We start from the raw sequence: 65382 nt of genomic DNA, 5'->3' as shown, positions 1-65382 counted from the left end.
CAGGCGCATTTCAAAAGGGCAGACGAAGTAGCCTCTGATGGAGTGGCTATGGCTTTTTAGTCACCACTGGAGAAGCGAGAGGAAAACCAGACGCCTCATAACTAGAATACTCGTTCCGTCGAGTGGCAGAAATTGGTTAGTTCAACAATGGCTGTCTGAGAACCCTATTCAGAAGGCCAGCTCTTGAATAAACCGGAAAAACTGAAAGGCAGTGCAAACAGAAAGGGGAAGATGATGATTGGGGAGCCTCTCTCAAACAGACCTGCGATCAAATTCTGCCTCTGACACTGCTTCTCTCGCCTGTTTAACGTTTGTCCTTAGTTTTGTTCCCAAGTTTGTAAAAAAAAAAAAAAACAAAAAAAACCCACAGTTAGTAGTACCCATATCATAATAATATTATACATGTCGCCAAAAAGTTGGTTTTTCTCCCCCCTCCCTTCCTAGAGGAAGCTAATTTAGAATGATATTGCTAATTGTAAGTAAAGTGCACTTTGCCTGGCAGGGATAATTCTTATGAATAAGAACATGCAAGATGATAGCCCAAGCATGGTTCCATCAGCTGGTTGAAATATTTACCTTATTATCATCACTGGTATATTTCCCAGTGTTTAGAGAGCATGTCTGATCCTCTGATGGAAAGCTTATCTTTTGATGAGAGTTTTAACTTATTTCTGTGCACCTAAGGCTGCAGTTAGGTAGCATTAAAAAAAATTTTTTTTAATTGTGGTAAAAGTCACATAAACATACTATTTTAACTGTATTTAACTGTATAGTTCAGTGACACTAAGTACATTCACGTTGTTTTGCGACTCTCACCATCATCCATCTTCTGAATTTTTCAACTTCCTATACTGAAACTCTGTTCCCCTTAAACAGTTAACTTCCCATTCCCCTTCCACCCCACCCACAATGTACTTTCTGAAAGCTGTTGTAGCTACCTTGTTTAAATGGAATCAAGCAGTATTTGTCTGCTCTTAACATATATTGTAATGCATTTTTAAGGTTAATTTATGTCCTATAAACAGATTGTACCTTTTTTTTCCCTCCCTGCTATCCCAGTAGACTCTCAGTTATCTATTTTATACATAGTAGTGTATATATGTCAGTCTCAAACTCCCAATTGATCCCACCTCCCCTTCTCCCCCTTGCTGTCCATACCTCTGTCCTCTGCATCTGTGTCTGTATTTCTGCTTTGCAAACAGATTCATCTGTACCATTTTTCTAGATATGTGTGTTAATATACAATATTTGCTTTTCTCTTTTTGACTTCACTCTGTATGATAGTCTCTACGTCCATCCACATCTCTGCAAATGGCACAATTTCATTATTTTTTATGGCTGAGTAATAACTGCTGGTGCCAATCAATGAATTTGGTAAAGTTGCAGGATACAAAATTAATGCACAGAAATCTCTTGCATTCTTATACACTAGCAACAAAAGACTGGAAAGAGAAATTAAGGAAACAATCCCATTCACCATTTTAACAAAAAGAATCAAATACTTAGGAACAAACCTACCTAAGGAGGCAAAAGACCTCTACTCAGAAAACTATAAGATCCTGATGAAAAGAGGACACAAACAGATGGAGAGATATACCATGTTCTTGGATTGGAAGAATCAATATTGTGAAAATGACTATCCTATCCAAAGCAATTTACAGATTCAGTGCAATCCTATCAAATTACCAATGGCATTTTTCACAGAATTAAAGCAAAAATTTTTCGAATTTGTATGGAAATGCAGAAGACCCTGAACAGCCAAAGTGATCTTGAGAAAGAAAAGCAGAGCTGGAGAAATCAGGTTCCCTGACTTCAGACTTCAGGCCACAGTAGTCAAAGTAGCATTTTACAAACTAGATTCAGTAGTCGAACTGGGCTTCACTCCTTGCCAACTATTGTGCTAAGCACTTTACATATAAATATTATTACATGTTATCCTTTAAACTACTCAATACCATATTAGCCTGTGTGTAAACAAGAAAACAGGTTTGAAGAGGCTAAGTTCACACTAAGACAATAATTGGTGAAAGGGGGGCGTGAGGGAAGTGATTCTTGTTCAGGCCCAAATTCAAAGTCCACACTCAGACTTAACCATGATTCTACAACCATTTGCAACTAGACACTCTTGGGCTTCCAGTGTGGAAAGATCTTCACCCCTCATCTGGGTTTTAGTTGACAATCTAGGAATGGAGTGTGGCTATCCCCTTGGTGGCTGAAGTGAAGAAGCTGCTGTGGAGAGGACTGCAGGGAATGAGGATGGGGATGGTATTCAGGAAGAGTGCCCAGCCACTTCAGTGTGACTTTTCCTCCAAAACCACTTGTAGGTGAAACTTCCTGTGATAGGTCCTTTCAGTAGCTCAGCATTTAAACCCAATTGCTGTGGTCTCAAATGGAGGCAGGGGGTGTTGTGATGATGACTTTGCTGTTCTCTGTATGCCTCTCAAGAGCCAAGCAGCAACATAAGCACCTAATAGATGGTCTCTCATTTAATCCTCACATCATTCCTAGGAGGTGCAGTCTATTATAACTGCTGATTCAGAGTCTAATGAATTTATTCCAAGTCCACTCAGCTCTAACTGGCATATCTAGGTCTTAGCATCCAGCACTGATTCCAAAGCCAGTTTTCTATGCCTGGCTCTAAAATGTTCCCTGATGCTGGAACAACCCCTTTGGAGGACCAAGAGGATAAAGGATCCCCTGCCTTCACATGGGGACCACTGTCCTATTTCCAGGCAGCCCAGGAATCAGTTTGCTTTGTAATAGAGTTGTGAGCCGCAAGGGCATTGTTGATTGTATCTAATATTACTGTGGACCTTTGCAACTGAGTAGATTTCCCCAAATGATACTCATAGTCAGGACACATTGATGGGTTATACAGTGGGCTGCCCTATGATACTGAGAAAAGAAACATTACTGTATCTGAAAGTGAGGCTGGAGCAGGAATCTCTAGTGTGAAAAGAGAATTGAATCACCTCAGGTCACCTGGGAGTTTTCTAGTAGCTCTCATGGGCCCTTTCTTGAAGGCTCCAGGAAGGAGGGGCAGCTTTGTGAAGAAAGATTAATCACATCCCCAACAAGATTCAGCCTGAACTTGAGCCACACCTGCGCTCACCACAGCTTCACCCTGCACTCACCTGGGTTGCACATGCTTGCTGTCTGGGTGCCCAGTAGGAGAGCTGTGTACTTACAAAGAAAAGGTGCTTTCCCCCATGGGTTCTCAAAGCGTCCAAATATATCGGTAGGTTGATCTATATATATTTTTTTCTTGTGGATGAATTTTGAAATGGGATCAAAACTATCTTCTGAATGTGTATAGTTTTTTCTTTTTGATCAGTTATAGGACAGTCTGAATTTTGACAATGATGAAAAATAGAAAGATCAGTAGGTACAGTTTTTGCAGAATAAGTGTCCTGAATATCTTCTATTTATAACAGAAGTAATATGGCCATCTATGAAAAAAAACTTACCTCATTAAAAAATAAGTTATTTATTCTGAAATCAGTCTTTTACTCCAAGTAATATGGTCTAAAACATCAAATGGTCTTTAAAATTACCTAGTTTTTCTTTTGATGGATGTAATCACATTTCTTTGCCTAATTAACCCATTTTACCAACTTCGATGTTCTTTGGATCTCATTCATAGATGACAATATTTTAACAATAGGAGTTAGTTAAAGCAGCCACAGCAAAGAATAACTTTGCAACTTGAAAGAGTCCCCAGTCATCTGGGCCATCCTTGGAGCAGATACCCCCTCCCCTCAATAGAACTGTGACAGGGTCTGCTGTCATCTCTTCCACCATCTCAATAGACAATCTACCTCCCGAAATTTGTAACTGGCTCTGGCAGGAGGTCAACAAATTCTACTGAATCTAAACAGAATTTAAAATAAAATCGCAGCGCAGTCCTCTTTAAAAATGTCTATTGTTCCTGATTTTGGCCCAGGTTAGCTTTGTAGGGTCACTTAATTTTCATCTGTTAGGGGAACAGAGAGTAGGGTTTGTTCCATACTGTGACTGTATGGCAATATGGTCTCATTCACTGAAGCTAAAGAACCAGAGCCAGTGACCAGTCCCAGAGGTTTATTTACCTGACCTTTATGCATTGTTATGCAGATCAACATGCGTGGATCTCCCTAGCTTCTTACGAAATGAGGTAATGGTAGGTCTGATGTTTGACTCTGTGTCTCCAGAATCTTCACCACAATACTTGGCACATGGTAAGTGCACAATAAGTGGTATCTCTTACTTTCTTGCATGCTTTGCAGAAATAAGCACAGGGCAATGAATTTTCAAAGCCCCAGTTTACAGGCATGAGTATTGCATTATGCTCATTCCATACTGAGACAGCTGTCAGACCAACGCCTCTAATCCTATTCTCCCACTAAGGGAGTAAGGAGGCAAAGTATTTATTGGAAAATCCTTCATGTCCCCTCCAAACCTTAATTTTAAAGTGACAAAGGGAAGTTAAGCTCTACATACGAATGTGCTAATCAAAAAGTAGAAGTGTTCCAAAGTTGAGTATATTATCTACACTTGTTAAAGGTGCCAGTATAAGTTACTACAACTTTTTTGTGATAAAATTAAATTTAATCACATTTAATTTAGTGATTAAAATGTGGGCCCTGAAGCAAAATTTTCTGAATTCTAATTCTGATCCCACCGTAATAACTCTGCGACCATAGGTGAGTTGCTTAACTTCTCTGTTCCTCAATTTCCTCATCTTTAAAGTTGAAATAAACAATAACACCTACCCTATATGGTAATATGAAATATGTTTGTTAATATGTGTAAACATTTCAAGTAAGTCATAATGTATCTTAAGTATTTAATACATAACAATATTTGTTACTGAAAAATAATTTGGCAATAAATAGGAAGAACTTAGATCCCATTGGTGTCACTTCTGGGAATCTACATCCTAAAAATAATACACAGAGATGTTCACTAAGAGCACAGGGTTAGGTTTGGAATCAGGCAAGTAAGGTAAAAAGCATGTTGGAAAGCATCCATTCAAAGTAAGGATAACATAAATTTAAATGACAGGTCCAAATTAAATATTCAGGTGGCTAGACTCAGGGAGATTTTTAAACCCTCAAACCCTTAGAGATAGTTTGAGAAATGGAATACAGGGCTGACCATTCCTAAGTTCTGAACCAGTATGATCATTCTTACTTTCTTATCAGTTTGGGTGTCCAAGAGCAAATACAACGGAGAAAAAATCTTCATCCAAGAGCCAGAGAAATGAAAGCAATAGTAGGGAAGTCGTGAGAGATATCAAGGGAAGTGAGGCTAGAAATAAGAAAATGGGAAAATGAATGACAAAATCAGAAGGCGTGAAAATTTGAAACAAGCCCTAGATGCATAGAGTGAGCTAGTTCTGGTGAGAACAAGGGCACAGTCATCTCAGAAGTTAGAGGGAGGGTATATGATGCTGAAATCTTTCTGAGCAGAAATATAGTTTTTGCCTTTTCTGCTGAGAAGGTAGCTTTGGGGAGGAAGGGGGTTTTTTGTCTTTTTTTTTTTTCCTATTCCTTCTGGCAAGCAATAAAAGGGGAAGAACCCCATTCATTACTTGAGTAGAGTAACACACTTTACTAAAATAAATTTCTATTTTAAGTAATTGTCCTTAAAATAGGAAATATCCAGTAATTTTCAGTGTGCTTGATTTTGAAGGACTATGTATTCAGTTTTATTTTAGACATCAATGCTATTTCATCATCACAAATGGGATAATTTTACTGAGAGGTTTATTGATATGTTTCTAGTTAACTATACACACACATATGTATGTGCTTCTAAAATAAAATACTCCACAAGTTTTTGATTCAGATGCAGCATGTCCAAAATTAAGCTCATCCTTTTTTGCCCCTAGCCCAAACCCTCCTCTCCCCCACAGACCCCACCTTGTGAAACTGTACCGTCCTGGTCACAACTATTCAGGCTAGAGGTAGCGGGGTATCTTAGTGTCTCCTTCACCTTTCAGATCCAGCTGAATTCTTTGCACTAACGTTCTTTGCACTAACATTTAGTAAATGCCAGGCATTCTGCTAGTCCTTCATGGAGCTTGGAAGGACCAACATTCTGCAAATGATCTCACCAGTGAATGAAGTTTGTAGAGGGAGAGAAGTGCTATGAGGGAGAGGCCTCAGCATGACTCTCTGGGGTAACAGAGGCACATGCCCTGGGCTGGGAATCTGGGGAGGCTCCCCTGAAGACATGAGCTTTCCTTGGATGCTATCCTCTTTATGTGGAGGATTTTAGTAAGGAGCGGTGATGGACACGATCCAGTGAGCATTTTCAAAGGAATAATCACCAGTCCTGTAACTCCGCCCCTTAAATACTCCTGGCATTTGCTCCTTTTCCTTCCTCCTTATGACCATAGCTGGCATGAGCCTCCAGTAACACTTCTGGAAAAGTTCTCATCAAAAAACACTGATAACATATGTCATCCTAAAAACATTTATTTTTAAAATTAATTTAAGCTAAAGACACCTTGATTTTACTTCTGCAACATAATATGTACCTATATATATTTGTCAGTCATCTATCTGTATTATTGTCCTATTTATCATATACATAAAAACATTCACAAAGCTTAAAGTTAGATAGCAGGATTTTATACTTATTTGTTATTTTTTTGTGTTACTAAAATATATTTCTAATTATTATTACAATATTAACATTTTAGTAAGATAAATTCGATTGAGTATACTTTATTTTTAAAATCTTAGTTGAACACTCTGTGATACAGCAATTCACAAATCTGGTTCCAAATTTGATTAATTTTGATTCTGGACAAGAAACCTCACAGAGACATGGGGACCCAACGGAAGCCAGCTACTATCGGCTATACTTATCAAACCAAGTCACTCAGTTCTTAATCCTATCCACTAATTTGCAAAGATCTGTTATTTTGTTGTTACTTTACAAATGTACACTTAGGTAAAGGTCATCATCAATGGTTATAGAAGTGAACTCATGGACCTTACTTGATAATAATGAATTTGTTTTGATGGACTTCTTATCACGTTTGATTGATAGTTATCGCTTTACCTTGCAATATGAAAAAGAACTCTCTAGGAGCAAAGTATGAGTTCTACTTTTTCGTATTTCCTTATGTTTGTATTACCATTATTTTTCATATGAAGTTTCTTTAGAGGAATCTTTCAAATTTACTTTGTCCATTTTTAGAGGATAAGTTAAACTAGATAAAACAGAAAATATATTTTATAAAGTCACTAAACCGAGCATACACAAATGCAATGCATTGCAATATACTGAGCGGGGACAAATTAACCAGGGCACTGGTATCACCCTCTGTGCTCCTTCCTCAAGATACCTTGGATGCTGCAATTGATGCTGCATCTAATGTGTGAGCTGAGAGAAGGCCATCATTGATCTGTTCATCTAAACAGGAGGAACAATATTGTCTCCCTGCAGCCCACTTTGTCACCCCACTTTGGCTTTCCACAAGAGCCTGCAGCTGGAGGACCCCTCCAGCCACTCTTAGCCACTTGATTTTGTCATGGCAGTTTAGAAGTCACTTGCCTGAGATGACAGTTTCTGAAACCCACTGAAATGACCTATTCAGAGATTATCTCCCCCACCAGTCTGCAAACTTCATAAGGGGAGATGGCATGTTTTTTAACTGTTTCCAAGCACCTTGGACGTAATAGAAGCTCAATAAATATTTGTCCAATTAATGAATGTATGAATGAATAAATAGAATTTCTTTATAGTTCAGTAGCTCTAATTCTTTTCTATTGAATTTAAATTTCAAGTCGTTAAAATGACAAGGAATATAAAAATATTTATAAAATATTTATCAAATGTACATTTAGCTAAGTTTTTAAAGCCTGAGAGCCTATATACACAAAGCAAATGAATAGCCATTTTTGGAAACTTGTGACTAATGAATTACCATTTTAAAACATCAAGGGTTGGAGAAGGAAATGGCAACCCACTCCAGTGTTCTTGCCTGGAGAATCCCAGGGATGGGGTCGCACACAGTCGGACACGACTGAAGTGACTTAGCAGTAGCAGCAGCAGTAAAGTCTACTACTACTTTATTTAGAGGATAGGTGTAAGTGAGAGCAGGAGTGAGTGGGGTAGACACACCTGTCCCTGCTTTCCTCATCCTATCTGGATCCTTCTTTGCCCTTGAATCTATTCCTCCCTTTCCCCAGCAGTCTATTTATTAACTAGCAAGAGGGCAAATAAGGGATCTTCTAGGATTGATTTTGCTAATTTTTTTGAGGATACCGAGCGCCATTTCACCATATTCTGTACCCTTATCTGACAGTCCCTCCCAGAACTGAGTTTTCTTTTCATCCAGGGTCCAGAAGGAAAAACAAAAAGCAAATCATATCGTCACGCACCAATAAAAAATAAGCTGTCCAGATGGAAATAAAATCTAATTAGGCAATAAAAGTAGAGATTTTGAAAAAAAAAAAAAATCAAGGGTAAGAGCTTATGGAATGACACTTTTAAAAGGAAAAAAGGAACTTCAACCTGTGTTTAAAAAGTAATGTGTTGGGCTTCCATGGTGGCTCAGTGGTAAGGAATCAGCCTTCCAATGCAGGAGACACGGGTTCAATCCCTGATCTGGGAAGATCACACAGGCCGCAGGGAAACAGGCCAGTGCACCACAACTATTGAGCCTGTGCTCTAGAGCCCAGGAGCCTCAACTACTGAGCCCATGTGCCAGCAAATACTGGCGCCCGTGTGCCCTAGAACCTATGCTCTGTAGCAAGAAAATCTACAGCAGGGAAAGCTTGTGCACTGCAACCAGAAAGTAGCCCCCGCTCACCACAACTCGAGAAAAGCCCATGCAGCAAAGACCCAGCACAGCCAAAAATAAATAAATAAGCATTTAAAAAAAGTAATGGAAAACAATACATATATATTGGTTTCCCAGGTGGCACAATGGTAAAGAATTCACCTGCCAATGCAGGAGAAACCCACAGGGGATGTGGGTTTGGTCCCTGGGTTGGAAAGATCCGCTGGAGGAGGAAATGGCAACCTTCTCCGGTATTCTTGCCTAGAGAATCCCATGGACAGAGGAGCCTGGTGGGCAACAGTCCATCAGATCTCAAAGAGTCAGCCCTGAGTGCGCGCACACACACACCCCCCCACATACACACATGTATATATAAATGAAACTGAATAAATTGGCTGTACACCTTAAACATTGTAAATAAACTATACTTCAATAAGAAATAAAAAATTTTAAGTAATGTATTTAGTTTAACAAGGTTCTAGCTCATGGGAATTATCTAGAAAATTCAGAGCCCCAACTCCCTAAAAATGACCATTCCTTCATAGCGAGTGTGGTTTTTCTTCCAGACTTGTCTGGATATGTGCCAGCATGTCTAATTCACATTTGCTATATGAAATTCACATTTGTAAATGGAGTCTAATTAAATTTTGTGATTTAAAAGAACAGTTTTAAGTTAATTTTTCCTGTTGTTCTTCCTTGCTCTTCTTATAACAATTACTATTTAGACATCATCCTATAGTTAAGATACAAAGCACTTATCAATATCAATTTTATGATGAATTCAACAGTTCTTTATATTTATTATTGTAACTTAGATCAAAAAAGAAAGGCACTGGTTTTTCCTTTTCAATTTTGAAAAGGAACAGAATGAAAGAAAATTGTCTTATTGCTTGGCATTTGTTCATTCAATGCTTGTTCAACGAATGTGTTCAAAGTTAATTCCTTTGGCAGTGCTCTTTATCTGACTCTCCTTGGGAAACTTACTCCTGCAATTATTTTTTCATTACTGTATTTTCATCCTCTTCTCTACTGACTGTAAAGTATTCAAACTTCTCCTATCATTAAAGAAAAAAAGAGGATGGAGGAGTTAAGGAGGTGGGAAAATTTGGAGGAAATTCCCCATGATTTTACATTTCTCTCTGGCTATAGCCCTTGTCTTCCATTTAAGTGTCAAGCTCCGCCAAAGAATAGTTAACAATATGTTCCAGTTCTTTTCCTCCCATTCACTTTTTAAATACACACATACACATACAACTGGAAGATTTATTCTTACCATGGAAAAATTGGAAAATGCAGTCAAATGGAAAAAAGACAATCTAAACCATTTGTAAGTTGATAGATTCTGCTGCTGCTAAGTCACTTCAGTCGTATCCGACTCTGTGCGACCCCATAGACGGCAGCCCACCAGGCTCCCCTGTCCCTGGGATTCTCCAAGCAAGAACACTGGAGTGGGTTGCCATTTCCTTCTCCAATGCATGAAAGTGAAAAGCGAAAATGAAGCCGCTCAGTCGTGTCCGACTCTTAGCGATTCCATGGACTGCAGCCTACCAGGCTCCTCTGTCCATGGGCTTTTCCAGGCAAGAGTACTGGAGTGGGGTACCATTGCCTTCTCCGTGATAGACTCTAGATAACCACTATTGACATTTAGTTCATTTTGCGTATGTGCATACCATTAGTACAATCAGAATCATGTGCAGTTTTGTATTTTTGTGACATTAAATTTTGATCATTTTACTCTCATTAAAAATTCTTCAAAATCATGAAATTTTAAGATTACAAATTATTTCATCATATGGTTTTGCAATTATTCTCATTGGTTTCAGATTTTTACTTTTTTATAGAAGTATATGGTACTTTTCCCCATCTCTGATTATTCCCATAGATAAATTTCTAGAAGAATTCTAGAGTTAAAACGTAGCAATGCTTTAAAATACTTGCTACAAGCTTAAAATCACTTTCTTGAAAGAAAGTATGCATTGAAACATTAATAGTATGTGAAGGTAGTTATGGTATTGCTTCAGCATTCTTGGGTATTATAACTTTACTCATTTTTATTAATTTAGTAAGTGAAAAGTTTTTGGGTTTAATTTGCATTTCTTTTGTTGCCAGTTCTATTGAACTTTTTAAATGCACTTATTAGACCTTTTATTTCCTCTCTGAATTGTATATTATGTGTATTTTCTCCCAGTATTTTAGTGTTTTGAAATCCATTTGTGTATGCTTTTTATATTTTAAAAGTCATAAATTATAGCTACACTTTTTTCTGTTTTTGACTGCCTTTTATTTTTTTATGTTCAGAAGTAGAAATTTTTGTCAATGAATTGTTGAGTTTTTTTTCTTAAACTTGCAAATTCATTGCTTATACAGAGATAATATTCACCAGCGCATGGCTTTAGCTCTTAAGACTTAGATATTTTTCCACCTGTTTACTTCTTTAATCCATCTAGGGAGACTTAAGAATCTAAACTGATTTGTTCCAAATCACTAAACTATTACTCCATGCCAGCTGTGAAAATTCTTTCTCTCCTCAATTGTGGTGCCTCTTTTATTCAATGTTATTTATTACAGTTTATTACACCAGATGAACTTAAGATTATTAAGTCAATAAAACAAAACAATTCAACTTTTGCCACACCTATAATTCACCTTAAACACACACCTGAAGCATTTAGGATGAAAACGTAGACTACCCAAGGATTCTCTTAACATGAAATATGTATGTTGTCTTTCTATATTTTTCAAAGTGTAAAATGTTGCTAATATATACATAAAGATCTGAATACATTGAGAAGTATACCACACTCCTGAACAACCCGACTATAGCAACTTTTCCTAAATTAATTTATAGAAATGGAACTTTGCCAATCAATTATTACTTTTTAAAATAAAAATACGAACTGTCCTAATTAAAACACCATGCACAGCTAAGACACCATTTTTAGGTAAATTACATTTCTCTACCAGGTAGGCATATATAGGAACTTTTCATGTAGTCAATTTTTAGCTATTCACAATATATTGATTGACATTCTTATTTTGTAGGTAAACATGGAGTAAAATAGATTCTTGGTCTAAGTCACCAAGAATGTTTGAAAATCAACCAATCAGACTTCTGTCACAGGTCGGTTTCCCTGGGAAATAGTGTGAGACTGAGATGAGTGAGTGTAAGGTTTATCAGAGATGCTCTTGGGGTCCACACTTGAGGAAGGGAAGGAAAACAAGCAAGATTCGGGAGGAGGGAGTAGTTGGGCTACAACACAGTTAGAGCGAAATCCTCAGCCAGCCCCACAGGGAGCTCAAGGCTGGGGTGGTCCTTTAGGGTTGTCACCACCATATGGACCAGTCATGGGATGCAGACTGCCCTGGGAAAGGAGTGTCGACTTCAGACAAATCAGCTTTCTTTCTCCATATTCTTCCACAAGGGGGCAGATAAGTGAGGGTTTCTGCCAGCTGCAGTCTTGAAGGGGGACGGGAGTGCTCTATGGCATAAACTTAAAGTAGTCCTCATCATTTCCACATTGCGAGTCAATTATCAGTGTCTACTCAGTAAGATTTGTAAAAGTAGAAAACAAATCTTGAGAGAAGTATTTTTAAAAACACACAGCCTAAACAGATAAGAACTTGATTAGAAAGGGTCCTAAAGTCCTCACTGTTGTGTCTTGTCTGACTCTTAGGTATGCAAAACCAGAACAGAAGAATTTCCATTCCCTTTGCTTCTCATTCCCTTCTTTAGTGAAGTAACAAAATATAAAGAAGCCAGGAAGAAATAGGAGCAGATCAACGTACACATACTTTCTTGATCAGGGAATGTTACTAATTATCTGTCCACATTAAGACAGAGTGCTCAGTTTTATGACCTTTCTGAAGTGGGGTTGGGGGATGGTGGACAGGTAGAGATGGAGGGGGGAACGGGGGCATTACAGAGGTGGCAGCTGAGGACGATTGCAGAGGAGGAAACAGAAGGAAAATGACCAAAGCCCCACTAGTGCCCACTTTTAGGTCACCCGCTTGTGTGTTGCCTGTTTCGCCTTCACAACAACCCTTAAGATAGACACCGGTACTGCTCAGCCACTCAGTTCTGTTAGAGTCTTTGAGACCCCATGGACTGTAGCCTGCCAGGCTGCTCTGTGTAATTTTCCAGGCAAGAAATACCGGAGTGGGTTGCGATTTCCTACTCCAAAGGTAGACACTATTGTGCCCAATTTTCAGAGGGATATGTGAAGGGCAGAGGGGTACTGTAACTTAGTCAAGGTTTCGTAGACAGTAGCTGAGCTGGAATTAAAACTCCTATCTGTCGGCCTTCTGCGCCTGTGTTTCTTTCTGTTATATTCTGTAAATATGAGGGATAGAATAGAAGAAAACAATTAGAAGCCATCCTGCCATTCTAGCATCATTCAGCTTTATCATCCATGTGGTTTAGTGAATATTTATTGAGTGATTATCAGGCCCTTTAATATTTGTTGGGATTAAAAAGAGTAATATACAATTTTAGTCATAAGATGTACTGAGTTTATCAGTCCTATTAATTACTAGCATGTTGGTTTTGCTATTTTGTTCCCTACCAGCTGCAAAGTAACAGAAATGATTATCCAATTAACTTCTTGAATAGCTTGCCTGAGTTACCAAGCTGCCTGACAAGCTAGCATTCGAAAGACATTAAAAACATAAGGTATGCCCTGACAGGTTTCCCAGGTGGTAGAGTGGTAAAGAACCGGTCTGCCAATGCAGAAGACAGGAGATGCAGGTTGAATCCCTGGATCAGGAAGATCCCCCAGAATAGGAAATGACAACCAACTCTAGTATTCTTTCTTGCCTGGCAAATTCCACGAACAGAGAAGCCTTTCAGGGCTTCCATGGGGTCTCAGAGTCGGACGCAACTGAGACCGAGCATGCACAGACCTTGACACAGATTTTTGGGGATCAAAGAAGCTGCTGGCATGGACGGGGACTCATCTTTCTAATGGAGGCAAAGTAAAAGATGTGATGTAGGGACTTCCCTGGTGGTCCAGCCGCTAAGGTTCTGCACTCCCAAGACAGGGGCCTGGGATTGATTCCTAGTCAGGGAACTAGATCCTGTGTGCCACAACTGACACCCAGTGCAGCCAAATAAATAATTTTTTTTTTTTTAAAAGAATGTGATGTAAAGAGGGGAAATGAGAGATGAGGAGGACATTCCTCATTGTTTGTTGGCTTCATTGAGGAACCTAAAAGAGTAAGTTAGATACTGCTCATTCTTTCTCTTGGCATGGAGTCCTGGTTACAAGCAAAGGCTTTGCTACTAAATATTCCCAAGTTTCCGTCTGGTCCACATGCAAGATGCATGTGTGGGCAAGTGACTTAACTTCCGTTACCTTGAGTGTCTCTGTACTTCTCAAACAAAGAATATTCATAGTACCCATCTCATAGACTTGTGTGGGTTACCTGAGATACAGGCTTAGAGTCTGACACTTAGAGCTTTCTACTTATTAGCTCTGATTAAGAGTTACTATGCTTTGCTTGAACACTTATTTAACTCTGTTTTATATTTAACACGGGAGACAGTTGAGCCTGGTGGTTTAAAAAATGGTCTCTGAAACTGAACAGCCTGAATTCAAGCCCAAGCTCTGCCTTGTGCTGACTCCACGTGTGACCTTGAGAGAGTTACTTACCCGCACTGTGCCTCAGTTCTCTTGCCTGCGAAGTGGGGATTATAACAGATCCTACTTCATTGTTGTGAAGATTGTGAGTTCATGTAAGTAAAGCCTCTAGAACAAGACCATCTTGAAGACCTATGTGTTTATAGTTAACTACATACACATATATATACGTGCTTCTAAAATAAAATACTCCAAGCTCTTGATTCAGGCATAACATGTCCAAAATTGAACTCATCCTTTTTTCCCAACCCAAACCCCCCACCTCCTCCCAGAGACCCCATCTTGGGGAACTTCACCACTGTGGGCACAATAGTTGAGGGCACACAAGCCTTGAGACAAACAGATACACTGGAATGTACGCACACATACACTGGAATGTACGCACACACACACACACCAGCTCCAAATAGTCCGTGTCACTACAGTCCCTTCTCTGGGGAAGCGAGCAGCACATTTAATTCCTGTGCTGAATTTCCCTGGGAAAGGGACCTGACTTTTGTCCTAGAATCTAAGGGCAAGATAAGATGGCAGAAATGTGCAGCCTGCGGCACAGTGAGCCCAGGTCGGAGGTTCACCCTAGTGCCCTGCTCACCTCCCTTATCAGCCCGCTTTCCTTCCTTCCGTCATCCCACCCACCAGTGCTCCCCTGAGGCCTCTTCTTGTGCCCAGTGCCTGGTTTCAGCCAATTTCAGCAATGAGCCTTCACAAAATATGAACTCTAGTTAAAGTGTTTGCTGATAACTTCAGGTAGGAAAACTCCCCGGGGGCCTTTTCATTTTTTACGCAAGGAAAAGGCAATGCCTCCTTCACTGCTTCTGCCCCTCCAGCCCTTCCCCTTCGTCCTGAATATCTGTCTGGCTTGGGAAAAGCCCACAGCAGGTGGAGCAGAGGTTCATGTGGTTTTGTTCTCGGGGCTGCTCCTCTGGGGGTGCTGGGTTACAGGGCAGGGTTTGCCAGGACACAACCAACATCAGCTCTAGTGCTCCCTTCCCAGATGAGGGGGCAAAGCAAGGGTCCTAGTTTTGGTTTAGAAAAGGTTACTACCACTTACCTAGTCAGGTTCTTTGACTATTCCCCCCTGAGACACTTTCACATTCTCAGTTGGGGAAAAGAAGGAAGACAGGGGGCATATTAAAAAGAAGAAGGAAACCTAGGTTTAGGTGAGGGCCTTGACAAGGTTTCTGAACAGGCTAGATGTGCCTTGAATATACCAGTGGCTAAATGAGTGCCCCAGTGGATCATGAAAGCATAATAGAAACCTAGCATTTCAAGCTGGGATGCTGGAATTTCCTCCATAACATCCGTGATAAGGGGCTTCTAGCCTCCTGGGACTGTTCATTTCATTTTCAGTTTATCCTCTCTCTGTCCTTCACTACCCCCTTCCTCTCCTCTCCTGTGTCACATGACAAGCACTCCAGATATTCAAGAAGAGCTATAGGTAGCCACTACCCTCCCCCCGGGCCAGTGACACCCCAGTCTGCCTTGCCTTCTCTTTCTCAGCATAAGCACTCAATCATTCCCTATACTGATGTTGACAATATAATCTGCGTTTTGAAATTTCAAGTATGTGATCTGTGCCCACTTTTGCTATCTGCTGTCAAACCTATGTCCCAGACTTTGTTTGGAGAAGTTGTTACTCTGGACTCCTAGGCTATTCCAATTTCTCTCATTCTGACCCCCCAATCTTGCTATCTTTCTTTCCCTTTGACCCATTACAACTTCTTAAATGCTTCATACAGATACTTGTAAAATCTGCTGACTTCTAAAGAACTCTAACCATGATTCTAAAGTACTGATGGACATGGAATACAGGGGTGACCAGAACATACTAGGAGAGGGTACGAATAATAAATCTTACATGGTATACGGGTACAAGAGGGGAAGACAGAATGAGTCTAAAGTTAATACAAAAGAGGAAAAGTGCATCCAATTCAGTTTATACTTGAAATCCCTTAAAACTTTGGATCTTTATTTTTCTAGATCAGTATTTGTCTTTTGTAGATTATACTTGCTTCCTTATCTCTTTATAAGTTAATATTTTGCTACGGTCCACAATTAATTGTTCAACGTTTTCCTTAAGAATATCTATTCAACCTTTACTACTCAAGAACCAATACCACCCGGAGAACCAATACCATCACATGGGAGCCTGTTAGAAATGCAGAGTCTCAGAACTTACATTTTAACCAGATACTCAAGTGATTCCTATGCCCACTGAAGTCTGATAGGCACTCTATTAACCTTCACAGCCACCTGCAAATACTCCATGCCTCCTTGACAGGGGCTGGAAAAATCTTAAAATTGTGTTCCAAAATTGCAGCAACACATACTAGTCATTTATCCTTGACTGCATGCATTGATTTTCCTCTCAAAGGTGGATATAGTTAAATTTGCTTCCCTGGTGGCTCAGATGGTCAAGAATCTGCCTGCAATGCAGAAGATCCAGGTTCAATCCCTGGATCAAGAAGATCCCCTGGAGAAGGAAGTGGCAACCCACTCCAGTATTCTTGCCTGGAGAATTCTGTGGACAGAGGAGCCCGGTAGGCTACAGTCCATAGGGTTGCAAAGAGTCAGACATGACTGAGTAACTAACATAGCATAACAGAATAGTTCAATTCAGGGAAATTCAAGACATGGGTGACATAAATACTCTAAGAACTAGAGAGATAGGGTACTTCACTGTACTTCTAGGAAAAGAAGGAGATTTAAATCTTTGTTTTAGGATAAATTTGGTGATGGGGAAAGGAAGAGACATGAGCAAAATCTAAAGTAACCTCAGGACTGAAGCTGAAAGGGCAGGTGATGGACTTGCAATGGCCATATTGGGTGGTAGTGAGAATGAGTTTTCAGCCACTAACCCAATTTCCCTGGTTGAAAAGCAGAAGTAATGTAGGGGCTATTAAGAGACTATCTTGTAGATATTTAGCAAAGAAATACTGTGTATAAAAAGGATGCTATAATGTCTTAAAGAAGTTGTAAAAGGTGGACTGGGGAACTTTCCTGAGCCTCAGTTTTCACATTTGTCAAATGGGAGGTCATTTCCAGTGTGGAGATTGTAATAAAGAATAAAAGCAAACCATGAAAAGTGTGTAGGCCAGGGTTGGCACATGGAAACACGCTGAGTGGGCACAGAGGTAGCTGGAGTTATTCTCTTACCACCCTTCAGAGGCTGAAAGCAGAGAACCCATGTAGGAAGCTCTTCTAGTGTAATAACAATAGCAACAGTGAATAAATGCTCACTGTGAATGGGGCGCTTTTCTAAAAGTGCCTTACAGAAAGCAGCGGATTACTCCTGACCGCAGTCCTCTGAGACAGGTACTGTTAGCCCCATTTGTCAGTTGAAAACTGAAGGACAGGGGACGCGAGTGACTTGCATAAATTGCCACAGACAGAATTCAGATGTATGGTGTGACTTCAAATCCAGCATTCTTCACCACCAGGCTATTCTACTACATGTGTTCCAGTGAAGACAAAGAAGAGAGGTTTGGAGGGGGATCTAGAAAAGAAAAGGATGAGCAAAAGCCTACCAGGGAGGAAGAGATGGCAGTGAGTGAGCAGACAGCCCTGGATGAATAGCCAAAAGCCAAAATAACCCTGAGCTGATGAGCAAAGCTGGGAGGAAAATGGAGCTCTTGCCAGGGATGGAGGCTTGTTCGGGTTTTGGCTTGTCATGCTTGGAATGTTTAAGGTTTGATCGAAATCTCTGGGATCATTTTAAAGCCATAAAGAATTATTTTTTAAAAATAAGATTGCTTTTGCTTTGTTGAACAAAGGACACTCAGAACCAGCCATTCACCTGGAGCCTGTGTGTTTAGTGATTAGTTCTGTACATAGGTGAGCATTTCTCAAGTAGCACATATTTAAAGAGCATAAGTGGCTTTTTTTCACACCCCATTTAATTTACACTGGTTTTACCTTCCTGCACAGATGGTCTGCTTTTCCTCTTCCTGTGCTTAATTCTCACTGAGCCAGAGAATGTTAAATGCCCATGAGGATTCTAGTGGAGTGAAAGAATACAGGAAGAGAGTCAGATGGTGCTGATATTACAACAAAACTGCAAGGAATGGTTTCTAAAGTTATAATACTATGTACAAAGCATTAAAAAGATATTTTGCTGTGTTGTTAATAAGATGCAAGTAATATTAACTGAAAATAAAGAAGGAAACTATATAGTATGTGCAGTATGATTCTTTCAAATGGTGAAAGCAAAATGTGTATAAATATATGTTTTTATTTATCACATATTTTCAAAGGCCAGGAATTTATTAAAAACGTATTAGTGGTTATTTCTAGGTGATAGGATTTAAGGTGATTTTATTCTTTAAATTCATTTTTATTTTTCTACACTGAGTAGTTATTTTATAATCAGAAAAATTCCATGCTTCAAAAAAAGAAAAGTGACATTTAGAGTCTCTGTTTTTCCTGTTAGGTGTTTAAATCTGAAGGAAAGCTGTAGTTTCTACTGAATTTTTTGCCTAGCAGGGGTGGTATTAGTTCCCAGGATCTCTGCAGTTGCCCTGTTATTGGGCTGTTTGGGAGAGCCTTCAGTTCGGGGAAGAAGCAAGGAGCTTGTCATCACCAGCTGTTGATTGTTTAGCGACATGAAGTAGAACCGCTCTTCCTATTAAGTGGAAAAGTCAGCCAAGAGTGACAGAAAGAGGGGGTGGTAGGAAGGAAGAACCTTCAGAAAAGCCTTCCTCTTCAGCATTTTTCAGTGATGATTCCAGGGGCTCTGCCGGCTGCAGCCTGCAGCTGTGTTTCCAGCTGTGCTTGAATGGGACTGGGTGATGCATCTGTCAAGCGCCTGATGGTCCTTCTCCAGGGCATGGAGACTCGTCATTGCATCCAGTGGGACTGTGGCTGCCCTGATGCTCTAGAAGCAGGGCTTTCTGGACAGCTTTCAGAACACTGAAGTTCTATGTTTCAGGTGTCAGAAAGATCAAGTGAGTCCATGTACATAAAACTGAAACCTACAAAGCACTATATTGATGAGATGATTTCGGTCCTTAAGCTCTACAACTTTAATGCTTAATCATGGTGACTTTCATAAATGCAGCAGACAAAAATTTTTATTGTTTAGCATATTTTAAAATTCTGAAAACAACATTACAGTGACCATAAAGTATGCTGTAGAGCAAGAAAATTATGATCCATCACTCAAGAACAAAATTACTTCCATTTGGGGGACTTTAAAGTGTTTATGCTTATAGTATATAAAATTCAAATTGCATTACAGAAATTCTGAAGAACAAAAAGTATCATCCCTCTAAAATTCCATGACCCTAGGACAACTGTCGTTAATTATGTATATTATCTTCCAAGTGTTTTTCTAGAGGCAGCATCTTTAAAACCTAAGTTGTAGCAGATATAATAAAGTTGTAATCTGATTTCCTTTTGTTTTTCTGTTTAACACCATATTAGGTAGGAGTCAGTTTAGGATAATGGTTAAAAAACCTCATGCTCTGCAGTCAGGTAGGAGATTCTTTAAGAAGTTCTCCTTCTATTAAGTGGAAAAGGGAAGTCACTGAAAGAGATCATTGAAAAAGGGCAGGGGAAATGAAAGAAGAATATTCAAAAGAAATTTCAAAGGGGTTAATACCCATTTCATAGAATTATTGTGAAACAGCTATGAAGTAATATCCACAACATTGCAAATTTATGGTCTAGAACATAAAAAGCATTCAGTATATGGTAGTTATTGTATCATATGTTGTTATATAGACTTTAAATTAATTATTTTAATATCAATATAAGATTCCATAGATAAATATACTATAATGTCTCTATTATTGACTATTTTCTTAAAATTTTTCAGTGTTATAAGTAATGCAGGACATGCCTTTTCTTACATTTTAGATTATCTCTTCTTGCGACCGTACACAATTTATGGAATTACTATGTCAATGAACATTTTTTTGTTCTTGATACATTTGCTATATTTATTTCCAAACATGTTCCAGTTTACAATGTCATTATCAATATTTGAAAGCAGTAGTTTTACTGCACCATTGCCAGGATTGAATATTAAAGTTAGCTTGTGTGTGGGCACATGCAGACATGTGTGTGTGTGTGTGTGCTCGCTAATTTGGTAAAACGCTAATGATGATGTATGAGGATTTTTGCTAAGTCAGGGCAAAGCCTCCAATAGGCTGGCATGTGGAATTAGGAAGCAATGCTCCCTAGAGATATACTTATGGTCTGGGCAGACTAACTTTTCTGACTATGGTAGAAAGTTCTAGAAATTTAACTCCAGTGGTTTGTGCAGGATGGATGCCCAAGTGTGTCTCCTTACTTACACTGGTCCAGAAACTCAGTGGGAATGAATTAGTGTTCAGTTCATGAATGGGGTCAGCAGGTGTAAAAAGTTTTAATGGTAGAATATAGAACCTCCAATGAAGAAAGAAAGAAAAGGAGAAAGGAAAGAAGGAAGGAAGGAAGAAAAACTAAACTTCAGGAAGAGGCAACTGAGCCTTAGAGGAAAAATTCTCTTTGAATAGAGGCATATTCTGATAAAGGCAGGATCTGACTGCTGAAAGGAGTTGGTGCTCTTCTGAGCACTTAGAAGGAGAACATGATAATAAGAAAAGGAAAAATATATCCCCTGGGGTACAACACCTCTGCTGTGGCAAATCTTTCTCAGAAACAACTAGCCAGGAAAAGTGGACTTTTCCATCCCGGTGGAGAGTGAGAAAAGCCCTAGAGTGGGCGGGTCAGGCTGTATGTAGTCTGTGGGCAGCAGAGCATGAGCCCCAATGGGGCAGGGATGGCCAACATGATGCACATGGAGGCAGGGACAACACTGCTCTGGGCACCATTCTGATAACATGTGAGGCAGTGGGCCTGCCTGTCGTTGCTTGCCATCCTCTCTCTGAATTTCTGCTTCTGAGCTAGTGTCTTGGACACTAGACATCCAATCTTATCAGAATCATCAGTGAAATAACAATAAAAAGTCCTGGGGAGATAACAGAGTAGGAAGTACCAGAAATGTCACCCCACCTAGAAAAAAAATTGCGCTGGCAGAATCTGTCTGATTAACCTTTTCAGAACTTAGGAATTTGTCAAAGGCTTGAAACTTTTAGAGGAGGGTGTGGCTGTTAAATTCCAATTAATTTTAGTTAATTCAGCTCACTGCACAGCAGCAGCTGCCTAGGACCCACTCCCCAGACCCTTGGTAGGCAGCCAGCCATGCACACATTCCAGAAGCTTGTATATAGCTTGTAAGAATCAGAGTGGGCAGTAAGGATCCTCTCTCAGGAATACCGGAGATCTGTACTCTGATTACTGCTTCTGAGCACAGAAGTACAAAGAGGTGTGTGGCCACTTTTGTTGCACTTCTCCTCTTTGTTGCAAGATCCTTCTCCTCTTCCTGAAGTTCCTTCCATGGGATTTAAGTGCCAATGCCTTTCTTCACAGTAAGTTTTCTTTTTTCTTCCCTTCTGGGAGACAGATATTAAAGACTAAGACTTTCAAAAGTAACCGAAAAATAGGGGAGATTAGAAAGTTACTGTACATGCCCAGGGAAAGGCATAGGCTCAGTAGAAACCTGAGAAGATCTTAAGTTTACTCCTTGGCACAGAGACAGTCTGCAATAATCAAAACAATAAAGAAAGAAAAAAATAAAGGAAAACAAGAGCAAAACCCATCAACCCTAGGGAAGGAGAAGAATCTGATCTCCAGAGTTTCTATATTATTAGATTCAAACGTCCAGTTTTCACCACCACCAACAAAAATCACAGGGCATACAAAGAAATGGGAAAGTCAGGCTCATTCAAAATAAAAAATGTAAACCAAGTGAAACTGTTCCTGAAAAAGACTTTATGGCAGATCTGCTAGACAAAGTCTTTAAAACAAATGCCTTCAAGATGCTCAAAGAACTAAAGTCAAGAAATGTACAGAAAGGAAAGAAAACAGTGTATGAAAAAAAATGAAAATTAACTAAGGAAAAAGACTTCTGAAGTTGGAAAGTACAATAACAGAAATTTAAAATTCGCCCAAAAGGATTCAAAGTAGAATTGAACAGAGAAAGAATCACTGAATTTGAAGATAAGACAATGGAAATGATCAAGTGTCAGAAACAGAAAGAAAAAGATTGAAGAAAAGTGAGCAGAGAAAGCCTAAAGGACTTGGAATACACTGTTGAGCAGACCAACATATACATGATGGGAGTCAAGAAGGAGGAAGAGTAGGAGGAGAGAGAATATGTAAAGAAAGAAATAATAGTAAAAATCTTTCCAGATTTGAAGGCATGAAAACAAACATCAAAGAAACTCAACTGCTCCAAGTAGAATAAACTCAGTGACCCACACCAAGATACATTTTTTTTACCAAGATACATTTTAATTAAACTATCAAAAGACAAAGAGAATCTTGAAAGCAGCTTGAAAGAAGTGACTTGTCACGTAAGAGGGATCCTCAATAAACTAATCGCCAACTTTCTCATCAGAAACTTTGAAGGTCAGAAGGCAGTGGGCAGATATAGTTAAAGTGCTAAAAGGAGAAAAAAAAAATCAAGAATCTTACATCCAGCAGAACTATTTGTCAAAAATGAAGGGGAAATTAAATCATTTCCAGATAAACAAAATCTGAGGGAATTTGTTATTACTAGACCTGTCCTACAAAAAATACTAAAGTAAGTTCTACAGGTTGAAATAAAAGGACAATAAACAGCAACTGAAAGCCATATGAAAAAATAAAGAGATCAATAAAGATAAATATATGGGCAATTATAAAATCTAGCACTGTTGTAAAAGTGGTTTGTAACTCCACTTTTTGATTTCCACATGATTTAAGAAACATTTTTTTAGAAAAAGATTTATTTGTCTAAAAGCTACTATTGTTGTAGCTTTGGTCTATAACTCTACATCTTGTTTTCTACATAATCCAAGAGGCTGATTTATGTTTTGAACACACCATATATTAAAATGTAATTTTATGATAACAACTGATAAAACGGGGCAGAGATTTTGTATGTTATTATGGTCAACATGTCCAAATTAAAGTGTTATAATTTTAGGATGTTAAAAGTAATCCCCATGGTAACCACAAGGAAAAGAACAATCCAATTCAGAAATGGGCAAATGACTTGAACAGACATTTTTCCAACATGGCCGAGAAGCATATGAAAAGATGCTCAACATAATTAATCACTAGGGAAATGCAAATCAAAATCTCAGTGAGATGTGACCTCACAGCCATTAAAATGCTGTTGTTGTTCAGTCTCTAAGGCCAACTCCTCGTGACCCCATGGACTGCAGCTCGCCAAGCTTCCTTGTCCTTCACCATCTCCCTGAGTTTGCCCAAGTTTATGTCATGAACAGTATATGTATTAAAAAGGTATGGCTACTATTTAAAAAAAACAGAAAATAGCGAGCAAAAAATTGGAAAATTCGTGCACTGTTGGTGAGAATGTGAAGCAATACAGCTGATGTGGGAACTACTATGTCAGCTCCTCAAAAAACTAAAAATACAATTTCACAATGATCCAGCAAACCCCATTTCTGGGTACATACACAAAAGTGAAAGCAAGATCTTGGAGAGATGTTTCTACATCCATGTTCATAACAGCAGTATTCACAATAGCTACAACATGGAAGCAAACCAGGGATCCATTGACAGATGAATGGAAAGGCAGAATGTGATACCTACATACAATGGAATGTCATTTAGCCTTAGAAAGGAAGGAACTTCTCCAATATGTCACAACATGGAGCCAGTCACAAAAAGACAAATAATGTATGACTCCACTTACATGAGGCACTTGGAGCTGTCAAATCATAGAGACAGAAGGTAGATTGGTGGGATTGGCCACAGGTTGGGGGATGGAGGTAATGGGGAATTATGGTTTAATAGGTATAGCATTTCAGTCTTGTAAGATCAAAATAGTTCTAGAGATGGATGGTAGTAATGGTTACACAAAAATAAGAAGGTACTTAATAACACCAAACTTAAATGGTTAAGGTGGTAAATTTCGTGTATCTCATTATGTATATTTTAGCACAATCAAAAAGTCTTTGAGAGAGAACCTGAGGGATTATCCTATAAGCAATGTGTATATATTTTACTGTATGGGGTTTATAAAATCTGTTTTGATCACATATTGGTCCTTTTAGTTTCTTTCGCACTCTTAGCTCTGTTCAATTCAAAGAAGTTTGTCTAACAGCTGAGTTCTAATCAGGTGAGGTCCTTTGAAAAGTGTTTTTATAGATTTATTTTCCCTTATCCAGGTTCATGACATAGAAAGGCACTATAAAGGAGTGGATAAAAATGTAATAGACTGGAGTCAAAAAAAGTCGGAAAGACCTGGGATTGAATCTGAGCTCCAGAAGTAACTACCTATGTGTCCTTGGGGAGTTATGCACCCTACATGCATATGAAATGATATGATGATGGTGCCTGGCACCAATAAGAGTTGGTGCTTGTTGACCTTATACTAAGAAGCCCCAGCAGGAGGTGACAGCATTCACTCTTTCTCATTCTGCTTGGTGTTGAGATGAATATGTCTGTGTAACACAACCCGTTCACTTTGCAGTGGGAATTATACACAGAGCATTGCTTAATGGACAATCAGATGATATCAACAAAATGAGGATTTGTAATGGATTTGTAAAATATGATTTTTTTCAGTTAAATTTAGAAACTAGTCAAGTAGGGGGGAAAAAAAACCTTATTTTACCTGAATTTACCTGATAATCACAAACCTGGCCCGAGTAAGCTTATGGCTTCTTAGAATAAGTCTCTCAAGACCTAGTTGTGCACAATTGGATTTCCCTAAAAGACCATAGCTTTGACTATACTGACAAAGGTCCACTGAGTCAAAGCTATGGTTTTTTCAGTAGTCATGTATGGATGTGAGAGTTGGACCATAAAGAAAGCTGAGAGCCGAAGAATTGATGCTTTTGAATTATGGTGTTGGAGAAGACTCTTGAGAGTCCCTTGGGCTGCAAGGAGATCCAACCAGTCAATCCTAAAGGAAATTAGTCCTAAATATTCATTGGAAGGACTGATGCTGAGACTGAAGCTCCAATAATTTGATGTGAAGAACCGAATCACTGGAAAAGACCCTAATGCTAGGAAAGATTGAAGGTAGGAGGAGAAGGGGATGACAGAGGATGAGATGGTTGGATGGCATCACTGACTCAATGGACATGAATTTGAGCAAGCTCTGGGAGTTGGTGATGGACAGAGAAGCCTGGTGTGCTGAAATCCATGGGGTTGCAAAGAGTCGGACACAACTGAGTGACTAAGCGGAACTGAAAAGACCTGGAGATCAGATATTCAAAAGAGATACTTTTAAAAACAACAGTAATATTTACATTTGAGATTCATCTTTCTTAATTACTTAAAAAAAGTAATTTATTTACTTTTTTTGTTTATTTATGTATTTATTTTGGCTGTGCTGGATCTTCATTGCTGCATGTGAGGCTCTCTCCAGTTGCAGTGAGTGAGTGGAGGTTACTTTCTAGTTGTGGTGCATGGGCTTCTCATTGCGGTGGCTTCTCTTGTTGTGAAGCACAGACTCTAGGCGCATGGGCTCAGAAGTTGCAGCTCACAGGCTTAGTTGCCCTGCGGCATGTGGGATCTTTCTGGACCAGGGATCAAACCCATGTTCCCTGTATTGGTATGTAGATTTTTAACCACTGGACCACCAGGGAAGCCTCTCTTAATTATTTTTTATTTACCCTCTGGATGAAGCCTTTACACACACACACAGAGATATACATTCACAGGTTTATGCATATGTGTAAGTGTGTATGTGTGTGTGTGTGTGTGTGTGTATCTCAGTCTGCCTACTTAGTTTTTTTCACATGAAAAAGAAAAACATGCACTTGGGAGATAAGTGTGGTGAACTTACCACTTCATTTTGTATCAAGAAAAGAGTGTTTGGGGCTCTGGGTGACTCTCCCTTTACCTCCCTTACTTTCTCTCTTTTTGATTTAGGCTTCAAGAAAGAAAGTGTGAGTGTAAATGAGTATATAGTACCTTTCTCTCAGGAGAAAGCATACAGAAAGAAAAAGCACATCAATAAAATATCTATTTCTGCTTTATTGACTATGCCAAAGCCTTTGACTGTGTGGATCACAATAAACTGTGGAAAATTCTGAAAGAGATGGGAATACCAGGCCACCTGACCTGCCTCTTGAGAAACCTATATGCAGATCAGGAAGCAACAGTTATAACTGGACGTGGAACAACAGATTGGTTCCAAATAGGAAAAGGAGTACGTCAAGGCTGTATATTGTCACCCTGCTTATTTAAATTATATGCAGAGTACATCTTGAGAAACGCTGGGCTGGAGGAAGCACAAGCTGGAATCAAGATTGCCAGGAGAAATATCAATAACCTCAGATATGCAGATGACACCACCCTTATGGCAGAAAGTGAAGAGGAACTAAAAAGCCTCTTGATGAAAGTGAAAGAGGAGAGTGAAAAAATTGGCTTAAAGCTCAACATTCAGAAAACTAAGATCATGGTATCTGGTCTCATCACTTCATGGCAAATAGATAGGGAAACAATGGAAACAGTGTCAGACTTTATTTTGGGGGGCTCCAAAATCACTGCAGATGGTGATTACAGCCATGAAATTAAAAGACACTTACTCCTTGAAAGGAAAGTTATGACCAACATAGATAGCATATTAAAAAGCAGAGACATTACTTTGCCAACAAAGGTCCGTCTAGTCAAGGCTATGGTTTTTCCAGTGGTCATGTTTGGATGTGAGAGTTGGACTGTGAAGAAAGCTGAGCGCTGAAGAATTGATGCTTTTGAACTGTGGTGTTGGAGAAGACTCTTCAGAGTCCCTCGGTCTGCAAGGAGATCCAACCAGTCCATCCTAAAGGAGATCAGTCCTGGGTGTTCATTGGAAGGACTGATGCTGAAGCTGAAACCCCAATACTTTGGCCGCCTGATGTGAAGAGTTGACTCATTGGAAAAGACCCTGATGCTGGGAGGAATTGGGGGCAGGAGGAGAAGGGGACGGCAGAGGATGAGATGGCTGGATGGCATCACCGACTCGATGGACATGAGTTTGGGTAAACTCTAAGAGTTGGTGATGGACAGGGAGGCCTGTGATTCATTCACAGGCATGCTGCAATTCATGGGGTTGCAAAGAGTCGGACGTGACTGAGCAACTGAACTGAACTGAACTGAACCAATACAAATATGTATTTAAAACACATTGGAATTGGAATTGGGATTGGAATTGAAAACATGTGTCCAAAGACTTGCACATGAATGTTGACAGCAGTATTATTCATTATAGCCATATTGACCAACCTAAATGTCCACCCCTTGATGAAAAGATAAGCAACATGTATTTATGCATACAGTAGAATCAATTTATATTTCTATATAAATACATACAGATTTGTATTTGGTGTATTTAGCTCTATGAATATACTTAAAAGTCACAGAGTTGTATACTTTCAAAGGGTGAATTCTATAGTATGAATTTAGTAGTATGTGAATTACATTTCAATAAAGCTGTTTTTTAAAAAAGAAGTGTCAACTAGGTTCTGATGGAACTATTGTAATTTTCTTTTTATCACACCTATATATAATTTCACCCTACAAGTGTTATAGCATTTTCATAAACAGCCTGAAGGTTATTTACACAAAACCAACTTTTTCTGAAAATATCTTCACCTTAGAAATAAAGAGTTTTCCGGGAAAAGCAGGGAACATTAACAGCAAATTTGCTCAAACTTCTTGGAGGATTATGGAAATGTTTACATTCTCTACTCACACTCACTAGTTGAAGCTTCTGAGGCAATGTTTGTTTTCAGAACACTGAAAGCTTCCTGGAGAGATTAAAGAATTCTTATTATTAAGAGTAATGCCAAAACAGTATTATGCATTTGACATGAAGAATGAAAGAGAATGACTAATGAAGCTCTAGCAAAGCTCCTTCTAAATTCCACCTCTGTTCTCTTCCAGAGAACATGCATGAGTCTTGTTTTCCTATGTCCAATTCACTTAAGCAATGAATTCTTCCAGAAATTGAGAAACTAGCAAGCAACGACAAAGTCCACTCTAAAAACAAATTTGAGCTTGTAATCGCGCTTCCATTTGATCTTCTTTAAAGATTAAAAGGAACAATGCCATCAATATGCTAAAGGAAGGAATTAGCTTCAAATAATATCACAGACATTTAAGTTATGCAATGCTGTTAATCTTATAGGTATGAAAGTGAAAGTGAAGTTGCTCAGTCGTGTCCGACTCTTTGCGAACCCATGGACTGTAGCCTACCAGGTTCCTCCATCTATGGGATTTTCCAGGCAAGAATATTGGAGTGAGTTGCCATTTCCTTCTCCAGGAAATCTTCCCAACCCAAGGATTGAACCCTGGTCTCCCGAATTGTAGGCAGATGCTTTACCGTCTGAGTCACCAGGAAGTCCAGCAATATTTGGGGGCTGTGGTCATTTTTAAATTATCTATAGGAAAATTTCTACACAGAAAAAATTATGTCATGAGATTAGATTCAGAGCTTATTGGATCATACATTTAATTATACTTATTGAGAAAAAAGAAATTCTAATCCATAAAACAGATTAGAAAAAATAACACAAATCTCCTTAGCCTGCCAACCAGTATTATTATCAGTTATTATCAGAAATTTGCTATAATATTCAATGAGCTAATTCACTGCTAACTCTTTAAAGAACATAACCTCCAAAATAAAGCAAAAATAAAATAAAAGATGGAGGCAGTCAATCCTTTGCAATCTCTTTAAAGTCAAATGAGATGATTCCTTCCTGGGTCCAAACAGCCTTCTTTCCAGCTGATATCACCAAGGAATTCCCCGCCCAGCAAGCCTGAGGGCTATAGTGGAAGTGGAGGGCAAAAAGACCCTCATTTCCAGGGACAGCTGCCTGTCTTTCCTGGCTAGAGACATCTGAACCCAGAACTGCCCCCCAACAAGCCTTTGGGACACACTGGAAGACTTCAGAAGCCACTTCTGATGGCCCCCCTCTTGACATGACCCAATGACTAGGCAGTCACGACATCTGGTCATTGTAGACCATGTAGAGACTATGGCGCCCACTTTGGATACCTTGAGACTCACTACATTAGATTTCATTTCTCACCAGTGCCTCTCCCAAACCATTCTAACATCTACAGTTCACCAAAGTGATGTACTATTCTTCTACATAGCAAACCTATATATTTTTATTCTCACTTTCTCTACTTTGCTTGCCAAGGCATACTTTTTGTCTTCACAGACTCAATCTCTCCAATACACGTTTTGCCTATCAATTTTGGAAAAAAATTTCAAATCTCTCCAGGAACCCACCCACCATCTGGGACTGATGGAGCATATTAACCTGGGCCTAGCAGAGTAGATCAACCTGTTGCCACACATCCTACAGACAGCTGAGTTAGCCTGAGAATTGAACCACTATGGTGTTTGTGAACAGGGCACCACTTCTCCCATGGTACATCCAGTTCCACATCATTTTTTCTGTTTGTCTGCTATGATTTCTGTGAACTTCTCAGCATCATAATTTCTTTACTACGGGGTATTGTCTAGAAGAACCATGGACATCTCATGAGAACTTTCAGAAGAACTTCCAGTAGCCCAAAGAGTACAAAGAAATGAACAACTGACAAATTATCCAAATGGGAGACACCACTAGACACTGCTTCTAACACAGGTATCCCTGCTTATACCCCAAATTGGAAGACCGAAGTATAGAAGTCATCAAGCCCATCACCCTCCTAAGTCAACTACTCCATTCCAACCCCTCTCTGATTCATTTACCCCATGAAGACACGCTATTTGTGTCATATCTCAGAGCCTGACTCTATTATCTGATAATAGAAAACCAAGTACCTTATCAAAAAGATACTAGAAGAATAGTGATAATCAAAAACATGGATAACCTAAAGCATTGTTGAGGATATGGAGACATTCGAACTGTGCTACTGGAAATGTAAAATAGTGTAGCCACTTTGGAAAACAGCTTAGTGCTTCCTCAAGTAAAAAATAGAATTGCCATATAACCTGACAATTCCACATCCAGATATATACTCCAAAGAACTGAAAACATACGGCCAAACAGAAACTTGTTTACAGCAGCATTATTCTCAATAGCCAAAACCTGGAAACAACCCAAACGTCCATCAGATGGTGAATGGATGAACAAAATATGATACAACCCATACAGTGGAATATTATTCAGTCATCAAAATGAATGAAGTACCAAGGTAAACGACAGCATGGATGGACTTTGAAAGCATTATGTTAAGTGAAAGAATCCAGTTACAAAAGGTCATATATTATAGGATTCCATTTATATGAAATACCTAGAATAGGCAAATTTGTAGAGACAGAAACTATATTAGTAGCTCCCCAGGGCTGGGGCTGGCAGGGGAGGAAGGAATGACAAGTGACTGATGATGAACTTGGAGTTTCTGGGCTCTCAATAGGCTTTACACTTCCCTCCCTTCGCCTTTTCAGACAAGCAGTGGTAATGGCTCTGTGCTATTGCTTGTCCCAGATTCTTTATTAGTTAGTTCCTTGTTAGTTCCTTTTATCTTGTCCACATCTGTTTCTTGTTGGGACAATGGCCGATATCTGACCCCTTTCTCTGTGTACGTCCCCAGTTTCTAACTCTGAGGCTTCTTGCTGCAACTCCAAATAGCCACTTCCTTATTCTCTAGGGATAACCACATTGATGGATCGGGAGTAGAGAAAGGACTACATTACAACTCTTCCTTTCTCTTTTATTCTATATGCTATTGAGAGGGATCAACTATCCCAGGAAACAGTGCAGTGCTATCCTCTAACTAGGGTGTTAGGGTCTAGGGTGTTAGACAGAAATGGGCTCAGTAGCAACCCTGCTGTGCTCCCATGGAATTTTAAGAGACAGCCTGGTACCCAAGTTCCCCTGAAGCTTTAGGATTTTAGCTATTGTTATTTGTAAACCCCATGGTTTTTGTGAGTGAGGGCTTGTGTTATACAGACCAGCTGGCTCCATTTTTCCAGAAAAGGCATAACTCATCTTCAGAAGACTAAGATAGTTTAGGGTCAAGGCAGAGCCAGACAAGAACCTATATTTATTTCATTATACAAAATACAAATCTTCCATTGTCAGATGTTTACAATGAGTTGGATGCCCTGTCAGCCCAATCAACCCCACACCGCTGAACACAAACCCTTTGTTAGGCAAAATCAAATTTATTGGCCCATTGCTATGAAAGAGATCACAAATCAGAGAAGCTGTGGAGCATCTCACTAACCAAAGCAAAAGGTAAAACTAGGATAGGAATTCTGGGTAAAGGCTATGGCTAGGGTTAATAAAATTTAAATAAATCAGTGTTTTGATATTCTCCCTGGGCTCAATCTCTGGGTCAGGAAGATCTGTTGGAGAAGGGAATGGCAACCCACTCCAGTATTCTTGCCTGGAGAATTCATGGACAGAAGAGCTGGCAGTCCCTAAAATTGCAGTCAGACACAACTGAGTGACTAACACTTTCACTTCACTTTCACAAGCAAAGTAAGGCAGTGTAAAGTGGTCAGCCTCATATTCAGAGTGCAAAGGAGACCCAGGGTCTCATTTCCTTGATAACAAGAAAGCTAATATAGATGTGGAATAGAAACTATCTGAAGCTCTGCACCCGCGCTATCAATCCAGATTGCTTCTCTGCATCAAAGTAACTTAGACCACTCCCCTCCCCAGACAAGAGTGCATTGTTCCGCTCTTACTGATAACAATTTAAATCAAATTACTTACATTTCTTTTAAAAATTTTTTTTAAATTCAGAAGTTTATTGTTTCATTTTATGCATTGGCTCCAATGTTAAAACATTATTCTCTTGAATTAGCCACAATGTCCGCATTTACACCACAGAAATAATCAAACTCTACAGATAGGGTGTTTATCCCCAAAGAACTGGTTTATCAACCCCCTCACTACCTCTCTCCTAGTCCTTCAGTTCCCTCCTGATCAGCGACCATTGTTATCAAATTTTTTTGTACCCTTCTAGAATTATTCTATGCACATGTTTCACACTTAAACACACACACGCACCTTTCTTATTTCAAACATTAGCACACTGTACACATCATTCTCATTTTTATCACACTATGTTTTGGAGACTGTTTCACATTAACAAATATACACTCACCTCAACCTTTTTAACAGGTGCATAGTATTCTGTGAATGGATGTGTCAACTTGTATTTAACCAGCGACATAAAAATGGGTTATAGAAGGAAATGGCAACCCACTCTAGTATTCTTGCCTGGAAAATCCCAAGGACAGAGGAGCCTGGCGGGCTACAGTCCATGGGGTTGCAAAGAGTCAGACACGACTGAGTGACTAAGTAATATAAAAGGATATTTAGGATGTTCCCTTACTTTGTTGCAGCAAATAAAACCGTAATGAATAATATCATATCCACTTGTGCACAGAATGTTCATTTTAGTTTAACAGACAAGTTTCTGCTCTAGCAAAGGTATTGAACACTGGAGAGTAATACATCAATCTTCCTCTGAAATTTCCTCGAAGTATCAAATTACTTACACTTCTGACAGTCTCTGATTTCAGAGAATAGTTTCCGAATGAGGAAGAAAGCAGTCACTTAAAGGAGAGAGTTGTATGACACTTAACAGTGCAGTGTGTCCTTGGGGGAAATACTGTTTCTTGTTAACTTTGCAGCCGGCTTTATTTATGTCTTTTACTCCAGTCTAAAGAATGGCAGGACAGATCTTTACAGTCCAAGCTATTTTTACTTTCTCATTGCCTTGTTGGACTGCGTTGAACATGCAGCATAAGCAAGAACTAAATTTCCCTAAGATTAAGCTGCTGAGATTCTGGGGGTTTTGTTTTGTTGTTTTACCAGAGCATCACCTAGCCTAGCCTGGATGTCATAGATTGTTCTGTTTTAATTAAATCTCCACAAAATGAGGTACTAGCTTTGGGGCTGGTAGCAGGTGGCAGAAAACTATTATTGGAGGTTGAATGGATGCCCAGCTGTATTGTGCATGCTAAGCTGTTTCAGTCATGTCCGAGTCTTTGTGACCCTATTCTCTGTAGCCCGCCAGGCTCCTCTGTCCGTGGGATTCTCCAGGCAAGGATACTGAAGTGGGTTGCCATGCCCTCCTCCAGGGGATCTTCCCCACCCAGAGACTGAAGCCACGAGTCTTACACCTCCTGCAATGGCAGGCGGGTTCTTTACCACTAGTGCTATCTGGGAAACCCATATCCATATAATGCACTGGCAAACTTTTGGTAAAACTGTCATCTGAGGTAATTTGGAAAGCATATCAAGTTGCTAATAACTTGTAGCCTTACAAGAAGAGATTGGCCAGTATTGGTTGTTATTGACCGTGTTTGGCAAGTTATCATAAAAAATAGATGAGCTCAGAAAACAATTGGCCAGTGTATCAGCAGGAAAGGGAATAGAGAGTGTCTATAAATTTGGGAAATGATAGGGTTGCAAGAGGTCTCAAACAGTAAAAAGTAGCACTGAGCAATTCTCTGATAACAAAGTCTGATTAGAATAGTCCTGGAGCAATAATCAAGATAAAACCATTGGGCATATTGTTAAAATTTGTCTGGGTTAAGCTGGCACCTGCTATGACTTTTCAACTGAACAAAATAGGGTTAATGAACTAAGAGTGTGGCTTTCCCGCCAAAGATAGGCCCAAAGTAATTGCAGTTGAGAGAGAAAGAGATAGAGAGGCAATAAAGCAAAGACATATAGAAAATTCAAGATGTATGACTAAAGAAAAATAAAAACTGTGTCCTTTCAAAAGCTTGTGCATAAATGTATATAGCAGCATTATTCATAATAGCCAAAATATGGAAATAATTCAAATGTCTATCGCTTGATGGATAAATAAAATACAATATATCCATACAAAGAAATACTATTTATCAGTAAAAATTAAGTACAGATACATGCCACAATGTGGATGAACCTTGGAAATATTATGTTAAGTGAAAGACACCAAGGACAAAGAACCATATATTATATGATCCTTTTAATACAAAATGTCCAAAATAGGCAAATGCATAGCGTCAGAAAGTAGATTTTGCCTATTGCTGAAAGAGCTGGGGTGGGAGAAAGTGGGGGAAATCAGGCATGACTGCTAATGGGTATGGGGTTTCTTTCTGAGATGATGAAAGTGTTCTGTAATTACTGGCAATGGTTGCATAATTCAGTGAAGATACTAAAAAGCTGATGAATCTTACATGTTAAATGGGTGAATTGCAGGATATATTAATTTTATCTCAAAATAAACTTGAATTTAAAAAAGTATATCTCACAAAGAACTGTGGGTATGGCTATTGGTATATGAAATTGATTAAAATCAGATGAGAAAAGTATGAAATTTTTGAGAGAGTTAAAAATGCTAAAGGGACCACTAGCCTAGAAAGGAGAAAGTGACTGCTTGGGATTTAAAACAGTCCTCGGTCCCAAGCTTCGATGAGTAGAAAATGGGCTCACACCCAGAAAAACTGCCTCACACCTAAGGAAGAGCTATTCAGTAATTCCCACTAAAGGCTAAATAGGATATCATAAAGGAAAGACTCTTACAGAGGGTTCATTCAAGGGCTATGAAGACAAGAGGGTTTAAGAGTTCCTTGTGAAGGCAGAATCGGAGCCTAATTAAAAACTTATCCTGTCTCAGGTGAGGAAGCCCTCCCAGGGTTGGTTCAGCAATATTTTAGAATTGTTAGAATTTTAGAATTTAGAATTTACAGACCTGGACTTTCAGGAGTATTTGGTGCACTGACCTTACCTATGATCCTCAGTGTACAGTGTATTGAGGGCTGATATCTTTTTAGTTCCTAGGACTTTCAGCAAGAAGAATCACATCTAGACCTAATGTAGACATAATAAGGTAGCAGCCCAATGAAGGGGAATGCTATACATCGCCCAGAAGTCCTGGACTTGAAGGTTGATGCTGTGGGTTGACTTTTGCCTCAGCTCCCTCAGGACCACCCCTAGAATTCTCCTCAGCTCAGGAGCTGGCATGTGCTAAACACTAACTGATGGGAATTATGCTAAATTGTATTAGAAAGGAAGCCAGCTGAGTCATGGACATACATAGCCTTAAGGAACTTGCTGGAGATCACACGGCTAGTAACGACAAATCAGATCTTGAACAAGTTTTGCACAACCACAAGGTCGTGCTTTTCCCCCTAGACTTCCCATAAACCGTGGTAGTGACAATTAATGTGTAACCATTCCTGGCATTGGTGATTATTAAGTTTTCTTCAGTAAGTATTGTGAAATCTGTGGTGGCCTTTAAATTTAATTATTGCTTACATGTAATGTGTGTGTGTGTGTGTGTGTGAAGAGTCTTGTTTCACTAACTTCTACCCCACTAGCAAGAAGGAATGTTCACTTGCTTGCTTCATTGCCTCCAATGCAGGCAGTAAGTACTAAATATTTCTTTTTGGAGCAGTTTATGAGAGAAGAACGTTTTCAAATTTATGAGGCTTTCATGCATTTTGAGAATAGATTCTCATATTTCACGTATTTCCTTCTTTGGATCTTTCTATTTAGAGATCAGTTTAAAAATACAACCCCTCTATCTGGAGCAGAAGGGTTGTGAACCATGAGTTCCACATCTCTGGAGACTTTGAGTCACTTTAAAGGCAAAAGATGAGGAAAATAAAAGGAAATTAAAAAGATATATAGCTTAGTTTTGGCCTGGAATGCAGCATGATTCCATGATAGGTTATAGTAGATTGGAGATACTGAAAGAAAATATGTCATTTACCAAAACTTAAGGGATATTTTTCCCCCCAAGAGAAATAAACAGCTGCTTATTAGAATTGTATCCTTATAGTAGGCATCCTCAATATATCTGGTTCCTTTTACTGCCTATTTAGACCAGATACTTTACTCTTAAAAACTATACTGATGTATGATTTTGCCACATTTTCAATAAGCATGTATAACTTTGGAAGTTTAAAGTTATACACTTAGGATCTAGGATTAATTTCCCAAATCTTTAAGAAGCAGATGATTCAGAAGATTGGTTTATGAACACTTGTCCTTTGAAAATTAAAGACCTCCAGAACTAAATCTAACTGACGGTCACCATGTTTTTAAGGTTTCTTATCCTACCTATTTAGAAAGGCTACAATTTCAGCAACCTGAAGGCAGTTTTTGGCAATGGCATCATTGTTGAGTAGGGGACAGGAAATGGATTATTTGACATTATGTCTCTTTTCCACTTTGATTTCTTCACCTCTCCATCTTAGATATATCTGGAAGGACTTGCTTATCTCCTCAGCAACACATTCACCATCAAGGAGACTTGACCTCTATGTGAACTTCGTTTTCATCTTGAGGCTATTGGGTTGTATTGAGGTAAAGAAGACTGAATTGTAGACAGGAAGCCAAGGTCACCATTCTGCCAGTAATGCAAGAAAGAGGGGATGCAGCAGCTGAGCTTCTGGCTGACAGGATTCTTGTTACCTTGGGGTCTCGTTCTCCTGAAAGAACTTCGAGCCGTGTTTTTCGAACCCCACTGCATAGAGCCCTAGGTTAAGGCTGCACCTTATGAACCATTGTGGCGGGATGAAGCAGGTGCAAAGAATTGGGAGGCTGAGTCCTTAGAATCTAGACTTCACCTCTGACAGTTTCAATCAGCACAGCTCTGTTTTTATCTACTGTATAGGTTGGGCCCTACATCACATTTAAAAAAAATAATAATAATCAGATGAAAAAGTTGAACTTACCAGAACTCCTTTCAGGGAAAGTACTGTAAGTGGTTAGAAAGAATACTAAGGTCAGACATTTAGGAAGGGTGGGAGCAGAAGTGATATCTTTAAGAGCAGAGTGGAAATTAAAAGATATGACAAGTAAACTGCCATCTCAGGAGAGTGGGTACTGATGACTCCAAGCTTTTGTTTTTCCTGAGATGAATTGGCTGATTTGAGGACAGAGTTGAACTACTCATGAGAAGAGGGGACATGGTGTGCAAGGAAGGGTGGACAGAGAAAAGCTCTAGTTCATAGGACAGCCAGGCTGACCTGGGGGAAGAATACGTCAAGTGGGATTTTATGAAGCTGCACACGGTGGCATGTGCAAGGTAAAAAGTCCCTTTACTATGTAATCCTCTGACACCCACACCCAGGTAATATTCAGTGAAACTTGCTTTGTAAGGTCTTTCAGCCGGAGAAAGTAATTAATGCTGAAATTTGCAGCTTGATGGTTTAGAGGAAAAAAGACACTGTAAGTATTTCATTTGGTGATTCACTAGAAGGACTCTTAAGACCCAGTAGCAGGTATTATTCACTGCTAAGGGCTTCCGTGGTGGCTCAGATGGTAAAGAATCTGCCTGCAATGCTGGAGACCCGGGTCGATCCCTGGGTCAGGAAGATTCCCTGGAATGGCTACCCACTTCAGTATTCTTGCCTGGAGAATTCCATGGACAAAGGAGCCTGGGGGGCTACAGTCCATGGGGTCAAAAAAAGTTGGACATGACTTAGCAACTAACATACACACACAAGGGTTATTACAAGAAAGGATACAGAGCAAATGCAACAGGAAAGAGATACACAGCAGGGGATACCAGAGAGGACCGTCACGGGCTTCCAAGAACTTTTTTGCCCAAGGTCACACAAGAATGTTTTTTGTTGTTGTTGTTAGCACTCAACTATACGTGTGTGTGTGGAATGTCTTTGCCTGGGGAAGTCCGAATGAGCCTCAAGTTCCAAGGCTTTTATGGGGGCTAGTCACATAGGCTGGAGAAGTCAACGGCACCCCACTCCAGTACTCTTGCCTGGAAAATCCCATGGATGGAGGAGCCTGGTATGCTTCGGTCCATGGGGTCACTAAGAGTCGGACACGACTGAGCGACTTCACTTTCACTTTTCACTTTCATGCATTGGAGAAGGAAATGGCAACCCACTCCAGTGTTCTTGCCTGGAGAATCCCAGGGACGGGGGAGCCTGGTAGGCTGCCGTCTATGTGGTCGCACAGAGTCGGACACGACTGAGGCGACTTAGCAGCAGCAGCAGTCACATAGGCATATCCTGCTCTGCAACCAGGCTTAGCTATCAAAACTCAGAATTCCAATAATGACATCAGGTGCATGTCATCAATCTTGGTGTTTATAAAGCAACCTGAAAAGCCAGTATAGGATGATCTGTTGCTTCAAGGATTTGTAACAAAATCATTGATCATCACATAAAGAACATTCTGAGGGTAGCATTCCTAGGAGTTGGCCTAGGGTCACTCAGGGTTCCCTTGAATCAGGCTTGCTGTGTTAATGTTTTCCTCACAACATGTGGGGGACAACCAAATTTGACTAGGATTTGGAAAAGGATGTCGCAAGCATAGACTCACGTTGTAGAGGTTAAAGATGGCTTCTGCCACCTGGAGGCAGATCATAGGCTAGGCAAGAAAGCCTTCCAATTGGAGGCCTCTTGTTTTTGTTTTTTATTTTTTTTTTAATTTTTATCAGAATTTAGTTGCTTTACAATGTTTTTGTTTCTGATGTAGAGCAAAATGAATCAGCTATATATAAACATATATCCCCTCCCTCCCACCCTCATCCCACTCCTCTGGGTCATCTCAGAGCCTGGAGCTGAGCAACCTGTGTATATAGCAGCTTCCCGCTAGCTAGCTATTTTAGATACGGTAGGGTATATATGGAGACCTCTTGTTAAAGATGACTGAACTCTATTTTTTAAGTCTAAGTGTTTAATTTCATGAGACTAGCTCTATTTATTTGGCAAGCCTTTAGTAAATTTTTGAGCCTCACCTCAACTATGCTGCAAAGGGCATATTTATTCATTCAACAATTGTTTTCAGAATGTATGTACTATTTGCTAGACATTGTTGTGTTGGGGGTAAATTAATGAAAACTCAGAGGTCTGTTTTTAGGAAGCGTACAAGTCTTGTGGGGAGAAATCAGAATGGATGTGATTTGAGGAAGCTATAATCTACCGAGTTTAGAGCAAAGTCATAAGAGAAGGCAGGTGTACTGCCTGGAAGTCTAGAAAAAAGAAATCCAAAGAAACGGGTTTTTGGTGTCTCTGGACTATTTTATTAGATCAGCGATTCTAATTTGTCTGGAACTGAGGTGTTTCCTAGGATGCAGGACTCTTTCTGTGAAAACTGTTCTCCCAACCATGGGGCTGGGTCCTGCAGCCAAGGCTCTGCTATCCACCTGTCCACCTATCCACCTGTCCACCTGTCCACCTATCCACCTGTCCACCTGACTAGAAATTAGGACCCATTATCAGCCAGAGTTTATCTCCAGAAGTTGGCTGGAGAAGTTGCTCTGAATCTAACTAACTGTGGAGCCCCATAGTGACGTCTGCACACTTGTCATTGAGGTCTCTAGAATAAATCTAGCCTGTTAAACTTTTTATTTTACAAGTTTCTTTTTTAAAAATTTTAATTGGAGGCTAATTACTTTACAATATTGTGATGGTTTTTGCCATACATTCACAAGAATCAGCCATGGGTGTACATGTGTTCCCCATCCTGAACCCCCTCTCCCCTCCCTCCCCATCCCATCCCTCCAGGTCATCCCAGTGCACCAGCCCTGAGCACCCTGTCTCATGCATCGAACCTGGACTGGCGATCTATTTCACACTTGATAATATACATGTCTCAATGCTATTCTCTCAAATCATTCCACCCTCGCCTTCTCCCACAGAGTCCAAAAGTCTGTTCCTTACATCTGCTGTTTCTTTTGCTGTCTCACATATAGGGTCATCGTTACCATCTTTCTAAATTCCATATATATGCATTAATATACTGTATTGGTGTTTATCTTTCTGGCTTACTTCACTCTGTATAATAGGCTCCAGTTTCATCCACCTCATTAGAACTGATTCAAATGCATTCTTTTTAATAGCTGAGTGATATCCCATTGTGTATATGTACCACAGCTTTCATATCCATTCATCTGCCGATGGACATCTGGGTTGCTTCCATGTCCTGCTATTATAAACAGTGCTGCGATGAACATTGGGGTGCACGTGTCTCTTTCAATTCTGGTTTCCTCGATGTGTATGCCCACCAGTGGGATTGGTGGGTCATATTAGCCTGTTTAACTTTTAACTTTCTGAGGTACCCCAATCTCCTTCTAAGAAGCTCACTGCCATTTTTTTTTTTTCAAGAAATACAATTACTTCAAAATGAAGGGACAAAAGATTTTTTGCTGGATGTGTTATTAATGCTTCCATAGCTAAACTACTATTTTGATGCAGTCCAATGCAAATACCAAATGGATATTTTAACATTATTTTAGAAAGTGATAAAAATGTGTTTCATATGAATCTCATCAAAGTTTTTAGAGGTCCAATGGTGTTGGCCGGAGAAGGCAATGGCACCCCACTTCAGTACTCTTGCCTGGAAAATTCCATGGACTGAGGAGCCTGGAAGGCTGCAGTCCATGGGGTCGCAAGAGTCGGACACGACTGAGCGACTTCACTTTCACTCTTCACTTTCATGCTTTGGAGAAGGAAATGGCAACCCACTCCACTGTTGTCTGGAGAATCCCAGGGACTGTGGAGCCTGGTGGGCTGCCGTCTAGGGGGTCGCACAGAGTTGGACACAACTGAAGCGACTTAGCAGCAGCAGTGGTGTGGGTATGTCAAGCTCTTCCTTTTATAGCCATGACAGGACGGCCCCTCCTTCCCAGTCCTGGCAAATTGACTCCATCAGGTTGTTCTTGACAAGGTCACTCACTGCTCCAGTAGACAGCTGGAGCTGTCTTTTAACAGGAAGTCTCTGCCATCATTCTTTCTTATGTTAATTAAGTGGATCTTCTTTACTTTGTTGTCAGAAACTGAACTAAAATGAATTCTCTAGGTAAGAGTATTTCCAAGATGATAAACAGCTCTGGATTTTTCTGTTCCTTGGTTATTCCTCAAGCTTACTGGAAATATATGGCTCTCTGCAGTGCTGAAATTTGATCTCAAGGGACCCACCCACCAAATATATTTCAAATTTCAGATCAGTAAACTGGCATCCCGAGTTCAGTATTTCTTAAAAATGAAATCATTTCACTATGTTTTAAAAATGGTGTAACTGAAAACTATGGACTCTGTGAAAACCTGCGCCTGACACATTACCCCAGGCTCTTTCCATGAGCATGTTATTTGCACACAGTAGGTGTTTCATTAAAGCTTCTCAGATGACTAGAAACTCTGCTAGTCCTTTGTTCTTGAGATGTTGCAAATTCTGCTGTACTTTCTAAACACAAGTAATTCCTTCCCTCTTGCACAATGTTAGTAACTGGATATAAATTTCTTCCATGTATAAGGTTCCCTTTGTCTTTGGAACCACTCCCTGGCACACCGGTTTTGGATATTTCACTTTCTAAGCCTCAAGCTTTTTCACCAACCAGTAGGCCACACCTGAACTACTGTTTGTCAGTAACCTTCTTCAATGTCCATCCCTAGGGTAACCTTCAGCTGGTCTGATCTCTCTCCAGCCATAGCACTTCCTCTCCTTTACTGGAACTATTCCACAAGGGCTGAACTCACCTGACTTCTTCCCAGGCCTATTTCAGCACCCCTTATTTTACTTATGCATCAGAAATCACTTGGATACTTTTCTGGGGAAACAAAAATTCCCAGGCTGCCCTTCAGACCCATGGAATTAGCCTACATAGGCACATGCTCCAGAAAACTCAATTCCATTCAGGATCCTAGTTCTTGGACCTGGAGTCCCCAGATAGTGGCACATTAAAAAAGCTCCCCAGGTGTGATTACGGTGCATTGTTTACTTAACAGCAGGTCCAAGATTTGGTCCTCCAGATCTTTTTAACATTTTTTCCCCATTCCTCCAAATACTTGGTACACAAACGTTTTTGATGACCATTTTTTCTTCATCATAATCACTAACACTATATGAACCCTTACTAAATGCTACCTTATTGCGCTTAACAAAATACACCAGACACGACTTATCCCTGCTTTAAATAAAACACTGCTACTCAGGATTAAGCATGTATTTATTTTAGTTTAGTTAAAACATACAATGTTTCATTGAAACGGTGTAGCACTCTTTGCCAACAAGTCTTACTGGAATTGTTGGCCTCTATGACAGTACAGTGGGGGTACATATTTACATTATATACAGAAAGCTTACCACATATCCAGGTTCTCAAAGGTCTTCCACCACACTAGAGCATATTTGATTTCATTACACTAGATCATGTTTTAATATATTTTAATAGCTACATTTTGAAAATTTAGACCTTATTTAAAATTTAAGAGATCTGAACTTGCACCAAGTTTTCATGAAAAAAATGTTGTTCATGTATTCTGTTTATTGCAAATACAATTTTAACAGTATTCTAAATTTTTAGTGTTTACACAATTTGTCAATTTGTTTATTGAAATCTCTGTACAGGTAGTTTTGGGACAATTCTTATAGATACATAGTGTGAATTCATCAAAATGCAGTTAAGAAACTTATAAGGATATATACATTTCAACCCAAGACCCAAACCTGACATTATATACAACCTATTTACAAATACATATGGACAGACACTGTATGTACATAAGATTATCATAAATATTGAAAAATAGGTTAGCTTTAATGGATTAATGCTGTTCTATAAATAACATTAGTTATAACTGAAACATCCACGGAAGACAGTAATGCAAAATGAGGTGACAAGACAGTGGTTTTAATACTGAAGACTGCTCATTACTGGGAATTCACTGTTTAGGAACCTCCAGGTAGACAAAGATAGCTCCAAGAAAATCATGCAATGAAATTTACCCTTGGCAGTTGATTTGGAACCTCAAATAGCCAAGGGACTGGAGGAACCTTCCACATTGAATTTTTTTTTTTCATTTCTTCCTGGTTGCCTCGGTATTTTCTCCCAAATAAAAGGATGTAAACTGTAGAGGTATTCCCAGGCAAGTCTTAAGATACAAAACCAGCGATTCTTTCCAGGAGTTCAAGCAGAAGTGCCAATTCTTGGTCTGAGCTAGAGGTGAGGCTCTGGATTCGAATGGAGTGCCGAAAGCCCAACTGAATGAAAGCAGTGCTGTAGAGTCCGTCTTCTCACTGCCTTTCGAGGTGGTCCCCACTTTCATTTTTGTAGAAACAAACAAAAATGGACCATTGGTTTCACCCAATGGAGCACTACAAGACGTCTTCCAGTTCAGTTCCACAAGGGTCTCTGACTACAGACACATCTTGTCTGCAACTGAGTCACATATAATACAAGAATGCGTAACAAAAATCATGTCTGCCACATTTCTGGCCCTTGCCTAAAACTAAAAATGTTAAGTTCAAGAGAACAACCTTACAGTCAGGTGACCAATTGATGATTCCATTATTTGCTTCCCTCAACCACTAATGGAATTATGTGTATTAGATTTTAGACATTATGCCTAACGAGCAAAGTACCACATTATTTAATAACATATTCACCATACACCATGACGTACAATAAATGTGCTCTTAAAGCCAAGTAATTTTTTCACTTCTAACTGGGGTTGAAATGGAAGGGTGATCATGCAGTCGGACCAATAGTTACACTCAGGGTGCACTGTTTTCCCTAGCTAACCATTTGTTGGATGTAAACAAGTACTTCTACGTTGTACAAGAATGAGATGACAATCCAGTGCACATGAGTTTTTTTAAAAAGCTTACTGCATGAGAAACCCAGTGGCCTATATGAAGAGAACTTATACCAAATATAGGTGTAACCTATGGATTAGACCTCTACTGTAGACAAAACATGAACACAACTAAACCATACATTGTCAAGTAATTCACACTTCCATAGCAGATGAGCCATATGAAAAGTTGTCCTCTCTGGATAGAACAGTTTTGGCCTACAGCCATCAAATGCCCATTTTCCACTTCTGGAAGCAATGCCAAAAAAGGGCTGGCCCAAAAAATTCCAGAGCTGTCAACCCAACTCTGGAGGCAGATGCAACTGAATAAACCCTGTTTTACCCAATTGCACTATTTGGTACCTCAAAATTAGTTATTTTATTTCCCACAGAAATACCTGCATTATCTTCCATTCTAATAGACTGAAGCCATAAATATTTCAGAGTGTAAATGAACAAAAATATTTGGGGATAGAGAAGAAAAGTGATGAACAGAGTTCACCTGATTTGGTGTAGCCACAATCAACCAATTGTCCTTTAAAGGTAAAGTCTGAATGGAAAATGCTCCTAATTACAGTATAATTTTTCATTATATCATTTTCTCTAAAAATTATTTTGGATAAAAAAAAGTATTTGGCTTAGTATGCCTACAAAAAGGCAAATCATTTCATAATACTACTAGTAATTGTTTTTAAATAACAATGATTTTTTTCATGGAATTCATTGACAATTGCTTTTGGATAAAGTTCAAAAAAAGCAATTTTTAAAAAATAAAATAGTGCTTCTGAGGTCTTTGAATATTTTTGGTACAAAAAATTAATAGTGTTTTTCTCAATGATTATTTCAATACTTTGCTGTAAATTAAAAAGAATTGTTTCTCACATCGAATGGTTCCATTAGGCACATTCAAGTAAAATCATAAAATATCCAAGTTAAACAATGACACAGCCAAACATGTGGCTTGATTAAAGTTAAGAGTTCGTCCATTCTCTGGAATGGAATAAAATTGTCACTTCCGATAACCCGAGACTCGTGGTTTGGTGTTAATATCCATTTCTACCATACAGAATAGTTTCTTTAAGAACAAAACAAAACAAAACAAGAGTTCACTTATTCTGCACTCAGAAGAACCAGCGAGGAATCTGCACTTCAAAAGGAAGTGAAACTGAAAACATTAGGTGAAATTTCATAGTAGTTGAGAGCTGTGGACTCAACACTGGCATCAAACGGACTATTGTGGAGTTTTAGAGGTGGTGGTTAATGGCCACCTCCCGGGGCATTGTGGACCCAATCCAACACAATCAAGGCCATGCTTCCGGTCATCACCACTATGCCACTTAGCAGGAAGAACATAGCCTGCAATGAGCAGAGAAAACAGATCAGCAAGCCACAAGACATATGTGCTAAATATTCTTCTACTTTTAAAGAATGGGCTTATAATTTCTAAAGGGCCTCCCAGGTGGCGCTAGTGGTAAAGAACCCACCTGCCAATGCAGGAGACACAAGAGATGTGGGTTTGATTCCTGGGTTGGGAAGATCCCCTAGAGTAGGAAACGGCAACCCACTCCAGTACTCTTGCCTGGAGAAATCCATGGACACAGGATTTGCACTGGTGAGCAATAGTCAATGGGTCCCAAAGAGCTGAACAGAACCGAGTGAATTAGCACATACAATAAATTCCTAAGTGTGTCCGTATTACTTCACAGAGCTACAGTTTCGCTCGCTGAACTGTCTTGAATGATCAAAGTAAATAAGTAAAGTCACTCAGTTGTGTCTGACTCTGTGACCCCGTGGATTGTAGCCTTCCAGGCTCCTCCGTCCATGGGATTTTCCAGGCAAGAATACTGGAGCGGGTTGCCATTTCCTTCTCCAGGGGATCTTCCTAACCCAGGGATGGAACCCAGGTCTCCTGCATTACAGGAAGACTCTTTATGATCTGAGCCACAAGGGAAGCCACTGAATGATCAAGGGGTTATCTATATAATACTATGTTACTGTATCTTTAAAATCTTCCCAAACTTTCCCTTCTCATTCCTTTGTATCAAAAGAAAAAGTAAATAATCTTCCTTTACTAAATAAACTATTGCACGCAACAGAACTGGAATGGTATTTTTGCATTTTTTAAAAGGGAAAAATCTAAATGGTGGGGGAAAAAAAAAAAAAAAAGGGAAAAATCTTAACTTATAAAATCAAATCTAAATTATCTTAAAAATGCAGCCTGAGCTGAAGCTGGAGGTTTTTCTGAAAGACATGAGTAGGTCTACTCTAATTCTACTCTTCAATTACTGCACCAGTAAAACAAAATAACAGTTGTTGGTTCATAAGCATTTCTAGTACTTCAGTCAGACAACAGTAGTGGAGAAAAAGGACTGAAATGCAGTCTTTCTTCTAAGTATTCCCACCAGGATCATTTGTGGTTAACATATCATAATCTTTGTAAAATCAGTTGTTATAATTATACTTTACAGTGTAATAACCCCCTGACCCCACTTGAGCTTTGCTTTGAAAATGGTCTCATTTGACTAAATACGCCATTTTCTCCTCTTTTAAACACTCCAGGCCCATTTAAGTGCCTGTCACAGAGCAGGTGGTCAAAGTTACTTTTAACCTCTATTCCTGTTTCTAAAGTATCTAGTAACTTTCTTGCAATAAACTTAAGAATACATATCAGAAGGCAAACCATCTCCCACCTCCCCTCCTCCCCCATTCTTCCATCTGTGAAGTACACAGTTATAGGTATATTTATCAGAAACTAAAAATGAAACTACAATAAATTACATTTAAGAGACTAAAATTACAATCAGTTGAGGAACTTCTGGCATTAGACTATTATTATTCTTCTTATTCTGGTCATAAACTCTCACTCACCCCAATCTTTTGTACAGACTTCATAGATTCTTTCTTCACTAACTTGATATAGAACGCAGATGGAAGAATAAAAATCAACATAGCAGCCGCAGATGCACCTGTAAAAACAGCATTGACTATTTCTTAAGAATTCAATGAATCACTTGTTATTCCTTTTTTAACTGTAAAACTCCTGATATTTCAATCAACTTTGTTACTTCCTAAAACTTACCAATGAAACCAAAGATATCCCTAATATTTGGTACAAAGATGACAAGCAAATTGGTAAACACCAAGATAGACACTGTGATGACACTATGACGCCACCAACTGAACTCCTTCGATGCACACAGCAAATGAGTGATGGAACTCCGGATCTGCAAAAAATAAGTGGAGAAATAAAAATTGCAGCTTTAATCAATGAAAAAAGAGTGACAAACAACAGGAAATATACCTAAATGAGTAGCTATTTAAATACCTAAAGTGTACCCCTCCTCTACTGCTCTTTTCCTAAACATCTAAGCATTAGAAAGATCATTATATCCTGAATTATGGGGAAAAGATCCCAAGATGTATTTTAAAGATGGACAAAACATTAAAAAAAAAAAAAAAACTTTCAAAAACCAAAAACCCTTGATGTTGCTGTAGTCGTGTCTTCCTTCTCACAGAACATGAAAATCTCACAAATCTTCATGTCTAACAACCCCTTCCTATGGAAAAGAGAGCAGATGATCACTTACTGGGAAAATAACTACTGGTACTGTCAGGGTGACAGCCATCAACACAGCCAAGCGGACAATGAGAAGCAGAATGTCAGTCTCCATGACAGAAGAGTAGGTATGGAGCAATTCTGACTCAACGTGTTCTATAGAGAAAGACAAAAAAAAAGAAAAAATGCTTCATGTGTGCTGTTCTCTCTGGAGATTAGTTAGAAAATCTAACTTACAGCTATTATCTGCACCGAAGTTATTAGCTACTCACAAAACGACTATAAACTAAGAGGCTAATAAGATTAATTCGGAATTAGGGTTAATGCAATTAAAATAACATTGAAGGAAAATTTTTCTAAATACCTAGGAGAGATTTAGCCACATGACCCCCATTAAAAACAACAAGAGCTAAATAGCTAAATCCCATGGTTTGGCTTACAGTCTGCGTGTGTGTTGTATAATCTGAAGGGAATGGGAGAGGAGAGTCAGGATGAACCTAGGTGCAAGCACATCACATATAAAAATGCCATCATATGGCTAACGGTGGATTTTGGAGTCTGTACTCTAGAAATTACTGATTCAATATACACTACAGGAAATTCTAAACTCTAGGTTCAATTGCTCATCACAAATATGAAATATACTCAAACAGAGTGAGCTTTTAAAGTGACAGAACTATAACATACAAAGTAAGAACTTCATTTCTTAAGTGTCCTTTTTGCAAACTAGACATTATTTACCGTAAAATGTCAGGTATCCAAAGAGGGCAGCAAGCAGGTACATGAGAAACATAGCGAAAAAGGAAATCTTGGACACATTCATCATTCTTCTACGGCTGCGGCTGTGCAAATTCAAAGGAAAACACACATACATGTTAGAGCAGTAGTTATAGCAGTAACTATTATTTTTCCAGCTTTTCCAATTAATTTATATAAAAGTTGCTAAAGTGCTCACCCTTTAAGCTCTTCATAAATAGGAAGAATAGCAGGATGACAGACAAATGAGAAGGTCAGAATTGGCACAGCATAGACAGTCTGCGAAAAAAAGTAAAAATCTTCTTAACATCCTGATGTAATAAACTCATGTGATATCACAGTTCTTGCAACTTACATTTTATACTCATTAATCTTAGAAATCAAAGCTTAAAATGTTTTCTTGCCTAATTAGCTCTTCTAATTTGTTCACTAGGTGTGACGAACGTTCTCACTTCCGAATGTGGCAGTTACTGAGACAAGATGATCTTTTCATCTTTCAATCTACTTTAAGATACAAACCAACACTTTCTTCTCAGTCCTCAATAATGAGCTAATAACCATGTTTCCTAAAGAGGAAGCTATTACCTCATCTCCCTTTATCTTGGGAGTGTTAAAACTTCCAGTGGCTTATCTTCCCTGTTTTCTTCCCTAAAATCTTTCTTTGAAAACAAAATGATTATAGTTACCTGTGAGTTGAAGATAAAATAACGTGGTTGGCAAGAATCACTTTCAGTCCTATTAAAACCCACAAAAGCTGCTGGCTGTGCTAAGCTGCCGTTTACTGTTTCATTAACTAGAAAAGCAATTTCCGCAGGACAAGGAATCTGAAATTTCTTGAAAATCACCTGAAAATATATTATTTTGCATTTGTTAGAATGAATAATGTGACAGGGCTTAGAAAAACAATCTCTAGCTTTAAAGGAAAAGTATACCTACCACAATCAGAAAGAACATCATACACAGCAAGGAAAGACCACTGGTGTATCCCAAATATCCTGTAAGGAGGAAAAAACATGGGATTCATTTCCTAAAACAGGTTTAGGGCAAAGACGACTCAATTCTGTTTGCAAGACTGCAGTGTGGACACATGAAATTTCTAATTTTTATACAATAAGATGTAGAATTACTTAAAAATACTTGTTAAACGCTAAATCGGTAACAACTATCCCTTTTGCATTTTTTATAAAGCACAAGATGTTCTAAAGGTCAACCAAGTACTTGGGCCTTTTGGTAACCATTCTGCTAGAATTTTTGGAAGACTGGCAAGTTACAAACGCTGCGATTCTCAGTGGTATATTTTTGGGGTTCTTTAATTCAGCTCTCTTTCATTTCTATTAAGAGAAAGCCAACTAGTTGGTGAGGCTCACTTCAATTCTCTTTAGAGATAGGTTTGCTCACCTAAATTCCTCAGCAGTGACAAGGGGAGAATGAGCACCAGTGACACTAGCAGAACCAGATAGTCACCGTTCAGATACCACAATCTGAAAGAAAGAGAAGAAAAACAAGGTCACAACCAGTCATAAATATCCTCAGAATAACATACATTTCTTCTCACAGGACCCGTTTTATACTTAAAAAAAAAAAAAGAGAGAGAGACAGGTTGGAAAGAGTTATCACTTATTCAAAAAGCCCACATACACAGGAACAGATTTCTAACTTAATGTGCACAGTGAATATTCACTCAGGTTAGAAATGGGGTCTGAAACAGTATAACTTTTGTCCCATTGTTTGCTCTGGGAAGACTGCCAGCTGCTTCATAACATAAAATGCTTCTTAAAGGCTTCATACTAACGTAGGGAACAAAGCAGCATTGTTAAGCCAGTTAATCTTATCTTTAAGCATTTTTAGAAAATTATACACCAACTTTGTCATAGCTTTAGCTCACAGTTTTTTAATGCTGGAAACAAGGAAATTTTAAAACAAGTTTCTATCAGACATTTGTTAGCAAATGTACTTACTAAACATTTCAACAAGGAAATTTTTTCACAGTTCAATAAAATACATAGGCAAAAAACAAATAACAAAATCCAGTCCCCTCCAAACAAGAGCTTATTGCAGGTTGTCAAGAGTATGTTGTGACACCCTGACCCACCTTGACTCCAAGAGTAAAAAGATCCCTTCTGAACTCAGAGAAAATGTTATGCACCTCTCTGAAAGTTTTAGCAATGCCTTTTCCTTTTTAGGTAATCAACTACACCTTGCTTTAAATCACTTATTTTCAAATTCCAATTGCCTGTCAATTCTAACTCTGCTTACTTTAGCAATAAAGACCCCCCACAGAAAACTTGTATTTAAAGACCAGCTTATTAGGTTTCAAATGCCACAGAGATAACCACACTTTTCTGTTTTGAGATAATGAGCTGCATGTAAGCAGGGAAGTACATTATCCCTCCTCATGTTTACTTTAGATAAAAACCTGTTAGTCTGCCCGGATGAGTAACTCTGCTGGAAGGACAAGGCTTCTACAGCATGGCCATGCATTTTCTGGTATTCTGCATTTTCAACAGATTTTCCAATTCACAAAAATCAGACAGGGATTGATTTTTAATGTAATTCAAAATGTCAGTGCTAACTTAGGTTGGGGTGTAAGTTATTCAACTGTATCTTCTGGGGACAGTAAGGAGAAAAGGTAAGTAGTTTCAGAAAACCTGTTTTCATACATATATTTGAAATTTGTTATTCAGAGTTAACTAGCTACTATCTTGGCCTTTCCTTGGAGAAGTTCAAATCAGTTTCTGGGGGACTTCTTGGTCAGTTTCAACAGGAATATTAACAAAAAAAAATTTACTGATAATCATTTTGTATCCAACTTTGATAAAATGTATCTAACCATTTTAGACTGCAATTGTTTCTTATGAGTAACCTTACTTAGCACCTACCCATTTGTATCTTCAATGTTCATTAATGCCTGGATCACCAAAGGTAACTCATATTTCACTATGAAGAGGTAGCTTGACATAGCTGGAGGAAAACAAAATTATACCATTACAAGTGCAAAATGTTGCATGTGACATCAAAAGTAGCCTGTCACCACTCTCTGCTACATAAAGAGCAAAAAACTATACCCAAATCATCTTTTAAAAACTCTTACCTCCAATGTTCTGCATGGTAATGGATCCAGATGCTGTGAGCTTCCCAACCATTCCAAATGCTTTATGTCCCAGCTGTTCATATAATAAAGACCCTATAATTTAAAGAATACAGACGCCATGAAGGAAGAGAAAGAAAATCATGATAGGCATAATTGTTTTAGAAATATAGAGTGCTACCATACCTCCTTCATTGGCAGTCTTCAAAAGGAGATGAACAGAATACAGGGAAAATATTGACACAAATGTCAACAGAATTCTGATGAGAGAAGAAAAAGGTATAGGGTTATACATAAGCACGTCTATACTTAGAAGACAATTCGTTTTGACTTTATTTAAACATTAAATACAAAACTTGTCCCAATATTTTGTGTGCTAGACAGAATGACCCCAATGATGTGTGCTCACTCTTCTGGCTAGAATGTCAACAAGCTCTCTTACCTGGCACTAAACATGATTGCATCCTGTCTCAGGTGATAGCTCTACAGTACTGGTTATGAACAGGCTTCACCCACTGAACCAAAGGTGCTGGGAGACACTGGAAAGACTAACTTTCCAGTGGTAGAGTTACAAGACTTCTATTTTGATTCTGGTACCATGGTAATTAGCTATGTACTTGCTACTTCTCTGTGTTCCTATACTTATAAAACGGTTTTAACACTTGCCAGTTACTTGGGAAATCCAACTGAAACAAGTTCAGGAAAGGTCTGGAGTCCCTTTGAACCATATAGATAAGCAAAGGAATGGGACTATACAAAGGAAGGAGGGATGATACATGCTAAGTGTCAGGGACAGCTTTACAAAAAACTGTCATCCGTTGTCTGTGAAATTGATGGGTGTCATCAGCACACATCAGAGGAATAACTACTGTGACAATGTATTATATTGCACCCCATGGTATGGAAGACAAGCCCAGCATTGTCACAAAGTTAAACAATGTCTGTGTGAGAACAAGCAATCTATCAGTGAGATTGGGCTGTCTCCTCCTTCAGTTGTTTCGCTCCGATGGAACAGGAGAAAAAAAAAAAAGAAGAATAGAGAAGCACTAAAGGTTCTCTACTCAGTCACTAAGTTTTCCTTTAGGGCACACATTCTCATTCCAGCTTTCCTTTCCTCCCCACCAGGCAAGCCAAGAAAAACAAATTTCTTTTTATTAAAATGAGCCAACAACAACCAAAAATCAAAATCAGGGAAACTCATAGAAAACTCTGCAAACAAGACGACAGTCACATTTTCCAAATTCTGAAATGGCAAACTGAATAAAGCACCGTTTCAGGTCTGGCAAAGAAATAGATGTCTGTCATTAAACATAGATGGTGGCATTCAGCTGCCGTTCTAATGCCAAAAGTTTCATGGTGTCTAATCTGCAGTGGCAATGACACCATCAGCCTCATCGCTAACTGCACAAAGCATGGCTTAATCAAAAACAACGTCCGAAGTGTGCTAACAAACTCAGTCCCTCTTTTACACAGAGAAGACAATGAGGAATGAACAGACTCCATAACCTTTGAGGTCACTTTCAATCTCAAGACTGGGTCTACTTTATAGGGTAAGCTACAGAGTTGTGTAACCAGATGAGGGCAGCCATGAGGTTTTTGGACCATTTACCTTTATACCGATACACATACCATGTAAAACAGTGATGGATTTAAAACTCACTTTAGCATTTGTGATATTATTCAGCCATTTATTAAATAATCAAATATGCAAACACTATTAAGGTATAAATAATTTCAAAAGTGCAAGGGTAACATATCAGAATTCCGAGTTCTCTTATGAAACAAAGGTAGCATTTTACCTCATGTAAATTCTGCACCACAACCACACTGGAAACATTTAAAGATTGCCTCTGGTTTTTACATGAAGAGTTAGGAAGAGTTTCAAATATTTAACAATGATGCCATTCAAGTACCCCACTAAAAACCTTGAAAACTCTAGGGTTCTTTCTACGCAAATTCCTGGCTCTTGGTCTTAGACCTCAAAAAGCCTCATGGCTCATGAAGCAAGTTGAATGAATCCTAGCTTCCAGTGCTCAAAGCCACACTTAACACATGTGGAATTTCACCACAAAGCGGAGTTTTGCAAAGGTTTGCTTTTCTTTTCAGGAACATTTTCTTCTGGTAGAAAAAATAACTTGAGTAGAAGGCACCAGTCAGCTAACTAAAACATGACTGTAGCAAAGAGAGAATTCCATGCTATGTGTATATGTGGTTTCTTCGTCTGCACAGTAAATCACTCCAAAAAGAAAGTGCCTTAGCCAGGAGTCCACTGTAGCCCAATCTTAGTAACTATGATACAAACATCGCTGAAAACATATACTCAAAATCACAGGTATTTTTCTTTTATGCTTTTTTCCTGGAAGTAAGGTCCATAGTTTTATATTCTCCAAGAGTCAGTGACCCCAAAATGGTTAAAAACCACTGTTTGAAAGTCTTCTCCTGCTCCGAAATCCTAAATCCTGTTCTAGGTATTCACGTGGGAAAGCATGGGAGTAACTAATTCTAACTAGACAACTAAGGAAAAAGACAAAGCAATTCAAAGCAGATATTTTTTAAAGTATTCATATTTTTTTGTGGTAATCACACAGACATGGATTAAAAAAAGAAAAAAAAAAAAATCCAAAATTGAGACCAAACGAAAAAAAAAAATCACATATGGTTGTTTTTCGGTGTCCAGAAAATTGTGAGTCACTTTTCTGAAACATGTTCTAGATTAGACAAATACCACCACACCCTATATATTAAAAAAAAAGTTGTTTTCCTTATGTACATTAGAGGCCACAGATCCTTGGGGAGACTGTCAATTTACAAAACGGAATTGAAGGTATCATGCTTTTAAAATATTTCTTGCTTCAGAGTTTGTCAGAGTAAAAATTTTACCCTGGATCCATCCACAGTTCTTTATAAATATCCAATCCCTATTCAACTTTATTCCCTTCGACTCAAAGACTTTTTGGATCATTAGTTTTAAGAGTTGTCCTAATTTTTCCTACCTAATTGACTTTTTTGATATCATGCAGTTATGTAGCAGAATAAAGAGATTTTTGGATTTCTCACATTTTAAATTTTAAGCAAATGATTAAGTCAAATACTGCAACTGTAAATTCAGTCTCTGGAGCCAAAATATATGCTGTATCATCATATTAACTGCCCTGCGTGGCAGACTCACTACTTACACATACTTACATAAAAAGAGCAATTCCAGTATTAGCCATGGCATAAGAAAGCCCAAGGATTCCACTGCCCACAATCGCATTGCTCAGATTAAATACTGACATTCCAAAGGAAGTAGTACCTGGATGCTACATAGAGGGAAAAGGATAACCAAACATATAACAATAATTAAATGGAGAAAACCAGCTTTGGGCAAGTTAGACTTGAAATCTAAAAATAAAACTATTCTTTTACTCCATAAAGCCACAGAAACACAAACGATTATTTTTAACTTACAAAGTCAGTTTCATACTTCTTCTTCCCCACGTTCGATTCAAGTAAAAAGTTCTGGTTTTCAGGATCCACATCTGCATAATGGCTACAAAAAAGAAAAACAAAAAAATCCTAAATTGGTTGAAATACACAAAGGCATGCTTCAACACAAAACGCCCCCGCGTTTAGCTGTCACACATTAATTTATATGCATATTAAGTAGTAGTCGACTTTCACACGACCTAAAGGCGTATTCCCACACAACCACCAGATAATCCTCCAGAGATTACACGCTCTCTCCAAATGCTACAATAATTTAAAGCAACAGAATCCTAGGTAAAGAACTTCCGATGCACACAAGTCGTTTTTAAAAACGCACACATCTCCCACCTTTTCAGAGCAGCTTGTTTGGTGGGGTAGGAGTAGTTGAAGTCGCTGTTGGAACTATAGCTGCTGCTGTCCTCATCTGGGGAAATACTGAACCTTCCCATTTCAGCTTTCTTCATGTTGGGCAGCGGGAGGAATCGGACGCTGACGGTAGCGCTGGGTTCCTTTTGTCCTTGGAGACGCACGAGCCCGCGCGGCTGCCTGTGAAGGTAGAGGCGGCGCGTCAGGACTGCAGAGCCCGCCCTGGTCACGTGACACCGCCGGGAGGCGCAGCGCGGCTGATTCATCCCCCGCCAGGCGAGTGGAAAAGTACCAGCCGAGCGCGAGGGGCGGGGGCGCGCGCCGAGGGGCGGAAAAGTACAGACCTCGGAGCCGCCGAGAACAAAGATGGTCCCACCGCAACGCTGCGCCCGGGGAGGCCCGCGCCCCCCAGACCCTAAGGCTCCTCTCCCGCGCAATTTAACGTTTTGCCCTCTCTATTAGCCCAAGTTTTACGAAAGGGGCGTGGGGAAGCTCTGTTTCGCCTTTCCCGCAGCCTCCTTGGTCGTGCACAGGCACGCAGGGCACACATCCCACCCAGATATTTGGCTAGGTGTGCATTGCATGTAGCCCAGGCCACAACTCCCTGTTTCCAGCATTTACAATAGCAATGCCGCGTAATCCGTTCCTTTCACGCCTGGAGCCCCCAGATGGGGAAATGCCTCTGCGGCAGACAGACTCGAAGGGGGCGTTAGGGCGGACACGAGTTTTCTCCCGAGAAGAGGAGCATAGGGCGCGCAGAGTGCCGAGGGTTTGTTTACACGCGCACGCCCGTGCCCTCGAGCACACCCGTCCACTGGCATTTGACTCGCAAGCTCTTCGCCCCGCTGGCCCCTCCTATGCCCGGAAAGGAAACTGATGCAATATCGATCGCCGATTGTCAAACGTTCCCGGTTCGTCTTCCCCAATCGTGGCCTCTGCTACATTAAAAGCCCAACCCACCTCCGCCTTCCCCCAAATTCCAAGACCCCTGGATTTAATTATTTTTATTAACTCAAATCAGTCACCAGACTTGTCGCAGTGGAACCGCGGGCCTGACTGACTTCCCCTCCCCCTAACGGGAAGATGCGGCTCCGATCTGGGCGGGCACACGGCCCCCGCGCCGCGCCCCTCCCCCGCCCGTAAGAGGACAGTGACCCCCACTGCAGGCCGAGATAGAAGACTGGCCCACAAACCGAAAACGCCCTCCCCGGGAAGAAACGACACCCACAGCTGCCTTCCCGCCGCGGCCCCTCCCCCACTCCCGCCCGGTCCCCGCGCCTTTTGCACAGACGCCCCCGCGCGTGTTACCTTGGTGGTCTGGGCTCCTGTATCCCGGAAACAACACGCAGACTACTTCGGTGAGTTTTTCTCAGTCAACAAAAATCATAAAGAAAAACAGAAGAAAACGAAAAACCCAACAAGAAGCAGGAAAAGAATTTTAATTAAACAAGGAAATGGCAAGTTGCCGCCCCAATCGACCGGCGTCCGCCGTCTGAAGAGAAAGGCGCGAGTGTGCGGAGCGCGTGGTCCGGCTGCTGGCGGCGGTGCGAGAAAAGCGATCCGGGACGGCAGCGACGCGCGGCTCTGGAGCAGCGGGGCGAGCGGCGGGTTTTAGCGGGAGGACGCGTCAATGGGCGGGGCCCCAGCCTTCGGGAGCCTGCTTTTTTTGTATATCAACACCACCTGGGCTCCGCCCCCGGACCGCCTGGGCCCGCGAAGCCCCGCCCCCTGCCCCCTGCCCCCTGCCCCCCCGCGCCCCTCCGGGGTGGCGGAATCAGGCAGCCCAGCCCCGCCTGCTTCCTCCCCTGCTCCTTCCAGGCTAACTCCACTCTGCTGACTCCGGTCAGCTTGAAAGAGCCCCGCCTCCCCTCGCCCCTGCTTTCCTCTGTCTCTCCCTTTCAAGCCCAGATGGGTGCCCAAGAGATGCGGTTGTCTTTCAGGAACCTTCTCCAAATATGCTCGTGTCCGAGTGACCAGCAGGCTTTCTTTTCTCCTCTAGGCTCTTTGGGGACACATCCCGCCCATCCAATGCTTTTCTGCATGTTATTTTTATGGTTTACAGGGGGGTTTTCTCTCGCACTCTTGGGCCAACGGAGCAACGTAGTCTCCATGGTAGGTTTCTGTTCTCGTTCTTTCTTCTCGTTCCCAGACCTGCTTTCACTCTTCAGAACTAGCTTGATTAGGTCGGTTGGCAGCTCCATATCGGAATACCCTTTTTGTACGGACACGGAAAACCCTATGAAGTGTAGAGCTACATCATGCCCAGCAAGCCAGACTCTTTAAAAGGGTCCCCAGTGGGCGACTCGGCTCCTCCGAGGGGGTGTAGGATCCCGTTTTTCCTTCCTGGACACGTTTCGCTCATTCCCCACCCCAAATGAAGAGCTCTCCTCGCCCTCCTCGCCTTTCTCTCCTATTTACAGAGGCACTGCCTCCGTTGGAATGCCGGTGCTCCCCTTCCAGTGTGGATGTGCTCTTGCTGAGCCAGGCAACTAGGGGGCCCCTTCGCTGTGGAATACTCGGTTCTGCCGGAAAGGCTGGAAACAAAGGCCTCTTAGGAGAGAGAATTGTTGGTTGAATGAATGAATAAACAAACGACCTGACCTACTGCTCTCTTCCTTTTGGAGACGTGGGAGAGACTGAGCAGGGTTGGGTGTGATCACAATTCTTGCTTTCAATGTTTTCCTGAGGAAATCTATACAACTGTCTGTTTCTATGACACGTGAGGCTGCGGGTGCCCTTGGCCTGCACCAGTGTGCATGATTGACATGGGCGGACCCGATTCCACTTTACACTCCTTTCTTCCCAACCCCTTCAACTGGTCAGACCAGTCTCAGCTAAACAATACTCTTTCTTGCTTTAGTACCCAACTTCCCATCGCCATCACTCAGGGCTTAGTCACTGAGCCTCAGAAAGGCTTCCGTCCTCACCCCTCTTATTGCAAGGACTGTTTTCTAAACCGTGTGGTGAAAACGTTTTAGAACCTATGCTGTCTTGTACCCAGAATTGTTCATGTTTGTAATCTTGTCCTACCAGGGAGACTGTGAGCACGCCAGGGCAAGTTTGGCATTTGATACACAATTGTGACTTTCACACACATTCCCCGATAACACTGATCAACTCTTCTAGACTGGACAACAATCTTAGTAGTGGGTTAGGGAGGACTCCTTGAAAGTTCCTTACTGTCAAGTTTCAACTGATGAAAATCAAAAGGTCTTAAGTCACTTCTTCATCCAACTTAGTACCCTGCATAGTCTGAAGTGACTGTGGTTGGCAAGTCCTACTCTCAGATTAGTTCTCATGTCAGTTGAATTTTTTGGTGGTGTGTATTATAGTGCATGGGCTTCCTTGGTGGCTCAAAACGGTAAAGAGGTGGCTCAAAAGGTCTCCAATGTGGGAGACCAGGGGTTCAATTCCTGGATCCGAAGATCCCCTGGAGAGGGAAACGGCCACCCACTCCAGTATTCTTGCCTGGAGAATTCCACGGACAGAGGAGCCTGGCGGGCTACAGTCCATAGGGTCACAAAGAGTCAGACACCACTGAGCATGCAGGCACACGTCCCTCATGCCCAGCCATCCTCAGGTTGGCTTTCACGGCTCTCTTTGACGTGGCCCTAGTCTATGGCCTGCGTGTGTGCTCAGTTGCTTCACCTGTAGCCCACAAGGCTCCTCTGTCCATGGGATTCTCCAGGCAAGAAGACTGTAGTGGGTTGCTATGCCCTTCTCCAGGGGATCTTCGTGTCCCAGGGACTGAACCCGCATCTCCTGTGTCTCCTGCACTGTAGGTGGTTTCTTAACCCTTGAAGCCATCTGGAAAGTCTGGCACTAGCCTTTGTTTCCACCCTGATCACCCACTATTTCTTGTGGTAGGCAGCTTCTGAGATGGAGCTCAACGAACCTCACTTGATATTCATACTCATTTGTGACCCCCTTTCCTTGAATGTGGATTGGACCTAATGATGCGCTTCTATTCAGCAAAGCGATGGTATGTTACTTCTAAGATTAGGTTACACAGAGTTCTGGCTTCCATCTTGTTCTCTCTTGCTCTCTCCCTCATTTGCTCTGAGGGAAACCAGCTACCATCTTGTGAACCGTCCCACAGAGATACCCTCAGGGCAAGGAAATAAGTCTCTGGCAACAGCCCAGGGAGGCCTGAAGGTCACAAAAGTAAGCATGGAAGCTGATCCTGCCCAGTTGAACCCTGAGATGACTGCAGCCCCAGCTAATACATTTGTGAGAGGACCCAACTAAGCCCAGCCTGGATTCCTGACCCACGGAAATAAGTGATAATAAATGTTTATCATTTTACACCACTAAGTTTTGCTATAGTTTATTACTGGCCATAAGTAACTAATACATTTCTCTTCTTATACCCTATGGTTTTGCCACTGTTCTCACTAGAAACCATTTCTCATTTAAGTGATACCCACTGCTTGGAATATTCTTTATACCTCCTTGTCCCTGCTGTTAATATATATCTAAACGATTTCCTTTGACACCCACCTTAAATTAATTTTTCTTTATTTGATACTCCCATTTGAAAGTGGTCTCATTCTATTTTGAACATTGTGCTTTTAAAATATCTTTTTGTGGCACTTCTTTTTGTGTTGTCCATTTACTTGATTTTATGTTAGTTCTTTCCAGGGTTGTTTTTAAGACAGCTCCTAGGCCCCCCAAATAGTATTAACTCGGAGCACCCTGGGGACTTTGGTGCGTTTTTCTGGTATCGAAGGGTACTCTACTAGGTAGTAATTGCTGTGGAACAAATTATTTCAAAACTCAGTGGCTGAAACTCTCAAACTTTGTATGAATCAGAAATTTGAGAGCAACTCAATTGTGTGTTTTAGCTTGGAATCTCTTATGAGGTTGTAGTAATCTGACAACTATGTGTATAGCTATCTGATGGCCTGACTAGGGCTGAAAGATCTGTTTCTAAGGTCACTCACTCACATGCTGGCAAGTTGGTACTGGCCAGTTGACCCTTCTCCAAGAAGGCTTCTTCACAAGCCCGACTGGTGTCCTCATGACATGGTAGCTGGCTGACTCCAGAGCAAGTTATCCAAGGGTGATCAAGGCAAAAGTTGCAATGTCTTTATAAAGCAGACTTGGAAGTCACACTATATTTCCACCACATTCTCCCAGTCACAAAAGCAAGCCTAGATTCAGTGTAGAAGGGGATTATACAAAGACATGAGTACCAGGAGGTAAGGATCACTGGGGCCTTTCTGGAGGCTAGGTACCACCCAGAGAGGTTGTCAGTTGCAGAAAACTATTTATTGTAAGACACACAATATGCAATTAGCAGTGACTTAAATAATGACACTTAGTATCTCATATAATAGAAAGTCTACAGATAGAGCAGTCCTAGAATTAATTCTTGGCCTTTTAATCTCCTCAAAGACTGAGAGGTCACCATCTTTTCATTCTGTCGTCTTCAAGATGCAGAGATAGCTCCTGGAATGGGCGCATGTTGGCTGCAGTGGTTTCAGGGCTCCTGGGTAGATGGGGCCACGTCCACCGAAAAAGAAAGAAGTGTCAATTCTGTGAATCATTTTTACTGAGAGGTAATATTTCCTGAAAGTACTGTTGTGGATATCTCTGATCCTATTGGCCAGAATTAGGTAATATGCAAAAAAACCACTTTATATTGTGAATCTGTATGTTTGCAGGCAATGTTTTGCAAGTGCACACCTTCTCATCCAGAAAAAGAAAATTGTGGTGTCCACAGAAATTCAATCTTAAAAAACTTCTTAGAAATATTTAGCTTTACAAACCTGTTAGTATAAGTATACTTAATTATGTCAGGACTGTAGAACGATTACCCAGAGTGTCAGTACTCTGTTTTATCTCATTTCCTCCCCAAATAAAAGGGGAAGGAATGACTTGATTAAAGATCTTTTTGTGGTATTTACACACTGGCCTTTTCCTGAGACCCTGGAAGAGTCCATTTTGGTAGGCGTGGTATATACTAATGAATATGAACAAAAACAGTGTCAGGAAGATGGCAGATTTTTTAACTGACAATAGTTCTTTCACGGGATAAGTTAACATCTGCTAATTAGTAGTAAGTAACTTTAAAATTTCACTCATAATTTTCTATAATAAAGCGATTTAAAATTTATTTTTAGTTTTTAATTGTTAGCAGTCTGTTTTCAGACTGTTTTCAGTCCAGAGAAAAACGACAGCGACTGAGGGATATATGCCTGCAAGCTCAGTGGTATCCAACTCTTGGTGATCCCATGGACTGTAGCCCACCAGACTCCTCTATGAAATTCTTCAAGCAAGAATACTGCAGTGGGTTGCCATTTCCCACTCCAGGGGGTCTTCCCCACCCAGGGATCAAACCCATGTCCCTTCTGTCTCCTGCATTGGGAGGCGGATTCTTTACCGCTCAGCCATTTGGGGTCAAGATGGACATTTACTCCTGGTCTTCAATTTCCCGCTCTTTCTTTGCCCAGGGCAATAAGACACTGAAATAAGGTTTTATTAAAATTAACATATGTACAATTCTGGTTCTTAGATGAAAAGCATTTTTATATCTGGGCTTGGTTCTGGGATCTTTACTCAGGTAAAACTACTGTTTTGACTGAAATATTTGGCACCATGTGTCAGATTAAGGTGCCTGGGTCCACCTCCAAGTTAACCTCGTCATGGGACACCTGGTGTACCAACGCCACTTTTCAACCCCTCTCCCCATTCAGCGACACCCATTCGCAAGAACAGTCCAGAGCCCACCAGTCCCCGCAATTGTTAAATTTTGTTTGCTCTCTTGAAGTGAACCATGCACATAGCACATCCCTTTTGAGTACCGTTTGTCAACCCTGGGTGGGTGAAGTCAACAAACTCCCCAAAGTTGCTGTCTCGGGAATACATTTTATTCGTGGCTGGGGAAACGAAGAGGGGAATGTCAGGGACAGATAAAACAACTTGTTTTCCAGGTGGAGAGCAGGGTAAGTGAACTACAATAGAGACCGACGACACGCTGTGTCTGAACGACGACGCAGTGCAGGGCGTTGAATGAGTGGAAGGCAAGACGCCCATCGGAACCGTGTCCTCCCTTTGTCTTCCATCCTTCCCCTGAAAGGTGTGGGGGGACCCGTATCACGCGGAGCGGAGGTGGCGGGGCCGCGGGGGCTGCGGCGCCCCACAGGCGAAGGCGGAGGCGCCAAGACGCCGCTCCTCGCCTTTCAGGATGCCAGCGGGGTACAAGCAAGGTCGCGGGCAAGGCCGCGCGGCGGCTCGGAGCTCCAAGGAGGGGCGCGAAGGAAGCGAAGACTGCCGGCCGGAGGGCCACGACGCGGGCGGCGCCAGCCAGGAGGCCGGCAGCGGGGGGGGGGGGGGCGCGCAGAGCGCTGCTCCCGGGGGAGAAAGGAACCTCTGCAGAGGCGGGTCGGGCCGCGGCCGGAAGGCTGGGGGCCGGGGCCGGTGAGGGGGACAGAGGGGAGGGAGGTGGGGCGGGGCCTCGGGCGCGCAGCCGCAGTAGGTTTCTGAAAATTTTCCACTAGAGCCCCGAGCGACCAAGCCGCCGAAGCACTGCCAGCCTCTGCGCATCGAGGGCCACGTGACCGTGACTCAACAGGCGCCGCCTCCCGGGTCCCAGGCAGGGCAGCGCAGGGCAGCGGAGGGAAACTGGAGAGAAGGCTAGAGGTGCGGGGGGCCGGCCGTTTATCTCGGCCCCACCAACCCCCCTCCTCCGTCCAGCTCGGCCAGCTGGGAGGCTGCCAAGTGCGCGCCAGCCGGGCTCGCCCGGGACGCGCCCAGCCCGCGTCTGCGACGTGGAAAACCTAGAGAGCCCTAAACATCAGGGCTAATCTGGGGTTCTTTGAGGAAAGCCGCAGGGAACTTCGAGGCCCCGCGGAGTTTTCGCGGACTCGCCTGGCCGCGTGGGGATGCATTGCGGAAGACTGCGGCCTGGAAAGTGATCACGCCCTTTTGGCAGCTGTCGATGCTTGTGTACGTGGCTCCTGCCGTGGGGAAGTGTGGCTTTGACAGCCTGCACTGGAGGGAGGGACGAAAGGGTGAGGCCTTAATCCATCCCCTGTGCCCGGGGAGTCCCGAAGGCACTGGTATTTTTCAGATGAAACTCCCGGACCCACCAGGAAATCCTCGAGGCTTTCGGTGAATGTGGGATTTGTTGTGCAGCAGGTTCCAGATGGTCCCCCGTTAAGACTTTTGGAAATCGAAATTGGCCTATCAAAAATGTCCTCTGATCCTGCTACTGCCTTGAATAGACGTTACCCAGACACCCCGCCCCATCTCTGCTCTTGTAAGGAAGGAAACGTTTGTTACAGAGATACTCCCAACTGTTTCATCTCTCGTGTTTTTTGTTTTTTTTAAAAGAGATTCTTTCTAGTAACTGTGACCGTTTCCTTCTCCTGAAGTCATTCCATCAAAGTCTTGGAAGCAAATTAAAAAAAGAGAAAAAGAAAATACTAGACCAAATTAGAAAGTTAAGATCTTTGTTTACCGACTGCTTTGCCTGAAAAGACAGCCTTATGGATCTGCTACGTTCAGGTTTCCTAACAGCCTCTTCTGGGGGCATTTTCCTCTCACTCCCACCTTGAGAAAAAAGCCCAGACTGGGACTTGCCCGAGGTCCCTGATTTTCCACACTGGTTTTAACTTTCCCACCAGAACTGCATTTTTTTCTTATAGGCTTCTGTAATTAGAATTATTGTAATTAATAAGAATAGCTAATGTTCATATACTACTTGAGTCAGTTGTTTATAAATATGCAACTCTTTAGTTCATCCACTGTGTGAAGTATGAACTATTATTGTCCCATTATTCAGCTTACTTCATTCCTTAGAGATGAGGAAATGGAGGCACAGTCAAGTTAGATGACAAGGCTCTTTTCAGCTTGTAAGTGGAAGAAGTGGGATTTGAACCCAAAACTGTCTGAGGTAAAATCCATATTGTGGCCACAGTGTTATAGAAACACTCTACTAACAAGCATGATTGTACTGAAACATGAAATTTACATTTTGTTGGGGATTATTTTCCTTTTACTTATTTAGCCTTCCTGAAGTTTATTTTGGAGAAATGTCTGAATTTAATGTGGTTAGAAAACCACACACAATTTAAAATAGAAACTCTTGAGAACAAACCATACATTCTGGGGCAGTTTTATGCTTTTCTTACATGTAAGATTATTGAACCTTTTGACCTAGGAGCTTATTTTTGTTTGGAGACTTGTTTGTCTTCGTGTATCTTGAGCCCCAAGAGCATGGTGAGCCCTCCAGGAAAATGACAATGAAGCTCTTCAATCATCAGTTTGAAAAATATATATTGATTAAATGTGCTCAAGAAGTGAACACCCTTGAAGTGATCGATGACACAATGCCAAATGAAATTTCCAAAAAGAAACATAAATATTAGGTGGATTAAATAGGGAAGATACTCCAGGGTATTTTTTTTTTTTTCCTGGAACCTTCTTTTCTGCCCTTGAACTGACCCTCCACGACTGGGTTAGAAGCCTCTTCTGTATGCTCCTGTGGCGCCTAGAATCTATGCCTGTGGTGGTACATTGTATTCTCATTGCTTGCTCGCCTGACTCTACTTCCCAGGAGATTCTTAAATTTCTGAGGGGCACTCTGTCCTCATTAACAGTGTGTCTCCAGATCTCAGCATAGTTGTTTGTCTTAAGAAGGAGCTTAGCAATACTAGTTAAAAGGATGAGTTTACTGGTAAGCCTGGTCTTGTTGGGATGTACTGAGTTGAGATTATAACAAACTGTGAGACCAATAGGGGCTTCCCAGGTGGCACAGTGGTTAAGAACCCACTTGCTAATGCAGTAGGTGCAAGAGATGTGGGTTTGATCCCTGGGTCAGGAAGATTCTCTGGAGTAGGAAATGGCAATGCACTCCAGTATTCTTGCCTGGAAAATTCCATGGACAGTGGAGCCTGGCGGGCTACAAAACTGAGCACACACGAGACCAGTATACCCACTGTGAATGCAGTCTCCATCCAAACCCCTCCCACTTTCCACCTTTCTTACATTTCCTTGTTTTCTTCCTCCCTTCCTTTCCCACTAGATACAAACTAGCTGTATATTTTGAGTGTGTGTATAGATCCTATTGTCCCGCTTGTTATTTGGCACGTAACAGTTTTTAATGTTTATTAAATGAGCACAAAGCAACCTGAAAAATTTTGTGTCAGGTTAGCTAAC

General features: G+C 40.6%; 1 protein-coding gene across 2 annotated transcripts; it reads right to left on the bottom strand.

The window, feature by feature from the left end:
- Nucleotides 1-42339: 42339 nt before the first annotated feature.
- Nucleotides 42340-56799, bottom strand: SLC38A2 (solute carrier family 38 member 2). Of its 2 annotated transcripts, XM_043886244.1 has the most exons (16): nucleotides 56527-56799; nucleotides 55201-55398; nucleotides 54835-54916; nucleotides 54571-54686; nucleotides 51571-51644; nucleotides 51388-51480; nucleotides 51176-51257; nucleotides 49695-49777; nucleotides 49233-49291; nucleotides 48983-49141; nucleotides 48496-48575; nucleotides 48282-48382; nucleotides 47572-47696; nucleotides 47064-47208; nucleotides 46853-46950; nucleotides 42340-45340 (listed from the first exon to the last, which is right to left on the bottom strand). In XM_043886244.1, exons 2-16 carry the CDS (start codon nucleotides 55314-55316, stop codon nucleotides 45242-45244), a joined length of 1512 nt encoding a protein of 503 aa, XP_043742179.1. In that variant the 5' UTR covers nucleotides 55317-55398; nucleotides 56527-56799; the 3' UTR covers nucleotides 42340-45241. The 2 variants fall into 2 exon arrangements, with proteins under 2 accessions (XP_043742179.1, XP_043742188.1); XM_043886253.1 differs by lacking the exons at nucleotides 54571-54686; nucleotides 56527-56799 and having other exon boundaries at nucleotides 55201-55342.
- Nucleotides 56800-65382: the final 8583 nt, after the last annotated feature.

This window comes from Cervus elaphus, chromosome 3, assembly GCF_910594005.1.
Source record: "Cervus elaphus chromosome 3, mCerEla1.1, whole genome shotgun sequence".
In the NCBI taxonomy this organism is placed as follows: domain Eukaryota; kingdom Metazoa; phylum Chordata; class Mammalia; order Artiodactyla; family Cervidae; genus Cervus; species Cervus elaphus.
The sequence above is the reverse complement of the archived record's forward strand: the minus strand, read 5'-3'. Positions and strand labels throughout refer to the sequence as shown.

Excerpts from the sequence above, each read along its gene's own strand:
- SLC38A2 (XM_043886244.1), bottom strand. The coding sequence starts at position 55,316 with ATGAAGAAAGCTGAAATGGGAAGGTTCAGTATTTCCCCAGATGAGGAC. Across the intron at positions 51,481-51,570 it reads GAAGACTGCCAATGAAGGAG|GGTCTTTATTATATGAACAG; the intron begins GTATGGTAGCAC and ends TTTAAATTATAG. Across the intron at positions 45,341-46,852 it reads AGTCTGTACAAAAGATTGGG|GCTATGTTCTTCCTGCTAAG; the intron begins GTGAGTGAGAGT and ends TGCTCATTGCAG.